We start from the raw sequence: 72,089 nt of genomic DNA on the forward strand, positions 1-72,089 counted from the left end.
ACTTGTTAAAACAGTAAACAGATGTGTACATAAAACCCTTAATTGTTTTTCTTCCATTTAAACCACAAGGTTACAAAAAAATTATTGTCTGAACCAAATTAAACTGGTAAACCGAAATTAAACATGCAAAATATCAGCGGATGAAAATGCGTAGATTCAACTAGTAAATAAAAGGGTCAACATCTTTCTTAACTTTCACAAATTGTTGTTTTACCACCAAGTGTATCAACCTTGAATCTTTTTCAAAGTATGGGTGTCTGATTTTGGACATACATGTGGGACTGTTCCCTAATAATTATCATAAACATTGTGGTGGATATTTTAATTTTAAATCTTTTATTGATATACATGTATAATAATTTTTGTATGAAATATACATTGTATAGAGATAATGAACAGTATTTAAGCTCAAAACTCCATAAACAATACAAAATGGGAGCAGAGCAAACACGGACCTCCAAAACATCAGAGGTAGGATCAGGTGCAATGGAAGAGTGAGTATCCCCTGCTGACCGGTCACACCTGTCGTGTGCTCATTGTCTTTGTAGGTAAATAACGGAAAAAAATTCATCGTCAATGCAGTGTTTAAATAATGGCCTAACAAATAGTATGAAAAACATCAGTCAGTATTTGACTCAATGATAAATTGTGTTTGCTGACAAGGTCATTGTATCGACCATAGAACTTACGAAATTATGGCTTTAAACGAGACTTCTGATATTCTCTTTGTAGCAACTTGTTTGTCAATAATTTACCCTGTTTTAGAAATTGTTCATACGTAGATCACGCCCTCGGGTATTGAGTCAACTGAGAGATATAAACTCCGTATGCAGGTATGCAGGTGATGAAGGTATGTTGCTGCATAAGTAAGGGAAGTTGACGATTGAAAAGTTAAAGTCATCACGCTTCGTTGTTAGATTACCATTAACGTCTTTTTTCAAGTAAAATATTTAAATATGAAACAGATGCGTTAGACTCTGTGTATAGAAAAAAATAATATATATAAATGCATGTATATAAGGTGATAGTGCCGTATTTGAGAAGTTACAATTCAGGCGAAAGCGTAATCTAATACATGTACAGTGTCAGGCTATTGAGAGTTATCTTTCTTTTTGTTTAAGTATGGTCGAACTCTTTGTGAAAGAACTGAAGCTTTTTGTGAGAGAAATTTCAGATAGAAATACTGGACAGGTACGAAGTGTAACTTTTTCGGGAAAAAAATGACTTTAACACCTTCTGCCGCAATTGTCGGGTACCATTTCTTGTTATATATGTTTCCTCTACTTTAGCATGCTATCCGTTAATCACTTCTTATTGAAAAGGTTGGTATTCATTACTGTTATGCAGATCTGTCCCAGCTGTGACGATTTTTACTTAAATTCCTAAAACTTCACATTTAAAGCAATTGCCAAACTGTTTTCTTCAATACGATGGTGTCCTGTAAATGTTCAATATGGTTTTGGAGATTTTATTATAATTTGGTGTCCAATATGGGATTGAAATTATAACCTTTTTACTCATTTTAATAGCAAAACTATTTGGGGATAATGATTTATGATGTCATATAGACATAATATGTTTCGGATTTCTAAATCTAGATGGGATAAATTGAAATAATAATAAAATCCCTGATCCCATCCTGTATTTTATAAGAGAGTCAAGAAACCTTTTGGAATGTGATTGTTAGCATCATACAAACCTTAATGCACATCTAAAGAACACCGTCAATCATGTTAGTAAATAGGAATTGGTCACTGCATAAAATGTGATTGTTAGACCATTATTTACATGTACGTATACATTAATCTGTCTAGATTTTTTTCCCCGTTTTTCAGATTTAGTCGAGGAGAACATAGTCGGTGATCAATCGACAGAGGATACTCTCTCCTCCATGGCTTCTGATCCTCTAATAATTCAGAAGTCCGTGTTTCCTCGATATGCTCCTGATTTATAGTTTGAATGGAATTTGAGGTTTAATTAATATAGTTTTTATTCTTCATGTTTTATTCGAAAACAATAATTTTTAGTGTCCAGGTCTTCCAACAATCTGTAGGAATTTCGCTGATACGTAATTGAAGTTTTTTGTCGGCTGATTGTTTTATTCTTATACACTTATAAAGCAGAACCTTTTGCATGAGAAGTAGTCATTTCAACTAGACATTCAGATAAATAGACGACATATTATTTATTATCAATATTTGCTTCCATTCACATATTCTTTCACCAGGCACTTTGAATGAGACCTTAGAAACGTAGGTCACGTGTCACGACAGACATTGGCAACATAAAGAACCCAATGCTCAATCCCTGAGTGCCGAGTACAGGTCGAAATCGGAAGCCCATCGCCGGTTTATATAGGGATGTCTATGAGAGAAAATTCTCAAACGGGATGTAGAACAAAAATTCATTCATTTGTTAACTCTACATAACCAGTGAACTCGAAATATAAGACAACTCTGGGTCTGAACATTTTTTTCCCATATTTGGACTGACTTAAGGGGATAAGGTCCAGCTAAAAAATAAAATCTTTAACAAAATAAGATGAGCTTTCCCATTGTCAACTTCCCTTATTTATACAGTACAGTTATATTCCGTTATCGGCAGCATATGGTGTTAACATTTGCCTACTGATTCGATGCTTAAAAGAATGCTGTTAGTAGTTCAATTTGAAACTGAGACTGATTACTGACAGTAAATGTTACTTAAGAAATGAATGTAATATTTTTTCCTTTGATCGATGTATCAAAGAAAAATTTGGACGGAAAACTTCATCAATGCGCGTAGCGCATTGATGAAAAAGTTTTGTCCAAATTTTTCTTTGATACATCGATCAAAGGAAAAAATATTACATTCATTTCTTATCATTTAATTATGATTTTAAATTAATAAAATGAAACTTTCTTTCACCTAATCTATTAAATTTACGCATCTAAAACAGTGCGCACGAATACATCACAACAACGTTAACGTTGTTGAAATTCAAAATGGCATTGGCTCAAACGAAGAAACGTTCTCAAATACAATGTATTGTCGTGTCATTACTAACATTCACTGAAATAATTTACAGTTCTTTAACACAAAAAACTTACCTGTTGTGTTATCCCTATCGGTATATTTTCCCCGGCAAGTTATCCAAATTTGTATATGTAAAGGGAAGCTACTCAAAATATCCTAACAGTTCTAACGTTAGGTCACAGAAATTTTGGATTTCATTTGCACATCTTTTCATCTGAATTTCAAACCGAACGTATAAATACATATCACAACCTGTCAATGCTGTAAATTCTGAAAGAGTCTGCTGCCGGCTCTTTAAGATTAAAAGGATCTGTCCTCATTCGTGAATGCAGTGTCGTTTTTCTCGATCATTCGTTTCCCAGGATTTAACAGATTAACGGTTTACCTCTCTTTGGCAGCATAAAAAACGTTTTTTTTCAGAAGTCTATTGTTCATACCAGATATCTCAAATCCAAACATCTAAAAGTATGCCGATTTCTTTCCTTCTTTCCCAAAACTGTATTGTTGTTATGCAGACGATTTGATTTGTTTTGCAAAGGGGGATAATTCAAAAAGAAACGAAAGTAGAAGATAAGTCAGGAACGTAACAGACAGGTTTCGAAATTCAGGAAAATATTTATAAAGTAAAAGTATTTATTTATTCCTTCAAGAAGTAGCCTGGAAGCGGGAAATATAAACGTAGAGACTGCCAAAGTAGTCCCGGCTGCTTAGTGCAAGCGAACTCTAGATTTTATTGATGCAGGTATCAAAGGAATTTTTAAACCAATCAGAACTAAGTATTTTATAGAAATTAAATGATAAGGATTTGAACCTTAATTCTTTGGTTATTATATCGCCATTGTAAGCAAATATAACCTATCATTGGGTCAAATTTTTGCTGGTGGGTTTCATACCAATTGCGAGGCTTCTGGTTTTCTACTAAATTTGACTACAGAATCCCTCCTTTCTAATCAAATAAATAGGGCCCTCGACAAGTGTGATCTGTCAAAAGGGGATGATTACTCCTCCTAGTCATCTGATTCCGCCTCTAGTTTTAGGGGTCCGTGTGTTACGTCCTGTGCACAGATTGTATTGTAGATTTGTTGAGATCTTTCATTGTTGGTCATCTTCACCTAATATAATATTTAGGTTCGAAAGTGATAAAATAAACTTATTCTCAAATTTAATGCTGTAATTCTGGCAGATTTTATTCTAATATTAAGTTCATTGGCCACATGAAAAATGCTTTTCTATTCTTAAACCGATGATTTGCTGCAATAAATTTAGAAAGTATAAAAATGAATGAAACTGAATTTTATTAAGAATAAATTCTTCCACATGAATTTCATGTGAAAGAACACTTAGATGAAATTCATGTGGAAGAATCTACATGTTAACTTTCTATAAAATCCGTACGTTAATTTCACCTGAAGATAATTTGTGTGTATATCACATTGGTTTCTGTTTCATTATGCAAAAAAATCCCTTTAGTTTCTCTTTATGATTAGGAATCTTTACTTACTCTGACATGTTTGATGACATCCGCTTCATCTCTATGTGTAGAATTCTCGATACTGAAAACCAGTCATTAAATGTATATAAACAGAAAAACAGAAATTCTTTGCCTAAATTATTCATAAAAAATCTATAGTGAGTGAAGTAATGTCTTTTTTTGTAATCTTTGCAAGAAAATCATAAGTTTTCTCATTAATAACCGTAGAAAATCATTGTCTTTTTTGCAAGTGTATTAGCAGATTAGCATTTATCTTGTATCTTGCAGCTCTACATTGTAACAACTCCGTGAATAGATAGTCAATTGATCTTCTGTATGGGATAAAGACTATGCATTTGATTGTCTACAAGATATTTCAATACAACAGGAGTGTGGCTTTACATTCAAAATGTATTACAGTTAACATCTACTCATCCTTTTTCTCGGTTGGCTGTGTTGTAAACAGATAAAGAGCTGGGAAACAGCGAAAGACATGAACTTGAAATGTATGAAAGATAGGTAAAGGATGCTGTGGTTTGTCTTTCAAGTTATTTATACTCTTTAAAGCCTTCAACTCTTATTGACTGGAAGACAAAATGATATTTTTGTTTATTTAATTGAAACAAGAGAGTGCGTAAAACAGTTTAACGAACTCAATGATTTAAAATTCGACTCCTCTAATAAGTCTATAAACAGATACATCCCCTTGTTTATTTAAAATAAGGTAATAACTGATACCCAACAACACAATCTAAATTCATGAAGCGTTCGAACCGATAAGGTATCCTAACAATGCAATATTGAGCGGTATGTAAATTAATGTCATGCGAGGACATTGTTTTGGGTCTAATCTTGTGGTATGTATGATAATCTAGTAGTGTCAGCGGCGGACCGAGGCCGAGGGACCTCCACTCAAAGGGTGTGATTGAATGGGTAGAAAGATCCATAAATTGGTCTAACTATCAACAAATTATCTTTTTTGGCTTCGGCTTATCAGGGACTACAATTAAGCACCAGGGCCATTGATTGACCCCTTCCTAAAATGTTTTAGCTTTTTTGAGATTGGAAAACGATTTGTTATGTAAACTTTACAAAAGTTGGGATTCGTAACTTGGCTACCCAGCCAATCTGTAGAATTCTATCGACAATGGTAAGTAAGCTGTGAACTTTTCTTTTATAAAGTAGTATTTTCTACTAATTGGAAAAAATGTCCTAAAATTGCATTGCTTGCATTTAAAAAAATAAAGCATAAAAATGTATAAAATATCTGCAACCAAATGGGTTTTCACTTAATATTTATGCATGTATGTATGCAGTTACTTTCACATATCTATAATGATAAGTAAGTATTTTAATTTTCTGAACATTGTACATGTACATATTCTAGCAGATAAAAAGGTTCTTTGTATTATAGTTTCCATTTAAAAAAAAAATTCCACGATTGAGTTGTTTTGCTGCTTCTCTTTTCAAAGCTATAATTTCATTTGTGAAGGAATATATGACAAATTATTTTATTTCCAATGTTTCAGTAAGTATTGTAGCTGCAGAACTGTAGCGTTAAGGTTTTATATATTAGTCTTTGACCATGTGGTCAAAGACTAATATATAAAACAATCGCTGCATTTCATTTCCGGAAATATGCATAGCATTTCCGACAATTTTTTATTTCATTTCCGACATTTTTTGTTTTCATTTCCGACATAATATTTCTTTCATTTCCGGAATTTACCTGTGCGGCAATTCAATGTTTTCTTAAAGTATTTATACCAAAATATTGATACAAAATAATAATAATTATAATAATAATAATAAAAAAAGCTTTACATTTATGCATATATGTAGAACTAAGTCTAGGTAAAGGAGTTCAATGAGCATAAAACTTTTTCAACACATTTAATGTGCACCAAATAAAATGTCAGTGACAGCAGCATACTTATGTCCAAGTCTTTGATAGATTTACAAAACTGGATTTCAATGATTTATTTCTGATTTATTCCTTAAAAATTTTCATAAGTTAAGTTATCAAATCTGTTACTATAGGTACTATATATGTATTTGAAAAATGTCGGAAATGAAAACAAAAAAATGTCGGAAATGAAAACTATAAAATGTCGGAAATGAAAAGTTGATAATTACCAAAAATTCCGGAAATGAAATGCAGCCAAAACAATAACGCTAGACATAAGTATTGATGTATGCAGATGGAGAGAGGTCTTAATGTTGAAATGTACTAGATTTGATCTCGCAAATGCTGCTGTGAAAAATCTTATTTTTATATTTTATATAACCGTGCGTCTGAAAAAAAAAATACAAGCGTCTTGCTTAAAGCATACTTTTTAAAATAATTATTGAAGTTTTTATGTTTTTTTTTACCATCAATTCTTACAGTACAAAGGCATTAAAAATGTTGTGGTTAAATTGGAAAAATAAGTCTTGTTCAAATTATCATAATTTGCTAGCAAAAATAATAAAATTCAATATATATGACAGTTTAAAAAAGACGATGCATTACAACTATATGAGCCTCCATTCCAATAGGAGGACAAAAATGGGAGGGTAAAAATGTAAAAATATATGTATCTGCTGTCTGTCTGTCATAAAATCTTGCTCGGATCGACCATAAATGTCGAAACTTAGAATGGGTGTAAACGTTAGCATCTTGTTCCTTTAGGTTATATCGTGTCTGATTAATTTTTAAATAAGAGGGCCGCTGGACTAAAAGTGAAATGAAGCTTAGGCTACAGCGCTGGTACTATAATGATTTGAAAGTATGATTTTGCAATTAACTCATCAAAAAATGCCATGTTTTGACTTACGTATATACCTCTAAAAGTCAGATCACAAGGCAGTGGAATCCCTGTCACAACTCTCTAGCCCTCGATAAATCTAATTTCATATTTAATTATGTTGTTGTTAATTACTGAAATGTGTCTTGGCCTTTAAGTTTATATATTAATGGTACAAGAAAATTGAACAATGAGATATGGTGAAAGAATCCGAGTTTTAACGTTTGTACGACAGAAGAGAATGATTTTTGTTGCTAATAAATTGAATATCTATATTAATTGATCAAAGTCAAAACTCAAAACAAAAGGTCAAAGAAATGTTTAGATCAAACAATCGATGTAACATATTCAATCCCTTACGTGTTGTTAACCATTCTATATTTCATTTCAAATAAGTCATTGATTTTTAAGGATAAGTCGCCAAGATCGTCTAGCGAAGACCACATGTTATTCTGAGGTCTAGTTACAATGCGTTTCGTTACTGTCCGATATCAGTGACTTTTCGTATATTTAATCTAAGACACAAAAAACACGTTTTCATGTGGTTGAAAACTGACTGCAAATCTCCTAAACTTATTTCAGTTAAATATACTCGCCAGTAACCTTTCTTAATCAGATGTGCATACTTAAAATTCCAAGGAACTATTGGGCAATTTGAAATCAGAAAATTTTACCAAAATCAACAGCTTTAAAGCCTAGGTCTTTTCAACTTAATACGCAAATATTCCCCGCCATAAATTAAGGTCAAGGCTTTTTAGTATCATTGACAGCTGTTTTTTTTCAATAAAAATGGAACTCGTAAATAAACTTAATTCGTAATTGGTCATTTGCAAAATAATTTTTTTAAAAAGCATTCTGATTGCACACACAAGTTCTCTGAAGTTGACATAAAAAAGATGCATGAGTTTTTGATTGGCAATATCTACTACATGTAGTATGTGGTTTTTGGAGACCAGGTCTTCCAACAATATATTAGAATTCCCATGGATACTAATTGCGTCCCGTTAATAGCAGACCTATTTTTGTACTCATATGAAGCAGAATTTGTGCAAAATCTTATAAGTGGTGAAAAAAGGAAAACACTTGCTGTGGCCTTCAACTCGAAATTTAGATATATCGACGACGTATTGTCAATTAAAAATGGTAATTTCCATTCTTATATCGATACGATACGATATATCCCGAGCTTAAGATAAAAGATACCACAGAGTCTGACACATCTGTTTCATATTTGTATATAGTACTTGAACAAGACGTTAATCGTTATCAAATAACCAAACTCTATGATAAACGTGATGACTTTCGTCAACTTCTCTTACTTATGCAGCAATACATATACCTTCATCACCTGCATACGGAGTTCATATATATCAGTTTTTTTCGATACGCAAGAGCATGCTCTGCGTATGAACAATTTCTAAAACGATGTAAATTATTGAAAAACAAGTTGATGAAACAAGAATATCAGCAGTCTCGTTTAAAGTCATAATTTCGTAAGTTCTATGTTCGATACAATGACCTCGTCAGCAAATACAATTCACCATAGAGTCAAACGCTGACTGACGTTTTTCGTACTGATTGTTAGTCCATTATTTATAAACTGAATTGACGACGGACTTTTCCGTTATTTCTCGATAATGACAAGCAGAACACGGCGGGTGGGACTGATCGGCAGGGGATGCTCACTCCTCCATGGCACCTGATCCCACCTCTAATGTTTTGGAGGTCCGTGTTTGTTTTACTCCTATTTTGCATTGTTTTATGGACTTTTGATCATGCGTACTGTTAGTTATTTTCATATGTTTGATTAATTTTACTCAGCTATCAGAATATATATCAAACCCATTTTATAAATACGCTTTATAAACCGCGAAGCGGTTTATAAAAAAGCGAACAGAAGGTGCTTATAATTTAAATGTTATTGATGTAAATAAAAACATGTAAATAAAAATGATGTAGTTTGTGCATTTATACAGTGAAAACGAAAGGCAAAGGTACCGATGTATGTTGCGGTACCAGATAGACCGAACTAAAAAAAATCTTAGTCCTTGATTACAATTATACATGTACCACTTACAAACCACTTAAAACAGAGAATCTTCTAAACAACGAAGTCGATCTCACCCATTCTTAAACGACTGATGACGACCGTGTGCATGCTCCTAAAACTTTATTAAATCTTCCTGTAGACCCTTCATGTTGCACATAATATATGTTCGTTGCATGGTACCATATTGATACAAGAAGCAAAACTTGCACACACTTGGAGACAAATAAAACACAAAAGTTTTATTTTTGGGAGGCGGGTTGAAAATATATTTTTTTCATTAAATCTGCAATAGAAAGTCCAGTAGCTTTAACCTCTGCATGCTAAAATCATGTTTTTATATTCTATAGCAGATACTGTTATAGAATTAGACAAAGTAATTTGTACATTTACAGAGTTTCACAAAAAATACATTGAACTCTCTTTTTGGGTTTTATTGAAGATTAAAGATGAGAATGAAAATATAACAAGCTATTTAAAAGCTTCAAGCCGTCACGATAGGTCAGTCGGTAGAGCGCTTGCTTCGTATTCAAATCACGGCTGCGACTGACCTAAGTCGATAAGAAATAAATAGGAACCGTTCCCTTGCAAAGTACTGGGCAATTTGGAGGGAAAGCTGTGAGACCCTAGACCCCGTGTCACGGCAGACGTTGGCATGATAAAGAACCTTCAATGCTCAATGGCTACTTGTATGTGTGCCGAGTAAATGTCTAAATTTGAAGCCCTTCCCCAGTATATGGTGACATCTCTAAATTAGTAAAAAATTCTCGAATGGGCGTAAAAGAAATACGATCAATCAATCGAAATTTCTAGTTCAAAACATCTTTATTTATTTAATTTTTTAATAAGAATTACAGTTTATGTATAGTATTTTTGCCCAGCAGCCTTCTTTATCTTTCTATGATATTCACTATGCTGTTTTTCCCCTTGAAATGATTAGTACCATGCAAAATACACTTTATTTAATCAAATTAAATCAGGCCAACATTTTTATACCATGTTTCCTTTAGAGTCACCATATATAAATTTGTTTCTTCTTGTAGCAAATTTTGACTTTGGGCCTTTTTGGAATATTGAAATTAGGTGGAAGATAATTGAATTTTAATGAATAACAAAAATGTTGTTATTTCAAGGAGTTTAAAAGGGTATAATAACCTTCAACACAGATGTGTAAACTGAATGATGGTAGTTGTGACAGGTTCGTTGCGACAACCATCTTGGTTTTAAAAGCACCTGACATTGAACTGTGTTACTTATGCATATATACACATACAAGAGGTTGTTATATGACATAGGGCGTTCCTTCAATGAGTCAATGTTTGTATATATTGGTAGGTATGTAAACAAGACACATATGTTGTGGATATATAAACATTGTAAAATGTTTTAAAGAACCCCGATAGTGTACTTAATTCACTGTCACATCTAAAAGGTTTCTTGAATTTAAACTGATGTTAGAATAAAAATTCAAAGATTGGTGAATTAAATCACTTGTAATAAAAAAAAAATTATATGCATTAAGATGTATGTAGTTCTTTTTATCCTGATAAATGTTGCGACATTTATAAATAATGATAAATCGGACCATTACTAAAAATCACACTGCTTGCATTTTTTAAAGGACATGAATTTTCTCTCAATAGAAATTTAATATGTATTTAAAGTAGAAGGTAATATTCTTTGCAATGGTGTTCATATAATGATTTAAAAATCTATTATAAATGCAGCTTATTTATTTGTGAAAGTTATTTATAGTAAGTTGAAAGGAAAGTCTTTACAAACAAATAGCGTAAGTGTAATAGATTCCATTTAAAGTGAAGGTTTTTAAATTTTTGAAAAGTATGCATAATGATTGCTTCACACAAGTATCTTATCACTGTGTCATCGATATGCCCATCTCTGTATTTGACTGGGGAAAAATATCTGTAAAAGAAAATAGATTATATTAATTTTAAAAAAAAAGTTAATGATCAATATACCTGCAAAGATAATATTGAACATATCAAAAACCGTAGAGGCTCTTTCAGCTGTGAGCTATTCATTAAACCTGATTGAAAGGGGGACTTTCATTGGAGTGGAAATTTCTTTACGTCTTGCTCCGTTTGTCTAGATATCTTATAAGATAAATCACAAAAAAGAAAACGGTATTATAAAAAAGACAGTGAAAATAGCTTAATAAAGCAGTCAGACCTTATAATTATCAATAAATAATAAAGCATATAATAATCTTTTTAAAAAAGGCCTCCCACTGACTTTTCAGTATCCCCCACAAGTTGAAACAAGAGGCCCAGGGGCCACAGCGCTCAACTGAGCACATCGGCTTGGAAAAAGCACGTCAGATCACAACTGAAAGTTTACTGAGGATGGGGGGGTTGAATTTTAACCCCCCAGAGGATCATGATTTGAACAAACTAGAATCTACACTACCTGAGGATGATTCCATATAGATATTACTAATCATGGCTTTGAAGTACTTGAAAAGAAGACTTTGAAATGTTTCCCTATATATTCCTATGTAAAAATTTGGTCGGCCATTTTGGCCCCATCCTTGCCCCGGGGGTCATGATTTGAACAAATTTGAATCTACACTACCTAAGGATAATTTCACATGAGTTTCATCTTTCTTGTCTTAATGGTTAATGGTTCTTGAGAAGAAGATTTTAAAAGATTTTTCCTATATACTCCTATGTAAAACTTTGATCGGCCATATTAGCCCAACCCTACCCCAAGGGGTCATTATTTGAACAAACTTGAATCTACACTACCTGAGGATAATTACACATGAGTTTCATCTTTCCTGTCTTAATGGTTCTTGAGATTAAGATTTTAAAAGATTTTTCCTATATATTCCTATGTAAAAATTTTAACGTGCATTATGGCCCCAACCTAGCCACAGGGGTCATGATTTGAACAAATTTGAATGTACACTACCTGAGGATGATTCCACATGAGTTTCATCTTTCCTATTCCTATGAATCGTAAGAAGAAGTTTTAAAAAAATTTTCCAATGTATTGCTATGTAAAACTTTGATCTGCCATTTTGGCCCCACCCTACCTCCGGGGGTCATGATTTGAACAACTTGAATGTACACTATCTGAAAATGATTCCACATGAGTTTCATCTTTCCTGGCCCAGTGGTTCTTGAGAAGAAGATTTTAAAAGATTTTTCCTATATATTCCTATGTAAAACTTTGATCGGCCATTTTGACCCCATCCTACCTCTGGGGATCATGATTTGAACAAATTTGAATTTACCCTACCTGAGGATGATCCATATGAGTTCCATCTTTCCTGGCCCAGTGGTTCTTAAGAAGAAGATTTTTAAAGATTTTTCCTATATACTCCTAATATGTAAAATTTTGATCGGCCATTTTGGCCCCATCCTACCCCCGGGGGTCATGATTTGTACACACTTAAATTTATACTACCTGAGGATGATTCCACATGAGTTTCATCTTTCCTGGCCCAGTGGTTCTTGAGAAGAAGATTTAAAAAAAAAATGCCATTAATTTTTCTCTAATTCATAATTATCCCCACTTGGAAAAGGGCGTGGCCCTTCATTTGAAGAAACTTGAATCCCCTTTACCCAAGGATACTTTGTAGCAAGTTTGGTTGAAATTGGCCCAGTGGTTCTTGAGAAGAAGATGAAAATGTGAAAAGTTAACAACAATGACGACGACGACGACAGACAACGGACAAATTTTGATCAGAAAAGCTCACTTGAGCCTTCGGCTCAGGTGAGCTAAAAAGATAATGATTTTTCAATATTTAGATTTTAAATCAGAGGAAATATATGTCTCCTATAAAATTTTCAGTTTGGGTATATACTTCTTTGTTCAAGTCGTGTCCGCATATGACTGAGAAATAAAACTTATCCAAGTAAATTACAAGGAAGACCAATATCAAGCAATCAAAAATCGTTGCTAAATTTCTTCCTCAATGTAAAATCTAGCAAAAGATATCTAAACTTACGTAAACTAAAAAAAAATCCCGTTTGTTGTGATTGATTTTATGTTGTTTAACGTCCCATTCGAGAATATTTCACTCATAAAGAGATGTCACCATATACAGAAGGAAAACATTTTTTATCTTTACTCGGCACTCGGGGCCATTGAGCAGTGAGGGGTCCTTATCGTGCTAACGTCTGCCGTGACATAGGGCTTCGAATTTTAAGGTTTACAACAAAATTCTAAAAGCTTGTGTCAATTTAAGTAAACAGGGACTTAAGATTGTTTGGGAGAATTCTTGAAATCTTAACAATAAATGCATGTACATATAAAACAGAGGTTATTCTTTCCAACCAATAAACAAAATTTAGCGAAGGGAAGTAAATTACCTTGTACCCTTAATTAACACACTAAACAACACCACAAGGTCTATTACTGCAATTACTGTTGTTTGAAAAATAGAGATCTCTTTCAAAAAATCACATTCCCCTAAGGAACACACGCTGGTTTGGTTAAGGTAGGTCTACCGTAGAAATAAGTAAACATAGTGAGATATAAAGGACTACAATATCACGGAAAGTTTAAATATTAAATGAGTAATGGGGAAAATCAAAGGAAAAGAAGTAAAACACTAAGAGGAGCGAAATAATTCAATAGGAGTTTCCTATATTTGTAGAAAATACTTTAGTCAGCTTTAGAATTGGTTGCGGCAAAAAAAAAAAAAAAAAAAAAAAGAATTAAGAGGTGGCAAAAGTATTATTTCCATCGTCCTGTAACTGACATACATGTACCACAAGGGAGTACTGATGTACTTAAATTTTAATTTAATATTTAACGCATTTTAACATATTCCTTAGTTTTCGTATCGTTTGAGAGATGTGGTATTAAAACTAACAATCGTTAAGCCGGTTCCATGGTTGTAGGACAATTGATTCTCACAAGCTTTGTAAATTACAATAGAATATCTTTTTTGATGATGCATACTTATCAGTCACAAATCAATAGCATGATGTTGGAGAAAACGAGAGAAAATGTCGTTTGAATACGTTACGGTTTCATTGACAAATTCAGATCCCAATCTACAGCTTAGCAAATCTTGATGTTGTTTAACCTTTGTCGATATACTATTTACTAATTTTTTTCATCTGACCTGTAGTACTTTTCAGCCTCCTCATTCTCTTTCCCCGGCCTTTATTGTAGGTCATTTAAATGCTTTGTTTTTATTTCCCTTAAACTTCAACTATTTGATAAAACCCTTAACATTTGAAACAATTTATGAGTTTTTAAAAAAAATATCAACTTAATACACGGAGATGTTGTTTGCGTGAAGAAAATAATTAAACACCATCTAGGGCAAATTTTTTCCAATGTTCATTTTTGTTTTGTGTTTTATCTTTCACTCTTATGCTATTGAAATTTTATCTGTTTAAAAACATTCTTTGAAAACGTACATGAATGTCTTTTTTAACGCATGGAATTTAAGCACATTGTACAATTTTACCATTTGATAATTTGGATTAAAAAAGAAAGCATGACTAATTTTAATGTTTTTTTGGACCCAATTATGCGATTTTTGTGTCCCCTGATTGATGAATAAAATAGATGAAGGAAAAAAACATATTAAGTACCTTAAAATTATTAAAATTAATTCAGTAACAGCAAATTTTCGTCCATCATTGACAAATTCATTGTTACATATCTGCAACTAATTCAACTTCTGTTTTCAATGAATGGGTCTCTGTTAAATTTTAGTTAATCGTGCTCATCAGAAAGAATATCAGTATTCAATTCCTAAAGCACAAGACGAGCGGCCACGATCAATTATGTTATGTGCGCTATTTGTTTGTGTATTCATTTATCACCCTCCAGCTGTGATAAATTTCTTAACATAAAGTATAGGTAAAATAAAACGTCATTCAAAACTATTGATCTCGATATTTACAGGTTTAAAAATGTCGTCTGCTTACCAGTCACGTGATTTAAATCCGTCCGGCAGAGTGCCAGCAATAGAACTTGGCTACCCTTCTGTCGTACTTTTTACCTTTATTCCAAGCGAGAAAGAATCTAGTGAGATTCCCGTGTCTGAGGGGGACATAGTACAACTTCTTTACAGCGTTGGAGGTTGGGTGTTTGTGAGAACTTATGAAGGAAATGTAGGGTACATTCCCTTAGACTTCTGTGGGGAATTGGAAAGTTCCAAAGAGGTTGGTGCTGTATTCAAAGGAGACTCATCCGTGCAAAAGGCACTGCAGCTAGAACTATCGTACCAGCGAAGTGAAGATGTGACTGATTTTCGCAATAGTAGTGATAACAGTGTAGAGAGATTGATATCTTTTGAAAACAGTGAAACTTTAATCGATACATGGGATAATGCACAGCAAAACAATACAAATTATTCTGACGAACATGTAAATAGTAATTCAAACCAGCGAAGCTATCATTCCCTCGCTAATCAACAAAACTTCAATACAACGATCTGTGAAAACAGACTATGGAAATCCAATAATTCTGATTATGAGCTATCCATTTTGTCAAAATCACTCTCTTGTGACATATGTAATGCATTTTTGTCACGGTTGATATCCGGAGTTCACAGTTTGGCCATAACTGATAAAGAAAAAGCGGATTTGAAATCACGAAAGCTACTTAAGCTATTGCAAAGAGCGACACAAGAAGGTCTCAATTTGATTTCCAATATAAGATATTTAACTGGATATGGACAGACGTGTTGTGCTGGATTTAAAGAGAATGGAATTAGATCTGGTAATGACCTGGACCAAGAGCCGGTGCCAGAGTTTGGCGCACACTGCATGCAATGTGAAATTTTAAGGGAATTTTTTAAATTGTCAGAAAAATACTCCATGACGGATTTATACGCTACGATACGGGATCTGCATATTCACGCTCTCAGTGATTCAGATTCCGATCCCGATTCTGGTACGCACCTCACATCAGGTTCGATTAAAAAGGATGAAACTAAGACATGGGCTTCAAAAAACGATGAAAAATATAAAGTGTCTGGAGACCTAAAATCCAGAAACGCGGAATTTTTCTTGGGTTCCAAATCTCCCAATGAAATAAAGAGAAGTGTGTCTTTTCAGTTGGAGGATAGGTCAGCGATAAAATCGGAAATCATGAGGAATAATTCGTTTTCTGGAGAAATGACCTTGGCAAAGTCAAACGATGTGAAAGATGATGGAAGTCAGAACAGAGAATCCCTTCACTCGGGATACTCTCAGAAAACAGTGGACTCTGGTATTGCTGATGTTCATGATGACCTTGATTCAAGTTTCCAGTTTGAACCAAAGTCAGAGGTAGGGGAAGAGCGGGATGAAAATTCAAACCTGCAAGAAAGAAAAGTGCCACTTACTAAGCCCGAAACTAGCAAGACTCCTACTAATTTTGATGGTTCGGGAGTGTACGGTTTTCAGGCATTGCTTCATTCCAAAATGCCTTCGTCTCCAAGACTTTCTTCCACAAAGCCTAGTGCTCAAAGAACACCAAGAAATGAGGCAGCTATTAAGAGACAAGATGCATTTAAACAAAAGACGACCCCTTTTCTCGGGAAGTTATCACCAAGAGAAAGTAACCCAACGCCTTCTGCGGAACCTAATGCTTCCATTCAACCGTCTGTGTCAAAAATGTCGTTTTCACAACGAACACTAGACAAATCTAAAACTTTTACTGAAATTGAACCTTCTTCGAGTTTAGGTGCTGGGTCACCTTTGATAAAACTTGACGAAACTGTGAAGGAAGGAGATTTTACTAAGCCTTCAGTGCCTGTTATTCGCGGATCTCAAGATGAATCACAGACAGGCAACGATAAAAGGAAAATATTAGCCAGAAGAATTCAGTCTATGAAGGCTCCTCCCGATCTCAGGCAGTCAACAGGTAACATTCTAGTTACTGTCTCGAAATTTCGATGAAAAAATATTCATTTTTCAACATTAAAAAGCTTATTATTTATGACTTACTCAAGTTTTATTTATCTTAATTATTAGTTCAAAGTTTGTATTTCTAAATACCCCTCCCTTCCAAGTCAAATACCTGAAACATTTTAATAGTCAAATATTTGTTCTCTAATACCAACACAAGATCATCTAAGTGAATACTAAATAGAGCCTATGGGGTTATGTAAGAAGACTTGCTAATAGTAGAGGATTTTCCCCCTTGACCCCTCTCTTCTATGGGCCTGTTTGTTCTCCCCTCACACAGTCATAGTGTGTCTTTTACAAAATATTTATCTTGCACGGTGGAGAATTAAACGCCCCGTGTTGGTTTGCTACTTCGGTCAATTGCTTAACGGTTTGCTGATTTCGTATTATCAATATCGCACCTCTTTTGTCTTCGTAAATAATATGCTCTAAATATATTATTAAAACAATCTTGACCCAATTCAGAACGCCAAGGTCTTAAAAAATATGAAAAAATATTGAAGGGAAGGATTAAATTTTCTTAGCTTTCTAAATCAACTGACATCGAGAAAAAGTAATCTTTAATGTAAGTTTGTTATTTAAAAGCGAATCCATGGCATGATGACCAAGTGCCTGGAGTTATTTGTTGTTCTCTGATATCGTTATTTATATATCCAAATCATAGAACGTTCACCTTGCTATCATTAATGAATGAACCCTGAAATATGACCCTCTTATCGATTGCCATTTTAGGTAGTTTACTCAAATAAAAGGCCTTGTACTGGAATTCGGAAAATAAAATAAAGAGAAACAGATGCATAGACTGGGATTTCTGCCAAAAAATTGAAAAAAAAAAAGAATTATTGTGTTGAATAACTATATTCATTTATAGCCATACATATCACAAAAAGATGACAACATTGCAACATTAAGTTAATCAATATATCATACTTTGAAAACAACTACGATCTGAGAAAATAACATAATTAAAAAAACGATCTTTATATATACAAATGTCATTTCAGATTTCTCTCGGAAAGATGACAAAGATATCCGGAAATCTTTGCATGATCTTTCTCAAGTGAAAAGAACTTCTAGTGTGAAACCAGCGCCACTGCGCGCGCAACACACGATTCCAATACAAACTCCGCAGAAAGACGTTACTACTGGAAAGACAGTGCTAGTTAAAAAGTTCAACAAACAAATGTGGCGCCCTCCCGTGGGAAGTCCAGAGGGTTCTGATCAAAGACCCTTTTCTCCATTCGGAGGAACTCTGCCACCATCGAAAATTAACAAAAAGAAAGTCCATGAAGTTTTCGTGTGAAGAAGATTGCCATCGTTGTTTCTGACATTAGTACGTTCTATTTTCAGCAGGATATGTCGAAGGCTTACTGGAAAAATGCATTTGTAAAGATGGCCAGTTTTTTTGTTGGTATCCAAGTTTTCAGACACAAGAGGACGATTTTGCTTCTGTCAAGAAGTGTTATATACAATGATTGTACATTGTTTGTTAGAGTTTGCTTAAAAAATGGCCTGAAAATGGTCACATACCCTTTGTAGTGCCAATCAAGCAAAGTGTGATACTCTTTTTTCAACAGCCTAGACACATATTACATTTAATCCGTCCAAACATTTTTTACATGTGTTATTTGTTACAGTTAATTGTTTTCCCATTTGTATGTTATCATAGATTACCATATTGTTGTTTTTCTTGCAGGATATTCATAGTTTCAGGCACAGGTCTTTGGGTCGTTTTAATCCAAATTAAAAAAATCGGCGGGTTAAAAAGGAAATACCTTTATTTTTTTATATAACACCTCAATTTTTTGTAAGCGATTGAAAGGCCTGTGGTGTCAGGTTGCAGGTTATACGTGTACATGTTAAGTACGTAACGGGTTAATTTGTACGTTAAAACGTGATCATTATCTCTGAGAATAACACTTTAACCTGTTTGTTATTTACAAGTTACGGAATATGTTAGCTGTTATTGTGATGCTGTTAATTATTTATTTTTAGGATGTCCTGCCTGAGATGTCCGTTGTTGTAAATAATGACATAATTTATGTTACCATATTTATTGGATTAAATTGTTAGTTACACTTGGTTTACTTTCCAACTTTCATGTAAAATGTGACCACACATGAAAATTCCAGAGGCTTAAATGTCATGCTTTATGAGAAGAAAAAAGTTAAACATTCTGTTATTACACGGCAATTAACTATTTATAAATATCTTTATTATGCATGCAATGCATATACAAGTAAATGCTTAATCATATCCTCAAAGAGATAAGCCTGAGAGAGCATTCATAAAACAGATTTTATTCGGCCAACGTACACTTAAAAAAAAGTAATTATTTAATAAAAAACGATGATGACATAGCAGTAAAATTATTGTTCCGTCTAAGTACATAAAAAGACAGCAATATTGAGTGAAAGGCTCTCGTCCATCCATTTTGCAGGAGACAAATCTATGATTTCAGTGCTTTCTTCTCTGTCTCTTCTTTAGAGTTTAGAATAGATTTATGCACTTAAGACATACAAAAGGTATGTACAAAATGCATTATATGTGCTGATCTTTTTAAATAACCTATATATATTGGGTGAGAACAAATTGAGCACTTCACACGGTACGAATGAATCATAGCTTTATATAGATGTACTTTTTAATATTTTAAACAAATAACCATATATCAATTTGCAAAACTGAAAAAAAGCCTATAACGCGATTAAAATTAAAATTGTTCTTAATATGTCTGGAAAAGTTTGAATATCCCAGTTAAATTGGTGCATTTTACATTATAGCTGAAAGGTCTGCAAAACCATTGGCAAGAGACAGTCTGTAGATAAACACGTTTTCTTGCTATCACGCCGTGTTTAACTGATCCTATGCTGATGTGTTTGGTTTAAATTATGATCGGTGATCACAATCTATACGTATCGTTTGTTTGTCTTTGTTTCGGTCCCAGATTTACTGAGATTATCTAGTGACGTTAATCCGCGGTGTCTGGTCCTCACTTCGCGGTACCCGTATGTGGAACGATCACAAAATCACCAAAATTTCTAAAAGATCCAAGCGTTAAATACTTTGGCCATCTTTTAGGGGGGAAATTATGCATAAACAAACATGGTCATTCGGCAAACTTTTTATTATATGGGAAAAAGGGACCCCACATCCATGCACACAGCAGCAATTTCTCATCACATTGGGCACTATGCGAGAAGCCTCTGGCGATTGATTCTGTGATAGGTATAAAGATACCTATTGTTCTAACTCGGAATACATTGAAAATACGATCAAAAAGCAAACATATCTTATTGACTTAAAATATGATATAGAAAGTGTTTATATCGATGTCCTCATTATATTTCAATCATGAATGCTTCCTATTTATTAAGACTAATAATTTTTGCTATTCATGCATAAATAACTTTCAAGATACAGCTTTAGATCCAGTAGATTTATGGAAAAAATGGAGAGAAAGACACGACCCAGTTGGGGTGGGGTAAGAAAAAAAATATCCTTCATTATAAACACTACTAGTATTTTAGATAAAAATTTCGCTCTTGTACATTCAAATTTAATTATGCTAAAACGACGTTTTCTCTCATTGCATTTTTGTTGAGAATAAAATTGAAATGCATAAAACTTAAGATATAAAATATATTCTTGTTGAAAGACTTAGTGTTAATGAAGCTTAATTAATTTTTTTTTTTAAATGCTCTTTAGATATAACTACACAAAAAACGGCTTGCACTGAAAATCTGGTGACTGAAAGAAAAAGGTATTACCCCTGTGCCCCAAATAATGTGCCATAAATGCTAAACAATGAAAATGGAATAAAAATCGTTTTGCAGAAACAATTTTTGTGATAAAATATATAAAGAATCCTAAATTCAGGACCAAGCGGTCATGAAAAAAATAGATGTCCACGTGCTTCAAAATAAAGACCCCAAACCAATCAGTCTGTATAGGAATACGTAAGCCCTTTTGGATCGTTACCAAAGTTTTAATCTTGTAACCTCAATAGTCGAGCAAAGTGGCTTGTCAATAGTTTTATAGAGTAATGTGCTTAAATTTGAATATACAATGATGTGTAGGGTCGGGTAGTCGGTTAATCTGTATTATATTCCGCTCATATCGCTGATCAACACATGATAACGAAATTACATAAGAAAAAGATTTGAACATTTTGACTACATAAAGAGACCAACTTGACTTTTACTACTTGTTCTAGGGATAAACATTAAGTTTGAACTTACACCTTGGCTAAAATGTTTGACACTAAACGTATTGTGATAACAAAAAGAGATTCACTTGAAGTACCCTTGGGAATCCAAAGTTGGTTCAATAGAGAAACTAGAGGAATTATATTATAGCTAGTGTTTACTTAGTTGATGATATCATCTTTCATTGAACTGGGTGCTATCTCATCTTTGCTTTCTAAATAAATTATACAAGACAAAACTTTTTCGAAGTGTTCTTTGAATAAAAGAAGCAAATGTATGCATCAAACAATAAATATATTCAAATTTTATTATTATTTTGAGCCTGCATTTTATTCCTTTAAAATTACAGGGTGTGACCGTTCTGCTGGGGATGCTCACTCCTCCACGATACCTTATCCCACCTCTGATGTGTTTAGAGGTCCGCGTTTGCTCCGGTGGTCCTATTTTGCAATGTTAAATGGACTTTTGAGCTGGAATATTGTTCGTTATCTCCACAAATTTCATTAAAGCTGTTCAATTGAAACTCATGTTATTAATCGATTCTTCAAAACTAATATTTGGTACATGGCAGAGATACAAGGCAGAGGTTTCTTTAAAAAATCCTTTAGTTAATAACATGTATTGCCGATGTTCACTAAGTTACAATGTTAAATTTCTCATTATTTAAAAAAAATGTTTTACAGAATCTGGAATTAAATTCTGCCAGTCAAAAGCCATATTGTACTCATTTCTTAGGAAGGAATTCTTCAAAATCATATTTCTCATGTCAGTTTTAAACATTTTTTGACATTCACAACAATCAAAATAAATTCACATTAACAAACTTATACTGCATGCTGAACAGTATACAAATCCTTACTAAGATATATATCTAGTTATTTCCAGAAAAGTTCTTTCAAGTCTCTTTATAATTAGAACTTTATACCTCACTAAAATACTAGTATTAAAAGCATTGAAGGAGAAACATCACGGGTACTGTACAAGAAGTACAGTACTCCAAGAAACTGAAAATTTGAAATAACTAAAATTACCAAAATTAATAACATCGTTTGACTTCTTAACACTTCATATAACCATTCCCAACGGTTACACATTTTGACATGACAGACAGCTGCTTTTTCAATAAAAATAAAAGTCCGAAAAAATAAAATTATTTATCTTGCCGTTGGTCGTATGCAAAACTATTTTGTCAAAAAAAAACTTCTGATTTTACACACATCTTCGAGATTGATATGAAAAAAAAGATGCTTGAATTTCTGATCAACAATATCTATTTAGAGTTTTGTAGCTTAGGCCCAAAAACCATCAACTGAAAACAGTCACAATTTTGATGTTTAACTAATATCTTGAGTATTATTCAATGTATTTGCTTAATAATTTGAATTATAGTACTGTATAACATTTATATTCAAAGATATAATGAAAATTTTATTTCATTATCAAACTTTCAAAAGTTATACTGATTTTAAACTCTGATTTAAGTCTGTGTTCAGTTTATGGTTATGGACCACTTCTTCAAACAAACTATTAAAATTCCAATGATTATCAATGAATTGTACGCCGTTTTTTTTGTAGTCATATGATAAGAATTTATTAAAGATACATATAAAAAGAAAACATTTTTGTGGCATTCAATCCGACATTAGATATATCGAGGACGTACTATCAATTAACATTTATAAATACTTCTATGAGATGTCGACTCAATGTATCTCCGTGAACTTGAAATAAAAGATGCTACAGATTCCAACATTGTATCATGTTTGGATATTTTACCACAAAAAGACATAAATGGACATCCAACTTATACTCATAGTTTCCTTTCTAAGGTAGAAATTCTTCAAAATTATATGTCAGTTTTGAATATCTTAAATATCCGAAAGAACCAAAGTGAATTTGAACGTCTACCATATCTATACTGGATTCCGAAACTTGATAAAAATCCTTACAAACAAAGATACAAAGCGGGTTCCAGTAAATGTTCAACCAAGCCCTTTTTCTTTACTCCTCACTAAGATATCAATAGTAGTGAAGGAGAAACTTCAAGAGTACTGTGCATCAATATATTCAAGAAGTGGTGTAAATTAGATGTGGATACTTAAAAATTCCAAGGAACTTTTGGACAATTTGAAATTGCAGGATTTCACTAAAATTAACAGCATAAAATTAAACTTTTCAACTTTATACACAACCGTTCCACACGATAAATTAAAGTCCAGGCTTTTTGATATAATTGACAGCTGCTTTTTCAATAAAAATGGAACTCGTAAATTTAATTGCCTTGTCATTGGTCATTAGCAAAATTATTTTGTTAAAAAAAATCGAATCTGATTTGTACGCACAAGTACTCTGAAGTTGACATCTTGCTTGAGTTTCTGATTGACAATATCTATGTAGTTTTTGGAGACAAGTTCTTCCAACAATCTGTTGGAATCCATTGGGTCCCAATTGCGCCCCTTTATTAGCAAACCTATTATTGTATTCACAAGAAGCAGAATTTTTCCAAAATCTTATGCCTGACACATCTGGCACATCTGTTTTATATTTAGATATTTTACTTGAAAAAGACTTTAATGGTAATCTAACAACTAAGCTCTATGATAAACGTGATTTGACTTTAACTTTTCAAACGTCAACTTCCCTTACTTATGCAGCAATATTCCTTCATAACCTGCGTACGGAGTTTATATATCTCAGTTGATTCGATACGCAAGAGCATGCTTAACGTATGAAGAATTTCTAAAACGAGGTAAATTATTGACAAACAAGTTGACGAAACAAGAATATCAGCAGTCTCTTTTAAAAGAAATTATTTCGTAAATTCTATGGTCGATAAAATGACCTTGTCAACAAATACAATTTATCATTGAGACTATTGCTGACATGTTTTTCATACTAATTGTTAGTCCATTATTTATACACTGATTGGACAACGGATTTTTTTTTCTTTATTTCATGACAAGGTGCACACGGCGGGTGTGACCTGTCGACAGGGGATGCTCACTCCTCCATGGCACATGATCCCACCTCTGATGTTTTGGAGATCCGTGTTTGATTTCCTCCTATTTTGTATTGATTTCCTCCTATTTTGTATTGTTTTATGGATTTTTTTAAATCTTGAATATTGTTCGTTATCTCCATACATTTACATTTGCAAATGTTTTCCTTTACATAACACTACTGAAGGCAAGCGTTTTTATAACTGTGTAAATACAGGTTTGGAGTCAAGAGGTCATAGATGTGCGTTTGGATAAACGTTCCACGTAATTTCTCTGTGACGTCATAAAGGGTCGACGCGCGTTTAGTAGATTACATACATGCCGTTGGGTTTGAAAAATTAACGCATTTCACACGTTAAAAGTAACAATCAGGCAAATATAAAGTATGAATAAGTCACAAATGTAAATATAAGTAATAAGGTATCATTTTTTGAGTTTTATTGAGATGTAAAACGGATTTGATCAAATCTTCCATAAAGCCCGTATGGGATTTGATCACGTGACCAACCCGTTTTACATCTCAATAAAACTCAAAAAATGATACCTTATTTCTTAAATGTCTCATGGTAACACATCAACAAAACTTAATGATAAAAGTAATGACATTAACTTTTCAATCGTCAACTTTTCTTACTTATACACATGTAGTAAATATCTTTATGCCAGTATATGGGGTTTATGTCTCACAATTGATTCTATAGGTAGGAGCATGCTCTATGTAAGAAGACTTTCTAAAACGAAGCAAACTAGTGACAAACAACATGAAGAAACAAAAATATCAACAGTTCCGTTTGAAAGAAATCACTTTGCAAGTTCTATTGTTAATACAATGATCTTTTCAGTAAATACAAATACAATCAATGCTGATGGGTGACTGACGTTTTTCATACCTTTTGTTAAACCATTATTTACATATTTTTTTTTTCGTTTTCTCAATCACGACAAGGAGCACAAGGCTGGTGTGACTGATAGAGGGGATGCTCACTCCTCCGTGGCACTTTATCCCATCTCTGAAGTGCTCTAGTTTGTATTGTTTCAATAGCATTTTAGCATGATTTATAAATTATAATTTTACAGAAGTGCTCCCTAAAGTTTGAGTGTATTCTGTATAAAAGTCAATCCATGCAATTTTCCGGGCAGTTACAGTACTTAAAAATGATACTAAATTTGTATTTTGAATTAGCTAAATTTTGCTAATGACAAAGAAGTTTTTATTTGACTCTTCTCATTTATGACATGCTTACTGTGATGTCCATGCAGAATTCATCGACACCATTATGTTACATATATCCAAGGTATCGTGGTCAGCATATATGAAAAGTTTGCAGGCGATTGGATGCTTTGCATGAATTGTATTCTTATGAAGCTGCATTTAATAAAAAAAGGTTTGCATTAAAGGAATCAACTCGATTATCAGTATTTGGGGGGGGGGGGGGGGGGGGGGGCTTTCAATTTGACATTTTGATGTATCAAAACCGTTTTATCAATTAACAAACGTTATCATCGATATATCGACTTCAAGTATCTCAGTGAGCTCGAAATAAAGGACCCCACACACTCTAACTTAACTGTTTTATATTTGGATGATTTAATAATATTAAAACGAGTGGACAACTATCAACTAATCTAAATGATAAACGGGATGAGTTTTTCAATTTTTTTTAACTTTTCCCATTTATACATGCATGTAATACTAGTATTCCTATATCACATGCATATGGCGTTTATGTCTCCCACGTAAATCTGTACTTATGAGCAAGTTCTGGGTAAAATTAAATTAAAAACCGAGTCAAATTAGTTGATGTTACATCGAAAGCGCCCCAAACCTACTGTGACGTGTTCGATATGTTTTCTTAGCAATCAGATTTCACTCGTATAAATAAACCCAACTTTTTTGATAATTCCTAAAAAAAATCCATGTAGTGGTTTTAATTTAAAAAAAAAACTCTTGTTTACAATATAAAACAGTTGAAATTCGCTGTCTCGAACCCTGATATCTCGAATACGAGTGATATAGTTGGCAGGCTCAACTATACTTTTTAAAAATGTTTTAACACTTCTTGAATCATCAGAATCTTGGTTCCTTTGATTTCCATTTAACGAAGTTTGATTGTTATTACTTCTTTTTTTTTTTACGTTTTATACAAGTAGATTAGCAAAGTCAGATAAAGTTATACTCCTTTTAACATAAGAGGTATCTTTTAGAACTACTAGGCTATGGATGTTATAAATTCATAAATCATAATTTAAAGAAGAAATACCTAAATTTAGAGTAAATTTTCATGCATTAATACAATTAAAGGATTTTCTGGCTTTCTGTCAAGGATTAATTAAGGGTGTAAGTATGTGTATATTTTCTATTTTGAAGCTTAGGAAGTAAGATAACAGCATAAGCTAAATGTAATCGATAATAATGTCGCGTCTTACTCGTATAAATATTTATCTTTTTCATGACATATGTACACTCCCGTCCCCTTTTAAAAGACAAGCATCTTCGTGCAATATTTATTTTCACTCTAAATTATTGTTTAAAAAAGAAGGAAAAATAATACACTTAGACTTTAGGTTCTAGGAAAGACAACTCTTGCAGAGACCTGAAGCTAGTCCTCATTCAAGGGAAACATCTTCTATTAGATTTGGATACTATATTCGGCCCCTATATTTATCATGTACAATTTTATTTACCAAGAAGTGTATTTTTTTGGAGTGCAACATTTTGGGCGGCTATAATATTCTTTTCATCCTTCCAATGTTGTTATCATCACTTGCACTGACCAAATCAATCTAATAAACCAAAACTTTATTCGGTCAATTTCGAAAATATAATTTTCGTGCAATCAGACGTCTTTAAAAGGACGTATCTCGCCCTCTTTGATATAAAATATTATTTCATTCACAAGACAGCAGGCAAAGAGGGCGAGATACGTGCTTTTAAAGACGTCGGATGAAACTAAATTCTTTCTTATACAAAATTTCATATTTTAAAATTAATGCAAATATGTATATAGATTTGATTGCTTCTTCTTAAAAATGTGACGGAAGATTCTTTCCATAAAATAAAAATCACACTGCAATAATGGTTATATAAGAAGGACGTCATGTACTTTAATATGTTACATACTATCATTTAGTAAATAATTTAGTAAAACAATTATAAGACGTATAATTTCTATTCATGACCGTGAAGTCTATGAATTAATTTTTGAGCTTCCTTTTTTCGGCAGAGTTTTGAAATATGGGTAGGCGTTAAACAGAGAGAGAGAAAAAAAGGAATGGCCTAATTACCTCTAAATGCCCTTTAAATGATAAAACAACACTTTCCATCGTGATGGAATAGCACCATTACTTGATTACTTGATAACTGGTGGTTGACTGCTAGGAATGAAAAAGGTGAAGATTGCTGTTAATTTTTTACAGTGAACAGTTCTAGTTTCTAATCTATATATCACTAACGGTAAAAATCTATGAACAGAACATAACACAAATTGAAGTTGGATCGAATGCCTAGGAGGAAAAAGCATCCTCTGTCGACCGGTTAACCCGCTGTGAATCCTACATGTATGTTTTAATCAGATAGACGGAATCATATTTCCGTATTATTATATGATTGAATAATTCCTATCTTTCTGATTGGCTGAGATCCAACTATGTGGAAGAAATACTACGTTATATTCACCTGCACGTGACGTTGCAGGTGAATACAAGAAATTTATTTCCTCTACATTAAAATAGGTTTGGAAATTCCAAATTGATACAAATTGTTTGGGAAAGCTATTTAAACGTCTATGACTTTTTTTCATGTGAAAAAAACAACATAAACGAATATATATTTTCGGGTGAGGGTGGTTAGAGGGGTTGCAGGGACCCGCCTCCAACACTTTTACTGAACATTTTTACCTTTTTTCGGCTGTCAGTTTTCCCTGATAATACTCCTTCCTTTCAAAATTTATCCTATAAAAAAGACTGACATTATATTTTTTTCATGGCAACTAAAATAGATAATAAAAAAAAATTCAAATTGATACGACTGGTAAGGTTTGTTTACATTTTAATTATCATGATGCTTCTCTCTTGTATTTGGCTGGGACTTAATCAAATGCAAACAAGTAATGAGCTGTATCATTTTATCAGTGAATCATATAATAAAACAATTATTGCTGTTTTTTGTCAATACAATGATTTAGCCATCTTCGAAGTACAATATTCACCTCGCCCTTCGGACTCAGTGAATATTGTACTCCTCAGATGGCTGTATTGACCTCAAAAACCAGCAATAATTGTATAGTATATTAGAATAAAATAACAAACAATTGTTATGATCAATTAATAAGGTCAACCAAAATACAAACCAATATTATGATGCTTTATATTTACTTAGAGATCATTATAACGACTATAGAAGTACATCGAGTAAAGGAAAAAACTATAAATTGTTCACTAAAAGTAATTTTACATCTAGGCAGTATTTAAATATCAACGTGTCAACTGATACTATGATTACATTAGTAAGATTTAGAACCAGTAATCATAAATTACCAATAGAAATAGGCCGATGGAGTAATATACCTAAAACCAAAGACTATGTAGTCTATGCAATAAGGTATTGGAGACGAATTTCGTTATATTATGTCGTGTCCAGCTCTAAAGGATAGTAGAAAATTGTTAATCCCACCAACATATACAACTCGACCAAGTGCTTTCAGGTTTTCAAATTTATTTTCATGTGAAAAAGTATCCGTTATCAATAACCTTTGTAAATTCATTAATATAGTTAATAAGAGAGTTACCCCGGCGTCCAGGTTAATGTATATTATACAAATCCTAAGTTTTGAGTCCGAACATTATTTAATCTAAAACATTAAAAATCAACTAGTTAAACTATGTAAATCTATTGGGTTTATTATTGAGAGAGTTGGTTGCTTAATTTATGACACTGTCATTTTTCATCGTTTGTTTTATTTTTCTCACGCATGCTGTATTGTATTGTATTGTATTGTACATACTTCATGTTTGTATCTTCTCTATACTGTAGTGCAGTTTAAGAGAATAAACTATTGAACTGAGTAACGCAATGCTATGCTACATAAATTGCATGTAACATCGACTTATCTGTCAGAAGCCCGTCTTGGTTTGAAAATTATTACCGTCTTCCTTGGAAGACGGTATTGTATAGTTGAAGATTTTTACAGTCTTCGGACTATGCACTTCCTCTTTTTTGTGATTGGTAGAAAATGAATGATGAGAAAATTTTCAATTATTTCATTGGTTGAAATGCTGTTCAAGGCAAGGGAGATAACTTTCTGATGATCTAATTTTCGTACGACTTAACAATTTTGCAAGATTTTCAATCTTATAAAAATGACAAAACGAACAACAAAATCAGCAGTAATTAATTCCTAATAACATGAGTTTTTGTATAGTAATAAATAAAAAGATCTCTTTAATTTCATTATAAGTAAAATTTGATTTTAATTGCTTGCAGGCTTTACAATTTGTTATTATTCTTTTCCCCTTTCTTGTTTGAACAAGGGAATGGAATCAGCCGAGGTTTGCCGAAAGCTCTGGGCCAGTTTACGGAGATGACCGAGCGACAACCGTGGTAGGGCTAATGCCAGTAAAAAGCTAATGTAGAAATACAAAATCAAGAAATTCAAAAGAATTATACGGCCTGATAGTTGTAGATCAGTTCACTGTTTAAGATTGTTGCTAAAGACGGTAAGCTTTTTTAAAAAGCTCTACTTGTCATAATTATACTCGTCGCCCTCTTAAATTATATTGAATTAAATGAAAGACATTAACTTGAGTACATGTACACTTGGATACATCTAGTTGGTATATAAAGGAAAATGACTACATACGATTAATTTTTTCCCTTTCATATTCGTCGCACAAAAGGCATTTTTCTCGCCATTTTCGTCCATCTTCTTTGAGAGATCCCACCATACTCTTGTCTCATATTTTTTTTTACAAGGGTTAGGCCTCTTTTTCTAAAAGTTATGATGAGATCGAAACATAATTATGTTGATTATGAGACTCGGGTTAACTTTGCTCTGGTTTTACTTATTTGAACCCTTTCACAGATAAAGAGAGCGCTGGGAGATTTTCGAGTTTTATTTTACTTGGCCAGATCTCTCAGTGATCTCCCCATAGTCTTCATAATCTTCTCAAGGTTTTGACTTTAACTCTCAACGATTGCAAAGGTAATAAGTCTCTCAAAGAGCGAGAAAGATCTCTTGGATCTTCAATTGATCTCTTAGAGATCCTTCACTGCCAAGTGTTTTGAATGTCTCAAGGTAGAAATCTGAAAGAGCAAAGACATCGGCTGAGCTTTATTACTGGACACTGAATCGGAGATCAGTAAGAGATCAATGTAAATGAGAGATTGGAGATTAGTGTAATTTAATCGCACAGGCACTTTATGATCTCATATTAAGGCACATAGAAACTGTGTTTTAGTAGAGAAACATACGTTTTCAGAAAGATCATGCACTGTGGCAACGCACTTTGAAAAAATTACGCACTTTGAAAAATTTTTTCAAAGTGCGTTAAAATTGGGACAAAATCAACGCACTTTGAAAAATTTTTTCAAAGTGCGTTAAATTTGGGACCAACTCAACGCACTTTGAAATTTTTTTTCAAAGTGCGTTAAGAGTCTACATCAGTATATTTACCATGGAGATACTTAACGCACTTTGAAAAAAAATTAAATCATATTTTAGTAATGGAAAGATTTTATTTGTTATTTATCTTTCAAAAATCTTATGAATTGATTAACTCCCGTCGAAAAAAGGAGAAGACAGGTACAAGATCCCTCAGTCCAAATCTTTATCTTTTGAATACATAGGTGTCGGTAACAAACGGGGGAGGGGAGCAATGAACCCAAAAAGGGTAAGCTGCATTTTCAATGCTTATACGATGTATATATATATTTTTCCAGAATAAGTGGGGGGCTAAGCCTCTCCTCCCCTGGCCCGTTGCCCGGTCTCGATGTCCATGCTATACACAAAACATTTATATAATTATGTATTTACCTAACTGGTATGACGTTGAAAACTTTCAATATTAAATGAGTTAATTAAAACAGGTGAAAACTAGAAATATTGAAGTACAGTAAAACGTATGAGAGAGAAAATTTTTTCATTGTTTTGAACAATCAAATTGCCCCCTTTCTATTATGATAAATGCTAAGTTGCTTTAATGCTGTCCACTGTTAGTGCCCCCTTTACATCTTTACATATACTTATCAAAGACTAGAATTTAAAGAAAAATAAATTAATGATCTTAAACAATCGTCACTCTTTTTTTCAAGACCCTTTTCCCTTTTATTTTATCAAAACCTCAAATATTTAAAACGTCAACTTCTCAGGTCCTGAAGTGACTTCATCATAAAAAAGTCATCCATCCAGGATCTGTCATTTATCATACCGATTATTTGTAAGAATATTGATCAATCTACATTTTTTTTCAAAGTGCGTCAATATGGTCGATATCAACGCACTTTGAAAAAAATTAATTTTTTCAAAGTGCATTATAGCTTGGTCCCAAATTTAACGCACTTTGAAAATTTTTTTCAAAGTGCGTAATTTTTCAAAGTGCGTTGTAACAATGCACTAAATAAAATCCTTAATAAACATAAAGCGACTTTTGAAGACCTTTAAGAAATGGGTGATAGATCGGACAAGTTTTATGTCATCCAAAGGTCTTTCAGTGATATTTAGGTGTGTAAATGAGGCCTTTTAAATGTTCAAGAAAAGCATTTACACAAATGAAAAAAAATATTTCCGCATTAATATAAACATTCAAATTAATAAGCCCCATATCTTTCTTGGCTTTTCCATCGGTGGTATTTATCGACGGCTTCACAATATAGGACATTTGCCAACAATTAAAGTGTGTTGAATTTAATTAAAACACGTGCTTCACTACTGGAATAACGTGAAGGACACAAAAACCTTAGAAAGAAGATTTCTCCTTGCACTCACTGACAACACTATTCATCTTTGCTTTAAACGACGCAACAAAAACAATCTAATATGAATTGACAATACCTGTCATTTGTTATGCATGTGAACTCTAAATGACCCTACACATTGTTTTTGAGATCTTGTCACCATTTGTTTATCAAAATAAATATCGACTCTATCTATGTAGAAATATATTGTGTCGTTAATTTAAATAACATTATATCATCGGCTTTACATGTATATACAAGCATAATCTTGGTCATGATTTAAAATGAGGAAAAGCTACTCGAGATGCGGTGACATTTTTTTTTTCTTATACAAGTACATGTAATAACATACATGTAAATGTTGTCAACAGATCAATGCTGTGATCGCACCATGACAGCATGGGGGTTGTTTGTATCACCGTCTCTGTTTACTATGATTCAAGGTTGTCTATGTGTTGTATTTCTATGTACCCGATCTACATTTAGATGTCTAGTAATCAACAGTAAACCAACCCATTGAAGAGGGCACAGAATACGGGATAACTGTCATCTCTACACGTCACCTCTCTAGATTTCCCTGATTTATAACAAACTCTGATATACATGTATAAGATTTAGTATTTATTTTTAAGCCTGTCAACCACAAGGCGTGACAATATATAAATAATAATGACAACAAATTGAAAGCAATAATTTCCACCAAAATTACAAACTCAGCACTACAATAACTCCAAACACAGTCAAACAGTTAGATAACAAAATATAATATGACCACACTCCAAGTACTCATATGACTACAAGTGATTTAATATATGTTACAGAATCATTCACAGAAATCCCATTCAATCCATAAGCCGTGAATTCATTGTGTGATGAAAATGTTTCACTTCCAAGTTACAGATATAAATGGTTACTTATTTCAATATAATAAGCCTGTAAAACGATTAAGACAGCACTACATATAACGTACTGGGTAGTAGATAGACTGATAAATCAATTTGCAAATAAGAAAGAAAAGTTTTTATGAAGAGTTCTTGATGGAAATTATTCCCTTACAATGACAAAATTATTCAACAACTTTTTTGTTAAAACTCATTTTAACATTTTGAAAGACACTGGATATTTCTAATGAAATTGTATTTCCACCATTTTTATCAGTTGCTTTTCTTATTAGAAAATGTGGGCTTGCTTGAGGTGATTGCATTGATGTGCTACAGACAGACAGACATACGGTACATGCAATATAAGATGATAATCTACCGATACATTTCAATATGAGATAGTGATAGCAAAGAAACTAAGCAACAAACAGACTCCTCCTACATCACAGTACCATGTGCAGAATTACAGTCCAAAAATAAAGGTACATGTAAGCACAAGCTCAAACTGAAAGACTTATAATACTTAGTTAATAAATAATGAAGGAAAAATAGATCGAGTCAGAGTTACCTCTCTTATTTTTATCGGGTTAGTATTTAGAGGTGTAAACAAACAACAAAATCAATAAATGTTCTATTTATCCTATAGCTCAAGAGGGCTACAGGCAAGGAAATCAAACTTTGAACACAGCAAATCCTGGCAATAAACATAAATGTACAGTACAGAAAGTTTGAAGTCAAGAACATTTCAGTAAAATTTAAATACTGAAATGAAATATTTTTTTTAATCAGAAAAAATCAATCTGCATTCTTGAACTGAGGCAACATCAAATGCAACATATCAATAACAAAGAATGCAGAGACAGACATATCATTCATGTATTATACCAAACATTTCCATCTACATCATATTTCTGTTTCTCGAGAATTTAGTTAATCATTTTGGGAAAATCATGTTGTTGTTGTTCATTACCTGAGTTATAAATAGACTTGTGAGATCAATGACACACAAGATGCACTTGTCTCTACCAGGCAACACACAGTCTACAGTAATGCTATACATGTAAATGGGCACTGGTCTCAAAGAGATGGAACTAAATCACCAGCATTTATGATATTTATCATGATGGAATGCCATAAGGTACAATTATACATGAACAAGCTGTTCAAAGACTATGTTAAGCTTCTATCCAGCAAAGAAAGTGTATAAAAAGCCATGCTGGAGGCTCAGAGTTGAAGAATTCCAACCTTTTATCAATATCTCGTGAATTGGTCCATATACAGATGTGCTGTTTTCCTGAGAGAAGTGAATGAGATGAGTGTGAACACAAGGCCATCCTACTGTCTAAATAAACACAGGGAGAGAAGCTCTAGTTTACAATATCAGCACAGCTTCCCAGGACTCTCTCTCTCCTCTCACAAACCTGAGGAATACACCAATGTCACAATATTTTGGAGTTCCCCAAAGAAAAAACTTTGCAAGTAGCAAAGGTTCTGGTCTGTTTTCTGTAAGCCCCATTTTTCACTCAGGCCCAGCCATTGTCTTTGATCATGTGTGCAAGTTCAATGATAAATTTTCCCTCCTTGTATTTCTGACTAGATTCAAAGGCATGTTCCTGAAATATTTATATTGTATCTGATGAATTAATTTTCTCATAAATGTAGAGAATAAACAATATAAAGGAAAAACAATGCTGATTATTCTAAAATATAAAACAATATTTCAGTGAAAGCAAAATAATATTTCCCCTCCTATTAATCATCTTATCTTCTCTTTCACTTTTAACAAAATCAAAGTCTTTATTATGAAGATTGATGAAGAAAATAACCTTGTTAATTTGCTTTGTTTGTTTTTCTGCTTTGTATAATTAGTGACATAGCTTACATATTTCCATCCTAAGGTGGTTTTACAACATTCGCAGAAAATATCTGCCACAGCATGCAGTCCTGTCAGCAAGACTCGCTCTTCTGCCGGCCCACATCCAACATTCACCCTAAAAATAGACAGCCAATCATGTTCTTACAAAGAGATACCAACAGTAAACATTGCTGAGATTTGTCTTCAGATCTTCTTACTCATTGCTTCATCATTTAGCAGTCTTGTTACCTGGTTTACATGATAAAACTTCTAGGAAAAGTTTGTTTAAACTATTTCTCTGATATCAGTTTGTTTTGATATCACTTCTGTGTCATTACAAGAAATCCAGGCAATTATTTTCGCACATCAAACTACACAAATCCAAGATAGCTTTCAGATTCTCCTCCTTGCTTTGAAGCTAGTACAGACATTAGACATAAAAGATAACAATAGATATTTTATCTGTTATTTAGACATAACCTTAATGACTTCCCCTGACAAAGCTAGGTCAACCTCTGACCTACAAATGTCCATTACCAGATGATTTGTGAGAAGTCTGAGACTATCATGGTAATTAATTGAACCCTAGATCACTAGGTCAAAGACATCAAATCAAAGTGACCCATTATATTCAGTGCTGGTCATCTATACTGTATATGTGTTTATACTCTGATCTTTAAGTGTTAAAGAATCTTTAAGTAAGAGAAAAACAGAGATTTTAATACTATTTTTTTCCCCCAATATTTTTTCTCTTCACTGTCCAGGGGCAAGATTTGTTCCCCTCATTCATTTTATTATTATATGTATCACTGATTTTTTCATATTTTTTTTTTTTTTCTTTCTTTTCTCCCTTTTCATTTCTTGATTTTGATATCTTTCACAGTAAATTTTTTTAATCACAAAGAAGATATCTGCATCTAAAATTGTGATTAATTCCTCTTTCTTTCTTGATCACAAAGAAGATATCTGCATCTAAAATTGTGATTAATTCCTCTTTCTTTCTTGATCCCCATAAAAAACAAAGTTTGGAAGAAGTGCAGGTTTCTCTACAGAACAATAAAATCTAGCATTTTCTGCTCAAGGTGCCTTTCTCCGAGGGTCTGTATTATTGATTCTCCATCAATGTCACAGCAAATTTTCTCATTTATTCCAGTAAGATTTTCCAAAGCTCTTTTCAGGCTTAATGTTCAGTTTTATCAAACAAGCTGTCAGTTTCCAAGTAATAAGTGTTTTCTGAGGTGATAACTATAATTTCCGGCCTTACAGATTTCCGGAACATAAAGTAGGAATACTTACACCGAGTTGAAAAGATAAGCTCTTCCTTGGCTTCCTTGGAAGGACTGGAAGAACAAAATATATTGAAGGATATTACAGGATTTCACAGCATTTATCAATCACATATTGAAGGATGTTACATGTACAGGATTTAACAGCATTTTATTGGTACATATATTGTAGAATATTTCAGGATCATATGAGTACATATATATATTTAGACAGCAGTAGGTTAACCCAGATTTAACATCGATACATGTATATTGGTATATACCAGTATATACATTTGTAGCAGGATTTACACTGTTACAGGATCATATGGGTACATATATGGCTTCAAGACAATATGAAAAGATAGCAATTTTTGTCTCTCATTAATTATATGACGACCATACTAAGAGGTGGAAAAGAAGGAAGTTAAGGCACCTGCTGAGCAGATGGGGTGTATGCTGTTGTTTGACTTTTTCCAGCTTTCTTTTTTACAAAAAACAGTTAAAGATATTCCAATATGATTATACTATATACCTCTTGTAATCCCCAACTATATGCAAAACAAATATCAATTGTTAACAATAATAAAGAGATCTAGAATGTTGATTCCCCTGGAGTTAAATGTTAAGAACCTGCCAGCAATATAGTACATGTATGCATATGTATGAAGGAACCTGAATATATATACATTTTTTTATTAATTCTTGTATTTAAAATTGTGTAAATTGTTATAATGGGAGCAAATATTATAAACATTAAGAGTCCCATGTTAACATTTTACGAAATTTCACCTTTACAGTGTTATCTAATAAAATCTTAACATGATAAACAAGTTGTAAACTGCGGAGTTGACACAGTGTCCTTGGCTCTACACTGTTTATAGTAATTCAGATAAATATTATCGGTAAGTCTCTTGTCAGCCCCACAAGATAAACTATATGACGGAAAGTTGTGTTGTCTGTGATCAAAGCAACCAATGTTTCAGTTCAACAAGTTCATGTTTTGACGTGACATGCACTTTGCACTTTTATACCTGATTAATCAGAGGGCTGCACATTTAGACTTGTACTTGGCCCTTACTGCCTTTGAGCCAGAAGGGATCTAGCTTTTTCCTGCCTCCACCTACAGTGTGGCACAGGGCCTGAGTTTATAAGTCTCTACTCCCATAGTAGGATCAACCCAAGATACTACTGGACTTTGGAAATGATATGAAACTGGCATATAAAACATACATTCTAAATGTATAACAAATCCCCCTTCATGTAAAAGGATGCACATTACATATGTAGAAGACAAGATGTTGAAAAGATATCAGGGAAGGAAAACACAGATTTTAAAGTTGTTTTGTTATCATAGTTGTTTAAACAACATTATCATGACAGGGAAGTTTGACAACAAGCGTTTTACAAGTGACTGTCATTTCAACTTGCATTATCACGATTCACCTGTACACGAGCTAAAATTACCTCTCATTAGCAGCTATGTCGTAAATGTCATCGTCCCTAGACATACCATTTATACATAAATATAATATATACGTATATATCTATGTACTGGTATGATTACATGATACATATATAGACTCCCCCAGTAATATTGAATCTGTCACTGTTTGATAAAGCTCTGTACTTTTGTTATCAAGTAATCTCTTTATATCCATGGGGATTAAACCAAACAAAAAAAACCAACAAAAACATTTACCCTAAATGTTAGTAGTGGGATGTAATTTCTGCCTAACTCTCTGTCTCGCTTACACAAAAACAATAAAGATCTAATTTACTTCCCAGTGGGGAAATGCCTTGTTTACAAAATTCTTCACTTTACGGCCAGAAATACTTCAGTGTATAAAAGTCAATTGTGAGAATACAACACTTTGTGAGGATATTTAATACAGATAACAGCTATCACGGTTTTCTGACTAGACATAAAAGTGTTGTATTATTAGAGGAGTACTGTATACAAACAAAAGAAAATGCTCTGATTTGGATAAAAACCAAATACAATAGACTTTAAAAAAAATGATTTTGAATTTCAGAAAGCATAAGAAATGATTAAAAATGTTACAAAAGAGACTCATATTTCCAAGTACATGTTGCACATTATTGCACCTCATTGTAGATTATACTCACATCATGAGATTATAATTACTTATAATTACCTACCTTTGAGATAAGTTCATCATGATTAGCCAGGTGGGCCCGGCAATGAACACAGCTATACTTTCGGTGGCATCCATTTGGCAAATAAGCTTGAAAGGTTTTCACCATCTTGGAAAATATTAGACATTAAAACTTTATGCACCAGTTCCAGAAATCCCAATATTCTTCTTCCCCGTCTCTTTGTTTGGAGCTTTGATTCTTTGTCACTGCACATTCACCGGACAGCTGACACAACAAATACAGCTTTTCTCACCTGGAAACGAAATCAATATACCTATCATCTCCGTAAACAGAACAAATCTACCCTCAGACTCAGTATCTTAGGGTCAAGCGAGTTCACTGGGATATTAATCATGAATCGGTACTCATACAATAGTAATATACTGGCAGTGCTCTGTAAAATTTAGCTATCAGATATAATGAAAACAGGTACTCTCTGCCAGCACAGTATGGTTATTGCCTGCTTACTACCACTGGTAGAGGTCTAAGTGTAATATGTGCTAACTATATTGTCAATACTTAACAGGTGATCCAATAGTATCAATGCAGGAACTGGCTGTCTGCTACAAAATCTAATCCAATCACACACAGCAATCAAACTATGTGGCTACATAATCCTACTTGTATGTCTTTGAAATATTTTTTTTTTTGCAACATTCCACGGACTACCCTCCAAAATGCACATCCACTTGAAAACTGTCGAGAAAAACCTTAGTGCAATGTACAAATGCTTTAAATTCTGTCAGACAGGATGTTAAGATATTGCAGGAGACAACTGGGTGAGTTCAGATCTAAGATGTACATCTGCAGAAAACATGGAAAACAACAATAACAATTTCCAGCCTTGCCAACAGCTTGTGTACCTTACTACTCTACCTATTGCCTTTGTCTAATGCTTCAACACCAATATCTGAAGAATGTACCTTTAGATCAAGCACCTGCAATTACCGTGCATCTAATCAATTGCCAATACTCTAGTTTTTCTGGTTAGCTGCTGAGAGATGAACTAAAAGCATAACACTAGCAGCAGACACTTATTCCTAAAATGATAAGAATGGATGTATTCCTGCAGACTTTATAATTGGCAATGCATTACATGTATTTCAAACCCTGTGTCTGTAGTAAAATTTCTTATAAGCCCACTATATTTTCTCTCTTTACTGTAAAGTGAATACTTGAAGTAAAGAAATTAGTTTTGACTTTCAAGAACACTTTAACATTACTTCACCTACATTCATGGCAAACTTGCATGTACATGAAATTACTTGGTAAAATGATGTATGCTGGATATGTGCATACAGGCACATATACAGCATATCAAATATAATCCCCAAGAAAACCAATTCAGTATAGGTTAACATGTTTAATGAGCAAAAATTCTAAAAAAAAAAAAAAATCTATTGATGTAATAACTACCAGTAAACTCACCACATCTACTTAGTGTAAATAAATTAGAAAGAAAAAGAAGGTAAAATACATTGCACTGACCACTGGCACTCATTCAGGGGTTAGGCAAAATAAAATGAGTAATAAACCATGTACTCTAAAATTTGCAGCAAGATGATTTTTTGACCTTTAATTACAATTAACCTCTTGACTAATTTGACTTCCCCTCTCCCTAAAATTGTGAAGGGAAGGAATCTCCAAAATGTGTGGGTGTCACAACAGGACAGACCATACGTGATACATGACTTCATTCTTTACTGGATTGTCTTTCTAAGACTGATCTACTTCATGAATATGGACATTCATTTGATCTAATTGCTGATCAAGTTTTAATTTGCCAGACAGGGGATCTCTTATGTTGATGTACTGAACTCTATAAAGGTTAATGACATAGGTGAACAGTGCAGCCTTTTGTCTTGTCTACGGAGAACAAAACAAGATATTTAATTCATTAACGTGGGTTCAATAATGAAATGGGATTGAAAAAGAACAAAAACAAAAAAATCCATTTAAACAGCCTGAATGGGTTGTTTATCCAGAGCTGTTTAACTGTGATACAGAGCAGAACAAAAAGATCAACTTTGTTATAAGTGCAAACCATGCACAAACATTAAGTACCAGCAAAAAATTTCCATGCCTTCCCAGGAAAAAAGAAATCATGTTTTGAACTTGCCCACGTCATATTTCTAAAAAATATTCCTTTCTAATTTTTTTTTATTATGAAAGAGATATTAATTTTTTTTTTGTAATAATAGCTTTAAATTATGTAACTTTATCAGGTGGCCTTTTTGTGACTCATTGATGACTAGGGTACACTATAATGGCTACTGATGAGTCAGTTTGTCCTATAAGCCTCTGTTTTGTTGCAGGAGCAGCAAACATCAATAAATCTTTCATTTCTCTCCTTGTCTTTATAAAGATGTAAACACTTTCAAACTGTGAAATGTATTCCTTCTTTTTCTAAGTCAATTCAATCATTTACCATTCCTTCAAGTCCTTTTTAGTGATAAAACAAGATTTATGAGTCAGCCCCTGGGAAGCCAAAAGACCAGTCTTAATTGGGTTTATATCTTATTTCCCTTAAATTGGATAACCTGTCTGATAAATCTGTATATAGCCACTCTATATATAGGAGACCAAGTTGGGGGCATTCAGGGAGAAAGCCACTGTTGAAGGGTATTGATTAGAGAAGTCTCTGTTATACCCGATCAATGAGCTCTGAAATTTGTCTCTCTGTCCTTAGCATATTCCAACATGAATAATCCATCATACAGTAAAGCTTATATTTATTACAGACATATTTATATTAGTAACATAAGTACTTAACATGAAAAAAATACATGTAAGTATCTAGTTAAATCTGAAATATTCTGCAATTTATTTAATGTTTTGTAGAAAGTAATCTGACAACATCTTTTAATCATGTTGGAACAGTAAGTAAAATTTTTCATGTGTATCCAAAACTTGTAGAAACTTGACAGATCCTGCAAACCTTTTAAAACAAATTTGGATTTTGATAATTACACAGCAAATCTTCTGTTCATAAAATAGTTGTATATTTAGTCATTCTTCAAGCAAGTCCGTAAACTGTGTAAACTAACATAGATCTAATCTAACCCATATATAGAGTTAATACCAACTTTCTTTTTTCATATATCATGTGTAATCATATAAGAAGTCAATGACTTTATGAAAAAGGAAAAGAGTATATTTGAACCATTGCCAAACACTTAACATTATCTACATATATAACAGCTGTAAGCTGCTTGTCAAAACCCTAGTGCCCTATTATCAAGAATACTGCATTAAACTACTGCCCTTTATAAGTCCTTTGTGTTTTATTTTATACATACTTATAAGTCTCCTATACAAACCACTGATTATGTTCCCCAAACGGAGTTTTGGAACACAATGTTTTTACTATATTTCTTATTATTAAGGTCTTTTGTCTCCAGCGGAAGACCCTTCTATTATTCTTCGGTTTCTTTTTTACCTTTATTATTATTATTATTATTATTATTTTTATTCTTTTTTCTTCTTACAAAATTTGTGCAGACGATTTCTCGGAGATGGCTCGTTCGATTTGCTTCAAATTTTCACAGTCGATGCGTTTCCATCTGAAGTTAATTCCGGCAAATTTTTTTGGGGAAATTCACTTCCGGTCGGGAGTTATCGCCCTTTGATCAAAATTTGGAGGACCTCCTTGTCTGTGATGGAACTCAAAAACGGCTCAAGCTAGAAAGCTGAAATTTTTAGTGATGATAGAGGACATGTTGCCACGTTGCAACATGGTCAGGATATTTTCTGGAAGTGCCTAGTATGGAAGCTCGGTAGGGGTCAAAATTTAGGACACGTTTTATGAGTGATTTTTTGAGACATTTTGTATCATATCTTTTAAAATATAAATATTTTGTTAAAACATACTGAACAACATTTGTGCAAAATATCAAGATCTTTCATATGATATCAAGAAAAATGTGCTGACTCATCAAATTAAGGGCGGAAAGGGGCCAACAGTTTTTATTCAATAACTTTTTAAAAGTCAATATTTTGTAATACATTACTGAAGCAAAGATGTTTATCTCAACCATCTACAACTATATATTATGATTTCCATGTCGTATGGTACATAATTAGGGGCCACAAGGGGCCAGAATGCTAAATCTTTGATGCTTTATATGTCGAAAGGGAGAAATATTTTGATAAGCAATATTGAACAAAAGTTGTTCAAAATAATGTTCTAAACAATATGCAACCTTTCATTTTTTGCTAAACGTCCCCATTAAGGAGTTGAAGGGTTGGCCCCTAAAAATTTCTTTTTCTAATATCTCAAAAACGAAAAAGAATTTCTGAACAATTGTTGAACACAAAATGTTCAAAATCTTAAGATCTTTAAGATGAGATCCCGAAAAAGGGGCTGGGCACTCGAATTAGGGGCCAAGAGGGGCCAAAAGTCTTCAATCGATAACTCTTTATCGGTTAATATTTTGTAATACATTGCTGAAGCAAAGATGTTCATCTCAACCATCTACAACTATATATTATGATTTCCATGTCGTATAGTACATAATTAGGGGCCATAAGGGGCCAGAATGCTAAATCTTTGATGCTTTATATCTGGAAAGGGAGAAATATTTTGATAAGCAATATTGAACAAAAGTTGTTCAAAATAATGTTCTAAACAACATGCAACCTTTCATTTTTTGCTAAACGTCCCCATTAAGGAGTTGAAGGGTTGGCCCCTAAAAATTTCTTTTTCTAATATCTCAAAAACGAAAAAGAATTTCTGAACAATTGTTGATCACAAAATGTTCAAAATCTTAAGATCTTAAAGATGAGATCCCGAAAAAGGGGCTGGGCACTCGAATTAGGGGCCAAGAGGGGCCAAAAGTCTTCAATCGATAACTCTTTATCAGTTAATATTTTGTAATACATTACTGAAGCAAAGATGTTCATCTCAACCATCTACAACTATATATTATGATTTCCATGTCGTATGGTACATAATTAGGGGCCACAAGGGGCCAGAATGCTAAATCTTTGATGCTTTATATGTCGAAAGGGAGAAATATTTTGATAAGCAATATTGAACAAAAGTTGTTCAAAATAATGTTCTGAACAATATGCAACCTTTCATTTTTTGCTAAACGTCCCCATTAAGGAGTTGAAGGGTTGGCCCCTAAAAATTTCTTTTTCTAATATCTCGAAAAAGAATTTCTGAACAATTGTTGAACACAAAATGTTCAAAATCTTAAGATCTTAAAGATGAGATCCCGAAAAAGGGGCTGGGCACTCGAATTAGGGGCCAAGAGGGGCCAAAAGTCTTCAATCGATAACTCTTTATCGGTTAATATTTTGTAATACATTACTGAAGCAAAGATGTTCATCTCAACCATCTACAACTATATAATATGATTTCCATGTCGTATGGTACATAATTAGGGGCCACAAGGGGCCAGAATGCTAAATCTTTGATGCTTTATATCTCGAAAGGGAGAAATATTTTGATAAGCAATATTGAACAAAAGTTGTTCAAAATAATGTTCTAAACAATATGCAACCTTTCATTTTTTGCTAAACGTCCCCATTAAGGAGTTGAAGGGTTGGCCCCTAAAAATTTCTTTTTCTAATATCTCAAAAACGAAAAAGAATTTCTGAACAATTGTTGAACACAAAATGTTCAAAATCTTAAGATCTTTATATGATATGAAAAAAGAGGGCCGATTCCTAAATTTAGGGGCCGTTTGGGGCAAAAGGCCGATTTTTTAAAGACTTTAATGTTCAATGTCTTTTTACAGATTGTGGTAAATCATTATTTTAGAATGAAAATCGCAATCAAAATCTTATCTCATCTCATCAAGAATTGGACGGAAGACCCACTCGTTGCTCGCAACGAGATCTCATCTAGTTATTATTATTATTATTATTATTTTTCTTCTTCTTCTTCCTGGAACTTTTTTGTCCGGGAATGATCTTGTAAACTGTTCGTCCGATGTAGGTAAAACCTTTTTAGGGTTAGTAGACATGTTATGTAGATTTGCGGAATCAAGGTCATTTTGCGCGCACGTGCTTGCAAGAGCGTGCACGTGCAACACGTGAAATGACCAATATAATAGATATAGCCACAACTTTTCTTTTTTTATATGAAATGCTTTGAAACTCATAATGTGAGGATGTATTAGTAGTACAGACATGACGACATGGTGAAAATAGCAAGATCTCACGCGCATGCACGTGCACTTCGCTCTGATTGGCTGTAACGAAAGTCTCAATATCTTTCTTGTTTTTTGACGAAATCCTTTGAAATTTTGAACATAGCCATGCATTGGGATATCCTACAACTTGAAATAAAGCAATTATCATGAAAACACGTGCATGCACGTGCGCTGCAATCTGATTGGCTGAAACTTAAACAGCTATAACTCCCTTGGTTTTCTACCAAACAGGATGGGATTTGGAATATAGATAGATATAATATACTTCTACAAGTAAGTATGGTCACCATGCACATGCAAACACGTGCGTGTACATGTGCTGCAATCTGATTGGCTGAAACTTTAAACAGCTATAACTCTCTTAGTTTTCACCCAAACGGGGTGGAATTTAGAACATAGATAGATGTAATGGACTTCTACAAGAAGGTATGGTCACCATGCTCATGTATGCACGTGCGTGCACGTGAAATGAGTAAAATCAATCATACACTTGAATGAGCGTATTTTTTAAATAATTTTGGATTAAATACTTTAATATTCAGTGTATTAAAAATATAGATTGTGTAGACAAGATGATATGGTCATGACGCAAATGCATTCACATGTGCACGCGTGCAAAGCTAAAGTTTAAATGATTTTTGTACACTTCTTTGTAAATGTTGTTAAAATCTCAGATGCATAGAGTTTGTCTTATTTAATGAAGCTTACAGGGAATATGGCACCGAAAAGGGAGTTGGGGAGCGTTTGGGGAACATCTGTAACGGTCCCCGTTACAATTAGCACTAGTTATAATATGCTTCTGGTACAAATTACTATGTATATGGGTTAATAGATGCCAATTATTTGTAAAGAACACCAACTTTATAGTTTCTTCTAGAAAAAGAGGCCCATGGGTCACAAAGCTCACTTGAGTAACTTTAGCAACGTTATTCTCCAGAAGATATATAAAATTTTTATGTTTTCCCATGGTAAATATTGACTCCATATTTAACGGCTCAAATCAAATTGAGTCAGTTTTCTCATAAAACAGGCATTCTTCAATATCAACAGACTATATGGCAGTTATGGATTCCACTATACAAGTACGTATTATGAAAATATTTTTCTAAGAGGAAAAGATTTTTTAAAATGTTTTCTTTTTTTAGTCTTATGTAAAACTTCCCCGATTGTGGCACTGTGAAATCCATGGAGCCATGAGGTGAACACTTTTGAATCTCAGGCCCCCAATACCTCAGGATCCTTTCACCTATTAGTTTTAAATTTTCTTGTCCAGTGATTCTTTCAAGGGTTTTACTTTATCTTTAATCATGTAAAACTTTGACCCCCTACTTTGGTCCCACCTTACCCCACTATTTTAACAATACAGAATCTACACACTTTGCAAAACTTTCATATATTTAAATAATGTAAGCTTGATCTTTTCTGGCCCAATGGTTCTTAAGAAGATTTTTATATTGCCCCCCCCCCCTTCCCATTTATTTGCATTTTCTTGTTTTCTACACTTTGAAGAGAACTTGGTGCTTTATATGACTTAATTCAAAATCTCCATTTCCAAGGATGCTTATGCCATCTTTGGTAAATATTGTCCCAGTGTTTCTTGAAATGTTAAAGCTCAGCCACTTGAGCTTTCAGTTCAGGTGAGCAAAAAATCTTACTTCCAAACTAAATTTGTACATTCATTAAAAGAGGGATACACGTCTTTGGACTTTTCTCCAATAAATTTCCTTATTCTGTACGTGGTATTTATAGACCAAGACAACTCAGAAAAGACCTAGTTTTTAAGATTTCCTTCCTTTTTGATAAAATGATCTGATCTAATGACTGAATTTACCAGGAAGAATAAAGAAATGCTGACAGATACACAAACAAGGCAAAACACAAACATTGATGTATTCCCTAATGTTACCCTGTCATTAATTACACAGGTACCTATTAGTAACACTGATCACCGGTTTAATGACCTTCCCTAATTCGTTCATTAACCGGATAATCTACGAGCTCTGCAGAAAGCAAGAGCTTCAAGCCATGGATCTGTACTAAATAAACATTATACCCGGTCCATGGACATTTTATAACAATGTAGGCTTTCTGACGTATTATTCCTGAACAAGGACTGTCATAATCACATCCGATGCAGGAAGTCTAAACAATGGGTCAATACTCTGAATTTATATTTAGCGGACTGTGAACAAAGTGTTTTTTTTCTTCTTGGTAACTAATCATTACCCTTCAAGCAAAAACACTGTACCCCTATAAACCTATGTAACTGATCATAGGCTATTTACTTGCATGGTAAAATAATATTGATGCACTGTCATAATATTCCTTTGAAGGGAAAACAAACATACAACATTGACCTGGTATTGTTTACAAGGACATGTTTATCCTGGTAATATATAGGGCAACACCTCAGTACAACACCTATAGTCTGCTTGTACGGAGTAGATAATGGAACACCCTTCTCATTTTATTTTGATAACAACCAAAGACATCTTTTTCTTAATTAAGTTTAATCTAAATTTGACTGAATTCGCAATAATTTGAATTAAAATTGATAAAAATTGACAAATTACTTGAAGTTATGATAATGAAAGACACATTTGATTGACAAGACCATGCAAAAGAAAGGTAGGTGTTTATCTTTAATCATCACTTTTTACAAACTTTTGTTAGGGGTACAAACACAACACCACTAATTGATACAGCTCAAGAATATATGCTCACTATTATTTTAGTGCCAAAAAATAGAAACAATAAAAAGAGAGACCTTGATAAAAGAATTGAAAATAACTTCACTGGTCCTCGGGGGCATAATGACACTGGTCCTTGGGGGCATAATGACAACTCGGGGAGATACTTTGCAGCAAAAATAAAGTGTACAGTAACAAATTGCAGCCAACGTGTGCGATAACTTTAAACACTGATGTGACAACCTTTGACATGAAATGTAGCAAAATTAAGTGTGTTTGCTGACCTGAAAATTACTAGGGTGAATATCCTTATCATGACCAGACCTGCATTTTCAAAGTTTGATGTCTATCAAATACAGTGGACCCTCATTTATCTGGACGCTTTGGTTCCCAGTCAATTTGTCCGGATATGTGAAGCATCCGGATACCTGAATCACCAGTCTATCAAGACAAAATAACATTTTAAAAAATCCGTTCCGATGCAAAATCGTCCGGATACTGAAGCATCCGGTTATCTGGCATCCGGATATCTGAAGGTCCACTGTAATTATTCTTAGGACATTCACTCAGATTGACTTCTTTTGATACATAACTGCTGTACTTGAAAAGGAAAAGATTGAATTCTAGTCTTTATTTCAATTAATTTGATACTTTATTATAACTTTCATATAAATCATGAAAAAAGCGACATATTAGGGATTCTGAAAAAGGTAAGGCTGTATTCTAATCCTCAGGGTGAAGGAACTTAATTGTTTGCCCCTCATTCCTCACACTGTCCTTGATTTCAAATAAACTACGCAGTGCACACTGTCATAGATCAGATACAAGTGCTCTTTCCCATTAGCTTCTGCTATCACAACTCAAATTGTTTGACCTAGATCCACGATGTAAACAAACCACAGCTGATTTCAATTTCTATAAATAGCTCCTTAGCCTCTCTACAGTTTAAAAGTTTCTTTTGTTATTGATTTTCCCTTCACAAAATGAACAAAGAAAGAGCTGTTACCGGGTATATATTTTTCCATTTTGGCTTTTTAACTCCTGTTTTTGAAATGTAGTTGGAGTAAAAAGATTATAATATGTACATATAAGTATGCATTTAATAATGTTCAGGTAGGGCCTAGGCCTACATCTTTTTAAAGTTTTATTGATGCAGTTTCCCTTTCTCCTCCCATGCAAATATGGAAATGACTTGAGTCACCTAACACCAACCATCCTCTTACTTTGTATAATGGTTATTGAAAATCAATGTGTTTCTGAGACAATTTCATCAACACTAAAGGTAATATCTCCAGGTAACCCATTAATTATTAATAATTTATAATCGACAATCAATGCCATGGCATCCCGGGGTCCATTTGTGTGATTTTTTCCTTAATTTTTAAACTAATGCTTTTGTCATTTAAAATACCTAGCTATCAAAGTACAACTTTCACTTTGTTTATTAGGCCTATTAGCATAAAAAAAACAAAAGTTTTCATTGTAGTTCCAATGTTTTCCTGTGCATCTTAAACTAATTGCTTCTCCAGTGAAAATGAAAATTACTGGCTTGTTTTTTTTTTTAAATTAATTTACCTGGATTTTTAATTAGAAGGATAAATATCAAAGGTCTCCACAATAATAACATGGGAATACACATTCAACCAATCAGCTGTTCTCAATTCCCAAACAAAGAAAGTAGTCTTCGACATATTCCATGTTATTATTTTTTTAAATAAGGATGCAAGAAATTATTTACTCAGATTTTTAATTACTGGCGATAGGGATCAAAGTTCCCCACAATAACACACGGGAATACACATTTAACCAATCAGCTGTTCACACTTCCCAAACAAAGAAAGGTAGTTTTTGGTGCTTTTTTTTTTATAGTAATGATGCAACGGTGCAATTTATTTTTTAAACGAATGTTTAATTCTCTCAATCGTTATACATTTCTACCCACTATCAAATAATATTGCTCTAGTATATATATTCCACTATATTTTATTTTTTTTTTAGGAACAAACATACAAAGGATCAGCGGTTTTCTTTGTTCAACATATTTTCGAAATGCCAGAGCAAAACAACTTAATGGAGGCAATACAATTATAAACACTACAAAACATTAACAAACGAAGTGAGATTAAACAAAAAACAAAAGTAAGCCACAAATGTTTTAGCGCCATTTCAATGCAATGCACAAAGTGGTTCGACATGTCTGCTCCAAAACAAAAACACACACAAAGAAAGAGGATATCTGTACATATTGACAGTGAAAAGAAAGTGTACTTACGCTTTAATGTTGCTTATACAGTAATGTCAAACACAGCTTGTGCAACCAGAATGTCTCCAAACTTGTGTCCAAAAATTTTCAATCCGTTACCACATTCAAGGGTATTCTGCTCCGTCTGTGTTTACCTTCTTCTCACTATGCGGAAATACCGTGACGTAGAAGTCACGTGTCCCAACACAGCAACGTAAACAATGCCATGTGACTTTCATACAACACGTTTTTGGGAATCGTTCATCTGCAAGTAGATGACCATATAAAGACTTTAAGAAATTAGAGCAACGGTTAAAAATATGCATATAAAGCATGCAAAGAGGCCCTTCTTGAGCAAACTGGAGCAAATTATAGATGCAAAAGCACTGTTTACTAAATTATTCTCTTACTGGATCGTTTTCGCTGCGCAAATCATTTGCCGATTTGGGTCATGAACAGAAAACATTGACACTTATTGTGGTACGTTGAAAAAATATAATGAATCAATTTGAGCAATACACTTTAATATGAAATTAGTTTGAAAAACGAATTTAATGCTAAATGTCCCGAAAACTACCCCCATCTGTCCTGAATGGATCTCCTGCATGCATAACACAAATATTTACGCTGTATTATGCAAAAACAACTTTCAAGGTCAGGTGATTTATTTATACATTCTACTGACTAACAAAAACACAAACATGTTTTTGAATTAGTTAATAAAAATGAGATGACAAAAATTAATTATTTTTTGTTGTATGTTTGATTATTTTCAAAAATAATATTAATCAACTGAGACACCAGGAACCTTAATATACTAGTACATATAGGTCGCTGGATTGATCATATAACCAAGGACACGCATTTGAAATGAAATATCCGGGATATTTCCTTGTATATATTCACCTATATTGTGGAAATCCCCCCCCCCATCATTTCACCTTTTCATTTGATGAGAAGAAAAGTCAAGGTATAAAAAAAGAGAAAAACGCGAATTGAATACAATATACGTATCCTTTTTTGTATAACAGAAAATTAATAAAAAGAAGAAGAAAAAACTTTTGAAAATGGATACCACGTCTCATTGCAGCGTACCGCTTTCTTGCATTGGAATCGTCTATATATTGTTAAGAAAATTAAAAGACTGAAGAGACAAGAACTAAACTGCATTTGATAGTTTGTAGGTTTTGCAAATACGTGTAGTATCTGATTGCATAAAAATCTATATAATGCATTTCCACATCCCAGTTACACTGTTATTAGGAATAAGATCCACCTTTCATTTACAATGATCTATTACAGAACTTGACAACTAGAAGATGCAGAGGGATTTGTACCAGTAGCCAATCGCAAGGATTGTGCTTTGTTATGAAGCAACAGTTAAATATGTTTATCTAATTTAAAGTCAGTGAAAAAAATAAAACATGCGAGGAATTAATTTAAAGGAACAGTTAAATATGAGTATCTAATTTAAAGTCAGTGAAAAAAAAATTAAAACATGCTAGGAATCAAAAACAAAAAAAAAGGAGGGGGGGTGTATAACTCTCCTTCCCACAAAATTTTGATGCTAAAAAAACCCCTAAACATTCCCCAAACTGGAAAAATTCCTTCATTTCTTATTAATGCCTCACATTTTTATCGTTTTTCTGGACGTAGGGAGGCGGTGTCCAAGGTCAAATTATTTAAACTTTTAGTAAAACCACTCAAAAGGGGGTAAAGGAAGTGATGTGGTAAGGACCCTCCTCTGGATAAGCCATAGAAAGCCAGTCAAAAGGTTTCAAAACAACAACTGGTGATCACCGAACAAACAAGGTTTATTAATTCTAGCTTTCTTACGGATCATTTTGAGGGCCTAGGACGTTGTTCATAATGTAGGATAGACGGAAACGTTCACAAGGTACATATAAAGATCATGCAGTCTGAGAGTGCAAAATATATGGTCAGGTTGAGAACATTCCACCTATCGTTTGCAACTCAAGTGTAATAGGAAGTGGTTTGATTACATTGTAAAACACAAAAAGGACGAATTTTGACACACAGAAGCACCCAGGGTAAACATGTAGGAGAGTAAGGTAAATGTACCTTAACATTCTCACTTCCTGAATTTATCACAATTGAAAATCCCCTAGGTTTCCCTGCATGCGATATCCACAAATCTGTCATCAATAAAATTCTTCGAAAATTGCTGAACTACTAAAGTACACATGTATGGCACGCCAAATTCACAAAAATGAGATAATCATAGTTTCACAATCGATAAACTAGGTTTATCGGTTGTAAACTATAGTTTACGAACTGTAAACTATAGTTAAAACGTTAATCTACATTTCACATCTGTAAACCATAGTTAACGCGATAATCTATGTTTCACAACCGTAAACTATACTTAACACAGAAAACAATCATTTGCGATTGCAAAACATAGATTATCTGATAAATACAGTTTCACGATTTGTAAACTATAGTTTACAAACCGTTAACTATAGTTAACGATCTGATAAATATAGTTTCACGATTTGTGAAACTATGATTAACAACTCTTAACTATAGTTTACGATTGTAAACTATAGTTTACAAACGTGAATCTATGTTTATCAACAAAATTTATTGTTAACGCTTTATTACAGACAGATAAACTTAAATTAACATTCTTAAATTATATTTAAAAACCGTTAAATATAGTTTTACAGATGAAAACTATACTTAACGAATCGTTAACTATAGTTTACGGTTTGTAAACTATAGTTTACAGTCGATAAACTTAGTTTATCAATTGTGCAACTATGATTATCTCATTTTTGTGAATTTGGCGTGCCATACACATGTATACAAACTAACATTTAACCGCATAATCAGTGAATTATTTACATCGCATAGAATGACTAGCTTTTTAGGATAGCTGTTGTCCTTAAAGATTGCAATAGAAAAAGAAAACAATTATCTGGTCAATGATGCAAAAAAAAAATGAAAATACAAAAGAAAGAATCTGTTTGAGCCTGATTATTAAAGAAAACTTCTGTCAGAAAGGACAGATTTTAACATGAACATTATCAGCAAATTAAAGGAAACAACCAAAAGATTACAAATGAACACCGAATGACATTGCAGAGGGAAAGCAATGTATCTGGACTGTGCAAAAGAAGGGCGTTATAGCCTCTAAAATCTTAAATGATATAAAAAGTACATATTTTTACGGTAACAATTGATATCCCGCGAAAACCATTGTTGGCAAAGCCTGGTCAAAGCAATAGTTTTCAAGAGAAAACAATTTCATTTGTAAAACTTAGATAAGGGAAACTACAGATCAGTAAGCGTCCTCCCAGCTCTTTCCAAGGTTTTTGAAAATGCAATCAACACTCAAATATCAAACTATTTTGAGAAAATTTTTAACCCTTATTTAGCGGCATTTAGATCAGGGTATGGTTGCCAATCGACCCTATTAAGAATCACTGAGGACTGGAAGAGAGCTCTAGATGAAAATAAATATGTTGCTCTATTTTAATGGACTTATCCAAGGCATTTGATTGTATCCCTCATGACCTTGTTCTTCTCAAACTAAAATCTTATGGTCTCTTCCCACCTGCGGTGGATCTGATAAAGAACTATTTATCTTGCAGAAAGCAATGTGTCAAAATTAGTCAAAACATAAGCACCTTGTTGGATATCTTTAAAGGTGTACCTCAAGGATCAATTCTTGGGCCAGTTATCTTTAATATTTTCATTAATGATATTTTTTATTTTGTAAAAAATTCAGACTTGTACAACTATGCAGATGACAATACCTTATCCAAATCTGATCCTATCTTACAAAATGTTATTACTACTCTTGAAAAGGAAAGTGGTACTCTCATCGATTGGTTTTCAGCAATAGCACTGGGGAAAAAGACGCATGATAAAAACATTACTTTAAACTCAAATGGTACAACTCTTGCCTGTGAGGATGAAGTGAAACTGCTTGGTGTTACTTTTGATTTTAACTTAAACTTCAATTCTCATACCAGGTCAAATATTTGTAAGAAAGCAGCTCGACAATTAAATGTGTTAAAACGTGTCGGAAAACATCTTTGTAAACTGGGTAAACTTACCATCTATCACTCCTTTATAATGTCCAACTTCAGTTATTGTCCTCTGGTATAGCAGTGAACAAAATTGCAAAAAAACAGAAAAAATTCAAGAGCGAGCACTAAGATTCAAATATAACGACTACACAAGCAGTTATGACCAGCTTCTAGGAAAATCAAACCTCCCCTCACTGAAAATCAGGCGTATGAGAGCCATGGCCCTTGAAGTTTTCAAAATTATAAACAAGCAAAGCCCATAGCTAATAAAATGCAGGCAAACCCAGAAAAATTTCAAGCAATAGCACTGGGGAAAAAGACGCATGATAAAAACATTACTTTAAACTCAAATGGTTCAACTCTTGCCTGTGAGGATGAAGTGAAACTGCTTGGTGTTACTTTTGATTTTAACTTAAACTTCAATTCTCATACCAGGTCAAATATTTGTAAGAAAGCAGCTCGACAATTAAATGTGTTAAAACGTGTCGGAAAACATCTTTGTAAACTGGGTAAACTTACCATCTATCACTCCTTTATAATGTCCAACTTCAGTTATTGTCCTCTGGTATAGCAGTGAACAAAATTGCAAAAAAAAAAATAGAAAAAATTCAAGAGCGAGCACTAAGATTCATATTTAACGACTACACAAGCAGTTATGACCAGCTTCTAGTAAAATCAAACCTCCCCTCATTGAAAATCAGGCGTATGAGAGCCATGGCCCTTGAAGTTTTCAAAATTATAAACAAGCAAAGCCCATTGTTCTTGCAAGACTTAGTTCAACAGCGAAATTCCACATACAATTTTAGGTATCAAAAGACTCTGGAATTACCTAGGCCAAGAACCATTAGGTATGGAAAACAGTCATTCAGCTATGCGGCTGCTACGTTGTGGAATTCTTTACCAAATCATGCTAGGGAACTTTCCACCCTAAACCAGTTTAGAACTTTCATTGAAACATGGACGGGGGAAAAATGCAAGTGTAGTTCCTGCAGGAACCACGGCGTGGGGCTGCATAGCTGATGAGACAATTTATTTATTCACTTAGTTTAGATACAGTTTTTTTTATTTTTGAAATTTTCAGTTATTTTTGAAATCTTTCATTTGCTTTACTAATACCACCATATTTTATTTTATTGTTTTCTAGTGTTTCTTATATATATATAAATTGAAACTTGTTATTTACTTTAAAAGTTCCTATAATAAGGGCTCTGGGGACTGAAACCTTTGGAGTAATATCATATGATGGCAGGATCCTATTTTCTTTCAATTTTTTGGCCTCTTGAACAATTTCTTTTTTCATTACACTCACAACAATGCATATCTTGCCTATGTAGGTAGGGACTGACCCAATCACTAGGCATGATGTGTATTGATGAGGAACATAAATTATTTTTTTTTCTTCTTTCTCAGTTTGGTTTAGCTATATCTGTGTGAATATTTAATTTTCTAAACTTTCATATTTATTTTTTATTATTATTAATAATACAATTAGTTATCTTTAATCTGACTTTATGGGTTAAACGTAGTGCTTAATTTATATTACTGTCATATGACTTTTATTTATTTATTTTATAATATTCACACTATTTTTATTTTTGTTCCTCTTAATGCAATTACATTGTATATTGCTTTTCAAGTTTGTCATTTTTTCTTAAACTAATTCTAAAAAAAAAATTCTTAATTCTTAAAATTTGTTTAATTCTTAAAAATTCGTTTTATTTGCCATATTTATGTGTATATATATACATGTGTTTTTGCATGCTAATTTTAGCTGCAGAACTGTAGCTCTCCGAAAAAATATATTGACAGACCGGAGAGCTACAGTGCCACTCATTGAAAAAACTGTTTATTTATTGCGCACAAAAAGTGCACTTTGTTCTGGATTAATTCTTCCAAATTCTTACCCCTATTGCAAAAAAGTTAAATTTTAAAGAATTCCTTACTTTTCTATCAAGTACTATCGTAGTTGACATCTGCACGAAGCGTGTTAGACCTAGTTATCTTGCAAACCAAAATGGCAGTATAGATGGACGAAAATTTCCATCATCTCAATTTCAGGGCCAGGAGGCTATTAACAACAATTAAAAGGAATGTTTTGTTGTGGAAACAGTGATAGGATATGTTAGGATCACACGGTTAGTAATATTTTGATGTAACAGTTTGAAAAACATGTAAAAATAAATCGAGAAACAGCACACTTTTTTGTGCGCAATAAATATACAGTTTTTTCAATGGGTGGCACTGTAGCTCTCCGGTCTGTCAATATATTTTTTTCGAAGAGCTACAGTTCAGCAGCTATGTTAATTTATGTTGTAAATGTTTTCCTGTGATATTTTAACTGTGATAGTCGGTTTAAGAGCTCTACAGAGCTCATGTTTCTTGTTATGCAATGTATACAATGCCGACTTTAAATAAAATTTACTTACTTACTTACTTAAAACAATTTCATATGTTAAACTAATGAAAAACAAGATTTGATGTGAAACACTGTTTCCCCCGTATATGGCAAATTAAGGTAAAAAATTCTCAATGTAGGTCAGACTCCAAGTTCAAGAGATAAAAAAAAAACCAAAAAAAAAAAAAAAACACGTTGTAACCTATAAATAAAGGACTTGTACATGCATATACCGGTATTATTGAATATACCTGGTAAATATAAAATCCCAAGCACCAAGCATTAAAAAGATATTTTCTGAAAGTGGGTCAAACTCCAAGGTCATTGACAAGTTCAAGAGTCAAATATAATGGTCCACAGGGGAAGACCTTTTCAAAAGAGATGCACTTGAAAAATATAAAAGCCCTACAGTATAGAAATACAAATGCAAAGTATGAAAGCTCTGTAGCAACCTCTAATGATAAAACGCCGCTTAATGATACAAATAGCATTAAGCGTTGCAATTGCAACGCTTAATACCATGAATTATTGCATTAATAGCTGACATCATCAACCGCTAATGCTAAATCGCCGCTTAATGACAGAATTATATCATTAAGCGTCACAAATGCAGTTCGACACCGACGCTTAATGAAACAAGCAAATATCGACATATTCGACGCTTAATGATACTCACTGGTGTATCATTAAGCGTTACAGTTGCAACCCTTAATGATATAAAATTTAGAAATCGCTTGTAATATCTAAGAGAAACACACATCCACCTTTCCTGAACAATGAGATATCACTTGTCGAAATATTTATATATGCCCTTGTGCTATATAAATGGTAGTTATTGAAGTTTTACTGTCTTTTCTATCTAGTCAAGGGAACGTCGTTAAGCCCCGGATGTTTAAGAGACAGATAGTCAGATAGCTAAAAGAATGAGATACAAACAAAGGGATAAATAAAATGATATTCAAATCCTTTTAAAAGAACCATTTTATTTTTACTGAAAATACAGAAGCAAACAAGCAATTAAATTCCTTTTAATTTGATACAATGATTTTAATACTCAACCTAAAATATATAGAATATATTTAAATATTCCAAACTTTGTATTTTAGATTTGATACAGCTTAACACATTTCAGATATACGTATCGAGAAATAAATTTATAATTTTCACTATAATTGTATTTTTAGTCTGCTTCGTTTCTCCAAATTTCGATCTGTCTGTCCGTCTGTCTGTCCGTCTGTCTGTAAGCAATTTTTCAAAATGCTACTCCCCCTGCAGATTTGGTCTGATTTCAATATAACTTGGCACACAAATAGACTACACTACAAAATACTTAATTTCTGCATCGGTTTTTGATTTCTGTCTTAGTTACTTAAGATAGAAATAATATAATAAAATGCTACTTATCCAACATTTTTTGTCTGATTTCAAAATAACTTAGCTCACATATAGACTACACTTAAAGATATATCGGTTTTTGATTTCGATCAACGGTGTTGCCGTGGTTACTAAAATAGAAATTTCTGTGAAATTCGTTCAAAATGCTACTCCCCCTACAGTTTTAGTCAGATTGTAATATAATTTGGCATGCAAGTAGACTATACTGGCATACACCATTATCAGTTTTGTGTTTTTGACTTTGTTCATTGATGTTGCCATGGTAACTAAAATTGAAAATATTGTAAAATTTTATTGAAAGCTATTACTACAGATGTAGTTTTATTGCAATCTCTCCACAAAAATAGACTTAATTAAGGGCCGTCATTCTATTTATTGGTTTTATAAAGTTTTAAGCCCCAATTGCTAGTTTTTTCTTCCTTTATTATAAGTAAGTACAAACGAGTAGAGCTACAGTCTCGACAGAGATATTTTTATATATATATAAGATTAAGTTTACATATGACAGTTGACTAATATTAAAATGAAATAGATTTAAATGAATAGTTCTTTTTTCGGTACAAGAGAGACCCTCTCTATTAATGCATGTAATAGTATTCATTTCTTGTACATTATTCTTTTAGAAAAATGGTCCTGTTCCTAAAATAAATGTTGGAACCTTTTTCTTAATCTTAACTTTGAAATGTAATGAAATATTGAGAATAGGAATCAAATCATAATTACATCAAAGATTCAAAGTCTTTACTATTGTTAATTAAATTCCAAAGTTTTCACTGTAGTATGTAAATCAAAGTTTCAAAGTTTTTACTATTGCAAATCAAAGTTCCAAAGTTTTCACTATTAATAGTTAATTTATGTTTTAAATGTTTACTTTAGTACTATAGTTAACTAAAGTAAAGTAAATTTACTGTAGTATTTTTTGAAGGATATATTTGTTTTTTTTACGCCAGCCGTGAAAAAAACCTCTAAATTTCAGTTTGTCGTCCAATGTAGCATCACCGACTTTCTCATCAAAATAAAACAAAAGCCGATCAAACTACGCTGTGGTTTAATGGAATTTTCAATTTTAAGAGAAGTAATGAGACAAAGTATGTTTGTAAGCGTCGGGATGGGATGGGGTAGGGGTTACTTACATTAATAAATATTTTATGTTGGTTAAGGTAGGACTTTTCTCACATTTCTTGTATTTAAAAATTTATGAAATGTTCACAGAATCAAAAGGACAAAATTTGTGATGGTAACAGTAAGAATAAATTTGACCGTTTAATATTACAGGCAAGGTCAGGTCAAGGTCATTACCTTTTTCCTGGACATTAAGGTCATAATGATATGTTTTGTATCTCTTGGAATAAGATAAAAAAATATTCATATTTAGCATTCTCTTCTGATTTCTACATTGTTTTCAAAATGTTTTAAAATATAGGTACACCAAAAAATGGTGAGATAGGCCGTTCAGAGGATTATCCATAAGGGTAATATAAGAAATATGAACCTTCGGTATCTTGTCCAAATGGCTGGTAAGGTACCCTTATTTTTTGCGAGGAATCTTGTTTAAGTACCTATTATTCATTGACAATTTCTTAAGAAAAATTATATATTTTGAGGAACGTGTCCTCTGACCTTAACATTAAACTAGAAATCTCTGTCAAGACTGTAGCTCTACTGGTTTGTACTTATAACAAAGGATGAGAAAAGAAGCCATTGTCATCAGACCAAAACTGTAGAACGAGTAGCGTTTTAAAGGAATTTCACAGAAATTTCTATTTTTACTAATAATGGCAACCTTGTTCATCAAAATCAAAAACTGATGCACTATTTTATGTATCTTAGTGTAGTCTACTTGTGTTCCAAGTTATATTGAAATCAGACAAAAATTGTAGGACAAGTAGTATTTTAAAGAAATTTCACAGAAAATTCTATTTTTAGTAAACATGGCAACACTGTTCATCGAAATCAAAAACCGATGAAATATCCTATGTATCTTAGTGTAGTATATTTGTGTGCCAAGTTATATTGAAATCAGACCAAAACTGTAGGAAGAGTAGCGTTTAAAAAAATTGTTTACAGACAGACGGACAGCTAGACGGACGGACATATTACAATCGCATAAGCTCTTCTAGTCTCTGACCAGTAGAGCTAAAAATTACTGTTTCCAATAATGCGACCCCTACTTGTAGTTCAAAGGATTATTCTTAATTTTTGCACAAAAAGATACTCCCATATAGGGCCTATAAGATGGTATTGCAAAATTGACATGGGTAACTTAAATAAAATGTATATATGGTAATTCGAATATCCTCTATTTTTCTTAATTTTTTAGTATTTATTAGTTATTTTTATATGCTCCCTATACATGTATTTAAATTTCTCCAATTTTCACATATAGTAAAGTTTGCACATAAAGGTACAAAATGATACAAAAACTAATAATTTTGATCGTTTACTAAGATAACAGTTTTTGGCTCAAATCTGTACTTGAATTTGAAGCATTTAAAAGCAAACATAGTTCTAGTATGTGTGAAAAATCTTATTTATTTGATATATTTTGAAACTTAAGTCCCTAATTATTAATTTAACTTACATTTGAAAATTTCGTCTATTCTTTGATTGCGTAAAAATTATAACTAAATTCAATGTTCTATAATAATTTTGACAGGCAGCAAAGAAGATATTTTCATACGCCACCATTACGCTAAAATATAGTCCCTGCTAGTTTTCAAACGCAGTTTACCATTTCTATTTCAAGTTGTATAATTGTGATGAGGAAAGAAAAGTATGGTCTTTTAAACCTCTTACATCTAAATATATGACATATCAACAAATATACTTTGAATATTCCATCTAGTCAGAAACAAGAGAAGAACCTTACTTAGTTAAATATTTCTTTAATGTTTTTGGGAAGATTAGGGTTTTTTTTATTCTCCATTTTTGGAGGCACTCCCCTTTACTTGGAAAATTTTGCCACAGACTTGCTTTTTACATGTATGCAACTTACGTTTCTTTTTATCATCTAAATTCTTGTGCTACCCAGGGTCTTAAAGTAACTATTTCCAATCAAAGTATTGCTTTTTTTATAACGATAAAAAATGAAAATTAATTAAATGTCATTGCAATAAAAACTGTAGCTCGTGCTTATTTTTGCCAACTAGACAGCACACAGAAAGACTTCTGTGTTTCTTTCTTTCCTTGTATTTTTGCTACTTTTTAAATATAGCATCAGATGAGCTAGTGACCATGTGGAATCGATTTAACATCTAATTATGTAGCGCCAAGAATGCCATGCCTTAAATACCAAACGTCCAAGCATATCAAAGCATTGTACTTTATGTTTGGAATAATTAGAAACAATAATGTCTTATATTATTCAAAAGTTGTTAATTCTATTCCTAACTAGAAAGATTTCAGTCTGTCTCCACTGCAATTGTCAGCAAAGAATGATCTATTTCGGTACACATGTACCATTTATACTCGCCTGTTAGTCGGTTCTGCTTAATACCATGGGCCCAGGGGCCACATAGCTCACCTGAGCAATTGGCTATGAAAAAGCACAGATCAGATCAGAACTGAAAGTTTACTGGGGGTGGGGGGTGGGGGTGGGGAAGGAGGCTTGATTTTTTAACCCCCAGGGGATCATGATTTGATCAAACTAGAATCTACACTACCTGAGGATGATTCCACATGCGTTTCATCTTTCCTGGCCAAGTGGTTCTTGAGAAGAAGATTTTTAAAGATTTTTCCTTTATATTCCGATGTAAAACTTTGATCGGCCATTTTGGCCCAACCCTTTCCCCGGGGGTCATGATTTGAACAAACTTAAATCTACACTACCTGAGGAAGATTCCACATGAAGTACACCTTTCCTGGCCTAGTGGTTCTTGAGAAGATTTTTTTTTAAAAATGCCATTATTTTTCTCTTATTCATGATTATCTCCCCTTGGAAAAAGGCATGACCCTTTATTTGAACAAACTTGAATTCTCTTTACCCCAAGATACTTTGTAGCAAGTTTGGTTGAAATTGGCCCAGTGGTTCTTGAGAAGAAGATGAAAATGTGAAAAGTTTACAACAACGACGACGACGACAACGACAGACAACGGACAAATTTTGATCAGAAAAGCTCACTTGAGCCTTTGGCTCAGGTGAGCTAATAAGTCTGAAATTTAGACAGTTTTTTTCACTCACGGCTGATGTTATATAGCGGACATGTCCCTAACAAAAAATACTATAGAAAACTACATAGTTTACTATAGTTTAATATGATTAACTAGAGAAGCAAAGTTAAAACTTTGGAACTTTGATTTGCGAAAGTGAAAACTTTGGAACGTCGTTAACCTTTATCAAAGTGTACTATCCTCTCCCCATCTGGCCGTAGTTGCATGAGACGAGAATATTTTGTAGCTCATTAAATTATTAACCAATGAAATTAAAGCATAGTCGGACCTTTCATGCGACCTTTCAATACCCATTCGCAGTGAACGAAATACTTCTGATGAATAGTAGTATTAATAGAGAGGGTCTCTCTTGTACCGAAAAAAGAACTATTTTCATTTAAATCTATTTCATTTTAATATTAGTCAGATGTAAACTTAGTCTTATATATCGAAAGAAAAATAAATATACTACAAATGAAATATTTAGAATTAAAAAAACAGCCTCTTCAACCTCAGTCAATATGTATATTGTAATTTGATAAATACTAGAATTCATATTGATTCTAAAATAATCATGCAACAGTGATGTATTCAAGTATTACGGCTCACTATTAAAGCATAATTGAACCTTTTTCTCAACACAATATATATTATTCTATGTATTACATGTACTTGTATCCTTTGTTATATATCCTTAAACATAAGTTGTCAATATTTATGTCTCTCTTTTTCGGAATTTGGAGAAACGAAGCAATGGTGAAATTTTCGATACGTATATCTGAAACGTTAACAGTGATATGTGTTAAGCTGTATCAAATCTAAAACATATATATATTTCACGTTGACTATTCAAATCATTCTATAAATTTAAAAGGAATTTAATTGCTTGTTTGCCTCTGTATTTTCATTTTAAAAAATGGTTCTTTCAAAGGATTTGAATATCATTTTATTTATCCCTTTGTTTGTATCTCTTCCTTCCAGCTATCTCTTAAACATCCGGGGTTTAAGACGTTCCCTTGACTCAGTAAAACTTCAATAATTACTATTTATATAGCACAAGGGCATATATAAATATTTTGACAAGTGATATCTCATTGTTCAGGAAAGGTGGATGTGTGTTTCTCTTAGATATTACAAGCGATTTCTAAATTTTATATCATTAAGGATTGCAACTGCAACGCTTAATGATACACCAGTGTGTATCATTAAGCGTCGAATATGTCGATATTTGCTTGTTTCATTAAGCGTCGATGTTGCACTGCATTTGTGACGCTTAATGATATAATTCTGTCATTAAGCGGCGATTTAGCATTAGCGGTTGATGATGTCAGCTATTAATGCAATAATTCATGGCATTAAGCGTTGCAATTGCAACGCTTAATGCTATTTGTATCATTAAGCGGCGTTTTATCATTAGAGGTTGCTACAAAGCTCTACCACCAACTGTTCAGTCAAATGCTGTGACGAAGGTTAAAGGTTTTCAAAAGTAGTTCACATCCAACCCAACCCCCTCAAAAAAATCTGACTCAGAATTCTTTGACATTTTGCTTTTACCTAAGAATTATAATAGTATCCAATATGTCAAATACTTTGTTTCTATTAAAGCACAGCATGGAGAAATGTCAGGCTACATAATTATGTTCCCCAAACGAAGTTGGGGAACATATTGTTTTTACTCTGTTTCTTATTATGTTCCCCAAACGAAGTTGGGGAACATATTGTTTTTACTCTGTTTCTTATTATTATGTTCCCCAAACGAAGTTGGGGAACATATTGTTTTTACTCTGTTTCTTATTATTATTATTATTATTTTTCTTCTTCCTGGGAAAATCTTTTCCGCGAATGATCTTGAAAACAACACGTCCGACTTAGGTGAAACCTTTTTAGGGTCACTAGGCATGTTATGTAGATTTGCGGAACGAAGGTCATTTTGCGCGCACGTGCTTGCAAGAGCGCGCACGTGCAACACGTGAAATGACCAAAATAATAGATATAGCCGTACCTTTTCTACTTTTTGATTATATGCTTTGATACTCATAATATAAGTATATATTAGTAGTATAGACGTGATGACATGCTCAAAATAGCAAGATCTCACGCGCATGCACGTGTGCTTCGCTCTGATGGGCTGAAACTAAAGTCTCAATATCTTCCTTGTTTTACGTCATAATCCTTTGAAATTTTGAACTTAGTCACACATTATGAAGATCTACAGGATGATATATAAAATTTTTCATGAAAGCAAGTACATGCGCATGTGCTGGCAAGAGCGCGCACGTGCAGCATGTGAAATTACCAATATAATGGACGAAGCCGTAACTTTTCTATTTCTTGATGGAATTTTTTGAAACTCACAATGCATGAATATATTAGTAGTATAGACAAGATGACATGGTCAAAATTACAAGATCTCACGCGTATACACGTGCGCTTTGCTCTGATTGGCTGAAACTAAAGTCTCAATAGCTTTCTTGTTTTTCAACAAAATCCTATGAAATTTTGAATATAGCCATGCATTAAGATATCCTAAAACATGATATTTAGCAATTATCATGAAAGCACGTGCATGCACGTGTGCTGCAATCTGATTGGCTTAAACTTTAAATAGCTATAACTCCCTTGGTTTTCAACCAAACAGGATGGGATTTGGAACATAGATAGATATAATAAACTTCTACAAGAAGGTATGGTCACCACGCACATGCATACACGTGCGTGTACGAACGCTGTAATCTGATTGGCTGAAACTTTAAACAGCTATATTTCCCTTGGTTTTCAACCAAACGGGGTGGAATTTAGAACATAGATAGATGTAATGGACTTCTACAAGAAGATATGGTTACCATGCTCATGTATGCACATGCGTGCACGTGAAATGAGATAAATCAAAAATACACTTGAGTGAGCGTATTTTTTAATACTTTTGGATTAAATACTTTAATATTTAATATATAAAAAATATCTAGATAGTGTAGACAAGATGATATGGTCATTACGCACATGCATTCACATGCGCACGCATGCAATGCTAAAATTTGAATGAACTTGGCGTTGTTAAAGTCTCAAATGCATAGATTTTGTCCTATTTAATGAAACTTACAGGGAATATGGCACCAAAATGGAGTTGGGGAGCGTTTGGGGAACATCTGTAACGGTCCCCGTTACAATTAGCACTAGTTATTATTCTTATTATTATTTTTCTTCCTGGGAAAATCTTTTCCGCGAGTGATCTTGTAAACTACACATCCGACTTAAGTGAAACCTTTTTAGGGTAAGTAGGCATGTTATGTAGATTTGCGGAATCAAGGTCATTTTGCGCGCACGTGCTTGCAAGAGCGCGCACGTGCAAAACTTAAAATGACCAATACATAATGGATATAACCGTAACTTTTCTATTTTGTGACGAAATGTTTTGAAACTTATAATGTAAGGATATATTAGTAGTATGCACAAGATGATATGGTCAAAATAGCAAGATCGCACGCGCATGCACGTGCACTTTGCTTTGATTGGCTGAAACTAAAGTCTCAATATCTTTTTTGTTTTTTGATAAAATCATTTGAAATTTTGAACATAGTCATACATAAGGGAGATCTACAGCCTGTAATATAAGATTTATCATGAAAGCATGTGCATGCACATGTGCTTGCAAGAGCTCGCACGTGCAACACGAGAAATGTCCAATATAATTGATACAGACGTAACTATTCAAATTATTGATGAAATGCTTTGAAATTCATATTATAAGTATACATTAGAAGGATAGACAAAATGACATGGTCAAAAAAGTAAGATCTCACGCGCATGCACGTGCGCTTCGCTCTGATTGGCTGAAACTAAAGTCTCAATATCTTTCTTGTTTCTTGTCATAATCCTTTGAAATTTTGAACATGGACCTACATTATGAAGATCTACAGCGTGATATATAAATATAAGAATTTTCATGAAAGCATGCGCATGCCCGCGTGCTGCAATGTGATTGGCTGAAACTTTAAATGGCTATATCTCCTTTGTTTTTTGACGAAATGCTTTGAAATTTAAAACATAGTCATGCATTAGGATATCCTTCAATATGATGTAGAAAAAAAAATCATGAAATCACGCGCATGCACGTGTGCTGCAATCTGATTGGCTTAAACTTGAAATGGCCATAACTCCCTTGTTTTTCAACCAAACAGGATGGGATTTAGAATATAGATAGATATAAGGGACTCCTACAAGAAGGTATGGTCATCATGCACGTGCACGCACGTGCGTGCATTTGGAACGAGTGAAATGAAAAATACCTTTGAAAGAGTGATTTTTCATACTTTTGGACTGAATGCTTTAATATATTGTATATTAAGATATGTAGATAGTGTAGATAAGATGATATGATCATAACGCACATGCATTCACATGCGCACGGGTGCAATGCTAAAATTTGAATATAATTGGTATCCTTCTGAGAAAACGTTGTTAAAGTCAAAAATGCACAGTGTTTGTCTTATTTAATGAAGCTTACAGGGAATATGGCACCAAAAAGGAGTTGGGGAGCGTTTGGGGAACATCTGTAACGGTTCCCGTTACAATTAGCACTAGTTATTATTATTTTTCTTCTTCTTCTTCTTCTTCTTCTTCTTCTTCCTGGGTACTTTTTTGTCCGGGAGTGATCTTGTAAACTGTTCGTCCGATGTAGGTAAAACCTTTTTAGGGTCAGTAGACATGTTATGTAGATTTGCGGAATCAAGGTCATTTTGCGCGCACGTGCTTGCAAGAGCGCGCACGTGCAACACGTGAAATGACCAATATAATGGATATTGTAGTAACTTTTCTATTTTTTGATGACATTTTTTGAAACTCATAATGTAAGGATACATTAGAAGTATAGACAAGATAGCATGGTCAAAATAGCAAGATCTCACGCGCATGCACGTGCGCTTCGCTCTGATTGGCTGAGCCTAAAGTCTCAATATCTTTCTTGTTTCTCGTCATAATCCTTTGAAATTTTGAACATAGTCCTACATTATGAATATCTACAGCATGATATAAAAGGAATTTTCATGAAAGCATGCGCATGTGCGCGTGCTGTAATCTGATTGGCTGAAACTTTAAATGGCTATATATCCTTTGTTTTTTTGACGAAATTCTTTGAAATTTAAAATACAGTCATGCATTAGGATAACCTACAATATGGTATAGAAAAATATTCATGAAATCACACGCATGCACGTGTGCTGCAATCTGATTGGCTGAAACTTGAAATGGCTATAACTCTCTTGTTTTTCAACCAAATCGGATGGGATTTAGAACAGAGATAGATGTAAAGGACTCCTACCAGAAGGTATGGTCATCATGCACGTGCACGCACGTGCGTGCATTTAGAACGAGTATAATTAAAAATACATTTGAATGAGTGATTTTTATATCTTTTGGACTGAATGCTTTAATATATAGTATATTAAAATATATAGATAGTGTAGACAAGATGATATGGTCATAACGCACATGCATTCACGTACATGCGCTTTGGTGCAATGCTAAAATATGAATATAATTGGTATCCTTTTGGGAAAACGTTGTTAAAGTCAAAAATGCACAGAGTTTGTCTTATTTAATGAAGCTTACAGGGAATATGGCACCAAAAGGGAGTTGGGGAGCGTTTGGGGAACATCTGTAACGGTTCCCGTTACAATTAGCACTAGTTATCTATTATTTTAGATACATTATTGCTGGAGGACATGAACTCACGTCATGCAGTCAATGTGGTCCAGAATATACATGTACAAAGTCCTGATACTTCGTTGCTGGACTATTCACGCACATAATACAGGAGATGTCGGGGTAGATATCTATTATTTTAGATTAATTGTTGCTGCATGGAGCATACACTCACATGAAATATATGGAGATAATTGGTATTCAAGCTCAAAAGTCCATTAAACATGACAAATTTTGGAGCAGTGCTAAGCAAACAATGACCTCTTAAACATCAGAGGTGGGATCAGGTGCCGTGGAGGAGTGAGCATCTCCGGTCACACCCGCCATGTGATCCTTGTCATGATCGGGTAATAACGAAAAATTCCGTCTATAATTCAGTGAGTAAATAATGGCCTAAAAGTTAATAAAGAAATCGTCAGTCAGCATTTAAATAAAATTAATGATTTAGTTGACAAGTCATTATATCGACGATAGGAACTACGAAATGATGACGTTAAACGAGACAGCTGATATTCTTTTTTCACCAACTTGTTTGTTAATAACTTATCTCGTTTTATAAATTTTCATACGTAGACCATGCTCTTGCGTATTGAATCAGCTGAGAGATGTTACCGCTTATGCGGTGAAAAAAGTTTAATTGCTGCATATACATGTATAAGTAAGGGACTTTGACGATTGAAAAGTTTAAGTCATCACATTTAATATCATAAAGCTTGTTGTTAGATTACCATTAACGTCCTTTTCTAGTAAAATATCCAATTATGAATCAGATGTGTCAAACTCTGTGGTATCGACATAAGAATGAAAAAAATTCAATACGTCGTCGATACATCTAAATGTCGATTTGAAGGCAACAGCAAGGGTTTTCCTCTTTTCACGTATATATATATATACATATATATATAAGATATTGAACAAATTCTTCTTCATATGAATACAAAAATAGGTCAGCTAATAAAGTGGCGGAATTGGTACCCATGGGAATTCCAACAGATCGTTGGAAGACCTGGACTCAAAAAACCACATAGATATTGTCAATCAGACACTCAAGCATCTTTTTAATTTCAACTCCAGATAGAGCACTTGCGTGTAGAATCAAAGTGTTTTGTAACAAAATAATTTTGCAAATGACCAAGTAAATTTAAGAGTTCCATTTTTGTTGAAAAAGCACATTATACAGACTACTGTGGTCCGGTATTCAAAATGAATAATTGCTGAACCATTCATGCATACCGCGAAGAAAATTAGGGCTAGATATTATCAATTTATTTAGATACATGACTTTTTCGTTTCAATCGCCAACTTCCCTTATATACCTTTATCACCTGCATACGGGGTTTATATCTTTCAGTTGATTCGATACGCAAGAGCATGCTCTACGTATGAATAATATCTCAAACGAGGTAAGTTATTGACAAACAAGTTGATGAAACAAGAATATCAGCAGTCTCGTTTGAAGTCATCATTTCTATGGTCGATACAATAACCTTGTAAGAAAATACAATCTATCGCTTACTGACTTTTTTCATACAACATTTGTTTACACACTGAATTATTTACGGATTGTCCAAGGATTTTTTTCGTTTGATGTGAGTGTATGCTCCATCAACAATATATCTGAAACAATGCATAAAATCTAACCCGACATTCTGTACAGGATAATGCAGTTGTATTTTAATTAATGGTACAGCAACAAAATATCTGGATTAATGGATATTCTGGACCACAACTGGCTGCATGATCTGAGTGTATGAACCAGCAACAATGTATTTAAAATAATAGATATCTATCGCGATATTTCCGGTATTATGTGCGTGAATAGTCCAGCAACACAGTATCACGACATTCCCGATCATGACAAGCCCTAAATGAGCACATGGCGGGATTGACCGGTCGACAGGGGATGCCAACTCCTTCATCTTACCTATCTCTGATGTTTTAGAGTACGAAAGCCATGAAGGGACACGTTGATTTTTCAAAAAAGTAAAAATTAATTTGAGATCTCGAATTACACAGTCCGTTCCCACAGATTACCTATTCGTTCCCTCGATTTATAATCCGAGATCTCGAAATACACAATCCGTTCCCATGGATTATCAATTCGTTCTCACAGATTATCAATTAGTTCCCTCAAAAAATACAATCCGTTATCTCGGATTGTAATTCATTCTCTCAGTTTAAACAATTCGTTCCCTCGGAATGTAAACCCTTCTCATGATTTCATCGATATCAGCTATCTGTACATATCGGATATGGCAAAACGTGTTTAATGAATAGAATATTGTAGGTGTTTAGATCCTACCTTTTAATACATATTACGGTCCAAAATGAGAAAATAACATGAACCTGACTCATACATTCTAGTATACTGATATTTATATTAAAAAAAATTCATGGGTTTTGTTTTACGTGTATATTAGAATAATTGAAAGTCCTATATATTAAAAGTAAATATGGCTCCTGTGTAATTTTTTTTTATCTAAATAAAATATACGTTGAATTAGTTATATAAAAGAGGTTCGGAACGACCGCCGTTGCTGAAACAAAATACATGAATCGCATTAATTGATTCAAATAGTTGGATTTGAATGTATCCAACATTACATAATTATATACATATATACATGTAATAAATTCGCGAGCACTGATTGCCAAAATCATAAGACTGATGTTACAAATCGAGATCTCGAATTATTAATCCGTGGGATTGGATTGTGTAAATTGAGATCTCGAATTATAAATCGAGGCAACGAATTAGTAATCCGTGGGATCGGATTGTGTAATTCGAGATCTCGAATTATAAACCGAGGGAACGAATTGATAATCCGTGGGATCGGATTGTGTAATTCGAGATCTCGAATTATAAACCGAGGGAACGAATTGATAATCCGTGGGATCGGATTGTGTAATTCGAGATCTCGAATTAATTTTTACTTTTTTGAAAAATCAACGTGTCCCTTCATGGCTTTCGTATTTAGAGTCACTGTCAGTGTTTTCTCTGCGCCTGATTTTTTAATTGTTTGAATGGAATTTTAAGCTAGCTAGAATACTGTTTGATATCTCCATATATTGCTGGACGATTCAGTTACTTCATGTAGGGAATGGTAGTCCAGGGAAGACGAAAACATCGAAGAGAGAAACTTGTCAAAGACAGCTAGGTTAAAGGAGTCAGGAGGAAAGATTGCGAAAATAAGCTACAGTGTACTTGAAAGGTAACCTATGATGAAAGATACTCAATTTCCCCCGAAAAAAGGAATTATTTATACATTTCATGCCAACAAGTTTGCTCAAATTTCGTGATGAATTTTCTTGCACAAGTTGCCTAAATCGTAAACATAAATAATACTATTTTACTGAATCCTTTACAGTATATCAAAATTTATTTTAAAATTCAATTCCACGAATTTTCGAATTCGTTTAAATGAATTGTTTTGGAAATATTTGTCAATTACCCGGTAGATATAATTTCAATATGTAATGCAGAAAAAATAGTTTCTATTTTCAAAGCATCATAAGCAGCATCAAGCCTTTTGAAGAGAAATGTTGAACTGAATACCCTTCCGGTCAACCTCTTCAACAGAGCAAAATACAAGACAAAAGCCTGTATTGATGAGAAATATTACTGGGTATGTCTCTTCAATAAGCATTAAAAGAAACAATAAAATTTGTACCGGAAGGGTTGTTGTTTCGAGGTTTTGTTTCTGTCTGTAAGCCCGTCCGTCTAGCTGTACGTCCGTCCGTCTGTCTGTTACGCTTTGGGGTACCCATCTCTTATCCGCAACTCTTCTCATACCACTGAATGAAATTTGATGAAACTTTCACAGAATCTTTATTATATATTGCCATTGTGCACCTCCTCCTATTTTACTTTTTGGTGTGACACATATTTTGGGTTTCCCACAACAAAACATGGACACTCCAATTATATTCATATGGGAGGCGAGGTATCATTTAGTGAGCTCATTGCTTACAGTACCTCGTTTTTGTTTTTTGTTTTTTTACATTAAATTTTGTAATCTTATTTTATCCCGTTTTTAACTATTCAAACTGATTTTGAAAGCATGAAATTGAACGTTATTTTCAAGAATAAGTACCGGTATATAGACAAATGCATACCGGTACTTGCATTTATCAATAACTTCAACCATTATTTTTTTGTTAATAGATAAATACAAATTTACGCTTTGCATAATTTTAATAATGAATGTCATGTTTTACAAAAATATTAAAGTTTGATAAAAAATTTGTTATTCATGAATATAGTTTGTCGTAAAACATTGATTTTCATATTTGTTCAGATACCTTCGTATACTATGCATGTTCTTGGGATCTTTAGTTATTTTCGAATATTAATTTTCTATTTACAATTTTCTCTGAAAATGTGTCAGCAAATAGTGTTTTTTTCCTGGAAAAATCATTTTTTAAGTCTGTTTTCTAGCAGGTTCATACTTGTTTTGTTACTTAGAAAACACTTGTGGTATCCTACTTAGAATTTTTAACAGAAACAATTTTTAAAAAGTTCAATGTGCTTAGTATGTTTTTAGATTTAATCATAAAACATCTTGCAAAGGTGGAAACAACAGCAAAATTGTCGTTAAATCACGTTTTGTATCAATATAAATCATTCTGAATGAAATTCGATCATGCTATTTAAAAGGACGTTTCAAAGAAATGCAAATAATAGTCATAAAGCGTTGCACTCTAGGCATTTGAATACCCCCAACCTTTTTGAGATATGAAAACAACAGTAAAAATCTCATCATAACGTATACAGTTAA

General features: G+C 33.2%; 2 protein-coding genes across 2 annotated transcripts; one reads left to right on the top strand and one right to left on the bottom strand.

Moving 5' to 3' along the window:
- The first annotated feature begins 4,830 nt into the window (after positions 1-4,830).
- Positions 4,831-19,285, top strand: LOC134269113 (uncharacterized). Its single transcript, XM_062751335.1, has 3 exons — positions 4,831-5,636; positions 15,212-17,158; positions 18,207-19,285. The coding sequence occupies exons 2-3, from the start codon at positions 15,220-15,222 to the stop codon at positions 18,503-18,505; spliced, it is 2,238 nt and encodes a 745-aa protein (XP_062607319.1). The 5' UTR covers positions 4,831-5,636; positions 15,212-15,219; the 3' UTR covers positions 18,506-19,285.
- A 13,675-nt stretch (positions 19,286-32,960) lies between these two features.
- LOC134269114 (protein yippee-like 1) lies at positions 32,961-49,803 on the bottom strand. The gene is made up of 5 exons (XM_062751336.1): positions 49,645-49,803; positions 38,525-38,774; positions 36,393-36,436; positions 35,124-35,232; positions 32,961-34,854 (listed from the first exon to the last, which is right to left on the bottom strand). The coding sequence occupies exons 2-5, from the start codon at positions 38,627-38,629 to the stop codon at positions 34,765-34,767; spliced, it is 348 nt and encodes a 115-aa protein (XP_062607320.1). The 5' UTR covers positions 38,630-38,774; positions 49,645-49,803; the 3' UTR covers positions 32,961-34,764.
- Between the last annotated feature and the right edge of the window lie 22,286 nt (positions 49,804-72,089).

The sequence above is a fragment of the Saccostrea cucullata genome, unplaced genomic scaffold (genome assembly GCF_032062105.1).
Source record: "Saccostrea cucullata isolate Sc308-1 unplaced genomic scaffold, CSIRO_AGI_Scuc_v1 ctg233, whole genome shotgun sequence".
Lineage (NCBI taxonomy): Eukaryota > Metazoa > Mollusca > Bivalvia > Ostreida > Ostreidae > Saccostrea > Saccostrea cuccullata.

What these genes read in the sequence shown, in the direction of transcription:
- LOC134269114 (XM_062751336.1), bottom strand. Translation starts at nt 38,629, where the DNA reads ATGGTGAAAACCTTTCAAGCTTATTTGCCAAATGGATGCCACCGAAAG. An exon ending in ATGATGAACTTATCTCAAAG is followed by an intron (nt 36,437 to 38,524) that starts GTAGGTAATTAT and finishes TTGTTCTTCCAG; the next exon opens with TCCTTCCAAGGAAGCCAAGG. An exon ending in GCTTATCTTTTCAACTCGGT is followed by an intron (nt 35,233 to 36,392) that starts GTAAGTATTCCT and finishes GTCTATTTTTAG; the next exon opens with GGTGAATGTTGGATGTGGGC.
- LOC134269113 (XM_062751335.1), top strand. Translation starts at nt 15,220, where the DNA reads ATGTCGTCTGCTTACCAGTCACGTGATTTAAATCCGTCCGGCAGAGTG. An exon ending in CGATCTCAGGCAGTCAACAG is followed by an intron (nt 17,159 to 18,206) that starts GTAACATTCTAG and finishes ATGTCATTTCAG; the next exon opens with ATTTCTCTCGGAAAGATGAC.